General features: G+C 34.7%; 6 protein-coding genes and 1 pseudogene across 8 annotated transcripts in view; 4 read left to right on the plus strand and 3 right to left on the minus strand.

Annotated features, from left to right (window-relative positions):
• Positions 1 to 11432, minus strand: part of LOC107008624 (probable choline kinase 2) — a 15482-nt gene extending 4050 nt beyond the window's left edge. Inside the window, exons 1-2 of one of the 2 annotated variants that reach the window (XM_015207734.2) lie at positions 11097 to 11432; positions 7133 to 7508 (exon numbers count right to left, since the gene is read on the minus strand). In XM_015207734.2, the coding sequence (XP_015063220.1) occupies positions 7133 to 7508; positions 11097 to 11296 (576 nt within the window). In that variant the 5' untranslated portion in view covers positions 11297 to 11432. Of the gene's footprint in view, positions 1 to 7132; positions 7509 to 9995; positions 10150 to 11096 lie in introns of those variants that run through there. The other variant, XM_015207736.2, reaches the window with a different exon arrangement.
• Positions 8343 to 10122, minus strand: LOC107008623 (annotated as a pseudogene).
• A 12714-nt stretch (positions 11433 to 24146) lies between the features above and the next one.
• Positions 24147 to 25475, plus strand: LOC107010914 (RING finger protein 215-like). The gene is made up of 4 exons (XM_015210174.2): positions 24147 to 24326; positions 24971 to 24994; positions 25088 to 25222; positions 25318 to 25475. Exons 1-4 carry the CDS (start codon positions 24147 to 24149, stop codon positions 25453 to 25455), a joined length of 477 nt encoding a protein of 158 aa, XP_015065660.1. The 3' UTR covers positions 25456 to 25475.
• Positions 25476 to 27684: 2209 nt separating this feature from the next.
• LOC107008853 (U3 snoRNP-associated protein-like YAOH) lies at positions 27685 to 36326 on the plus strand. Its single transcript, XM_015208053.2, has 7 exons — positions 27685 to 28300; positions 29168 to 29504; positions 29779 to 30003; positions 31849 to 32071; positions 32217 to 32392; positions 35009 to 35074; positions 35997 to 36326. Exons 1-7 carry the CDS (start codon positions 27855 to 27857, stop codon positions 36072 to 36074), a joined length of 1551 nt encoding a protein of 516 aa, XP_015063539.1. The 5' UTR covers positions 27685 to 27854; the 3' UTR covers positions 36075 to 36326.
• Positions 36327 to 37858: 1532 nt separating this feature from the next.
• Positions 37859 to 59035, plus strand: LOC107010910 (serine/threonine-protein phosphatase 6 regulatory subunit 3). Of its 2 annotated transcripts, XR_001455763.2 has the most exons (20): positions 37859 to 38155; positions 41554 to 41657; positions 43045 to 43131; positions 43274 to 43349; positions 43458 to 43532; positions 44013 to 44066; positions 44471 to 44530; positions 44615 to 44731; positions 45101 to 45195; positions 45313 to 45515; positions 47414 to 47511; positions 49785 to 49888; positions 50002 to 50167; positions 50277 to 50399; positions 52841 to 52923; positions 54752 to 54893; positions 55807 to 55836; positions 57619 to 57689; positions 57779 to 58597; positions 58696 to 59035. XR_001455763.2 is itself a non-coding variant. In XM_015210170.2 (19 exons), exons 1-19 carry the CDS (start codon positions 38111 to 38113, stop codon positions 58398 to 58400), a joined length of 2355 nt encoding a protein of 784 aa, XP_015065656.1. In that variant the 5' UTR covers positions 37859 to 38110; the 3' UTR covers positions 58401 to 59032. The 2 variants fall into 2 exon arrangements, 1 of the variants encoding a protein (XP_015065656.1); XM_015210170.2 differs by having other exon boundaries at positions 57779 to 59032.
• Positions 59036 to 62366: 3331 nt separating this feature from the next.
• On the plus strand, positions 62367 to 66554 carry LOC107010911 (DNA-damage-repair/toleration protein DRT111, chloroplastic). Its single transcript, XM_015210172.2, has 2 exons — positions 62367 to 63350; positions 65966 to 66554. Exons 1-2 carry the CDS (start codon positions 62469 to 62471, stop codon positions 66257 to 66259), a joined length of 1176 nt encoding a protein of 391 aa, XP_015065658.1. The 5' UTR covers positions 62367 to 62468; the 3' UTR covers positions 66260 to 66554.
• Positions 66555 to 71855: 5301 nt separating this feature from the next.
• Positions 71856 to 72089, minus strand: part of LOC107010912 (probable carboxylesterase 15) — a 1304-nt gene continuing 1070 nt past the window's right edge. The window contains exon 1 of the mRNA XM_015210173.2: positions 71856 to 72089. This exon is cut by the window's right edge and continues 1070 nt beyond it. Within this exon, the coding sequence (XP_015065659.1) occupies positions 72048 to 72089 (42 nt within the window). The 3' untranslated portion in view covers positions 71856 to 72047.

A 72089-nucleotide genomic window follows, 5' to 3' on the forward strand; every position in this document is an offset into this window, starting at 1 on the left:
AAAACCTAAAAATCTTGTGCCTCAAATAACTATGATTGCACTTGAGTAACAAAGTTAACAACTAAACATCACACTGATAGGCCAAACCGCCAAAGGTTATTACGCTGCCCCTCCGCCTCATAGAGTCATCAAGCAAGAACATATGTCAAACATAATCAAATCATATTATGGTCTATTTTTGGGCATAGACCTTACATTTACATCCAAAATGGGTTCTTTGTTTTTAACTGGAAAGTGGAGTAACAGCGAGAAAACAAAAGAGCATATACAATGATACAAAGGGAAATTTAAATAGAGTATGAACAGATAGTTAATTCCATTAGAGAGTATGAACAGACAGTTAATTCCATTAGAGTTGCATTAGTTAAGATAATTCTGTTTCTATTCCTCAGTTATCTTTATATATAGTTTTAGTATTTACACATTCCCCATAATGCTTGTTATTATTAGGGGAATTAATTTCCATTATGAGTAAGTTACAGAGATCAGAGTAGTGAGTAGAAGAAGGACATGTGTCCAGGATTGGTCCCCACTGGTCCCCATCTGATTTCTATATATTGTACTGCTTCTCTCTTTCCCAAGTTATGAAAAGAATTGCTTATTTACTTGCTTTTCCTTCTCTTTAGTCATTCTTCTTCTTCTTCTTTTTCTTAACTCCTAAGTAATATTAGTATCAGTGATATCAGAGCTCTTTTCTGGCTCTGTGGAGAAACTCGATGGTGAATCAGTGAATGAGATGAGAGAAGTACTAAGTGTACTAGAAAAAATGTCACTTGACATGGCTAATTTTTCCAGCAGACAGGACCAACTGGAAGCTAATCAAGAAATGGCAGCCAGGAATCAAGAGAAAGCCCTGAAAGAGCTTAGTGAAGCTGTACATGGTGGAAGGAGATCGGAAAGAGATAAGAGTGTGATCCAGCTAGAGGAGGAGTTGTACTCACCTTCAGATCTGCCACTACGTTTGGAGAATTCTTCCTCACAATTGGGAAATTCTTCAGCCTCACATCCAATAAGACAACCTTCACTTTATATTCACCCAAGTCAGCAAATTCAGGTTCCATCCCTGCCAGTATCAACCATACCAGCTTCCTCTAGCTTACCCACTCACACATCCTACATTCAGACTACTCAAAACCCCTTAAGCCACCCTTCCCCTTTCCAGACCCAAACTGTTCCCATCCCGTGTTCTCAATTTTCACCCACACCAGCACTCCAATTTCCTAAGCCACATCTTCAAACCCCATTTTCTCATGTACCAAACACCACCACATCATACAACCAAAATCAGTCTTATGCTCCCTACTATGCTCAGAACACTCAAATTCCACAACCAATATACCATCATGCTCCTTTTGTTTGCCATACACATCCCATGACTCAACAATTTCAACCCATGCCTTTTAGCCCTAACCAGAACAATTTTCATTCCAATATTCCCCTGCCTACTTTTACCAAATATACCAAAATAGAGTTCCCAAAGTTTAATGGAGAGGACCTAAGAACTTGGTTGTATAAGGTGGAGCAGTTTTTCTCAATGGAAGAGATACCTATCCATCAAAGAATGAAACTAGTGGCAATTCACTTTGATGGAGATGCATTGCAGTGGCATCAAGGATACATGAGAAATAGAGGTCAGATACCTCCTCCTAGTTGGGAAGAATATGTATATGCTTTGGCAGACAGATTTGGGGCTGAGTACTCAGATCCCATGACTGAGATAATGAATATCAAGCATACTGGTTCAGTTAAAGATTATCAAAAGGCTTTTGATAGTGTCATGACTAGGATAAATCTTTCAGTAGAGCATGCTGTTAGCATTTTCCTAAACAATCTAAAACCTGAACTCAGAGGTGCAGTAAGGATTGGAAACCCAGGATCTTTACCCCAAGCCTATTATCTAGCTAGACTTCACGAGTCTAATTTTGCTGCTCAGAGCAAGGCAATGAAGTGTTCTAACACTGGTCACAATTATTCTAACCTTAGGAGTTCTCCAGGTTATAGTGACAGTACTAGAGCCAAGGGTCAGGGGTCAAGTTTCCAAAATTCCAATGTTGCTAAGTTTGACACTAACAGAAGGAGAAGGTTGACCCCTGCTGAAATGGATGAAAAGAGATCCAAGGGGCTGTGTTTTTTCTGTGATGAAAAATACAGTTTGGGCCACAAATGTAAAGCCAAGAGGCAATTGTATTCCCTGGAGCTAGAATCAGATGATTCAGCAGAGTTGACACAAGAGGAGGAAGGAGTAGATGAGGCAAAATTATTCTTAGACGAAGAAGAGGTCATGGAGAATTGTGAAATATCTCTCCAAGCTTTGAATGGGACTAGAGGGTACAAAACCTTGAGGATCCAGGGGTATACTGAGAAGAAGCCTATCATTGTCCTCATTGATTGTGGTTCCACCCACAATTTCATCAATGAGAAGGCTGCTAGGAGAATAGGTTGTCAGTTTCATGACATTAACCCACAGGATGTCTCTGTAGCAGATGGGAGGGTAATTCAATCTGTAAAGGGAAACAAAAAGTTCAAATGGATTATGCAGGGCACCATGTTTCAAGATGACTTCCTAGTATTGCCAATAGGAAGTTGTGATGTTGTGTTGGGTATCCAATGGCTGTGCAAACTTGGAGACATAAAAATGAACTTTGGAAAGCTTCTAATGAAGTTTGAGTACCATGGTAAGCCCATAACCTTGCAGGGTGCTCATCCAACATTTAAAACTGTGGATGCTAAGGCATTCAATAACATCACTGTGGACACTGCACAAATCTTTATGATCAAGGTGTGTATGGCTGGGATGCCAAAAGAAGAAGGTTTACAAGATAGAGAGGAGAAGCCCAAGGAGGTTCAAGCACTACTGGAGGAATACAAGAAACTATTCAAGGAGCCAAGTGAATTGCCTCCTTCAAGAGGGGTCTTTGATCACCACATTCCTCTTAGGACAGGCAATCAACCTGTGAATTCCAGACCATACAGATACTCACCAATTCAGAAAGATGTGATTGAAACTATGGTCCAAGAGATGCTGGATCAAGGTATTATTCAATATAGCTCTAGTTCTTATGCCTCACCTGTGGTGTTAGTGAGTAAGAAAGATGGTTCTTGGAGACTTTGTGTAGATTATAGAGCTCTAAATAAGGTCACTATCAAAGATAAATTTCCAATACCCATCATTGAAGAACTGTTGGAGGAATTGGGGGGGTCCCAAGTATACACTAAAATTGATTTAAGGGCAGGATATCATCAAATTAGGATGGCTCCTACCGATGTGCATAAAACTGCCTTTAAAACACATACAGGACATTATGAATATTTGGTCATGCCATTCGGATTGACCAATGCACCCTCAAGTTTCCAGGGTCTCATGAATCATATTTTTCAAAAACACTTGAGGAAGTTCATCCTTGTGTTTTTTGATGATATACTGGTGTTTAGTAGGAATTTGGAGGAGCATGTAGACCATTTGAGAACCACCTTTGAATTATTAGTCCAACACCAACTTTTTGCCAAGGAAAGCAAGTGTGTCTTTGCAGCTAAAAAGGTGGAATACTTAGGTCATTATATTTCTGCTGATGGAGTGGCTACAGATCCTAAGAAGGTGGAAGCTGTCCAATCTTGGCCTGAACCTACTAACCTCAAGCAATTGAGAGGTTTCCTTGGGTTAGCTGGTTACTATAGGAGGTTTATAAAAGGTTATGGAGTTATTAGCAAGCCTCTCACAGACTTGTTGAAAAAGGATAACTTTAGATGGTCCAGCAAAGCTACAGATGCTTTTGAGAGTCTCAAGAGGGTGTTGACAACAGCTCCAACTCTGTTGTTGCCTGATTTTTCTATCTCATTTGTGGTGGAGACTGATGCTTGTAGTGTAGGCATTGGAGCAGTCTTAACGCAGAAGGGACAACCTATTGCTTATTTGAGCAAAGGATTATCCCCTAGGCATCAAACCCTCTCAGTGTATGACAAGGAGCTATTGGCTTTAGTTTTGGCTGTGAACAAGTGGAGTCAGTATCTAATTTGCAGGCCCTTTACAGTGAAGACTGATCAAAAAGCTTTGAAGTTTTTGTTGGAACAAAAGTTGCACACAGGGTCACAACTCAAATGGATAACTAAGTTAATGCAATATGATTTCATCATTGAATATAAGAAGGGAAAAGAGAACAAGGTGGCAGATGCACTATCAAGATTGCCTATAGCTGAGTTGGCTGCACTTACCTTATCAACAATCAAGACGGATTTATTGGAGTTGATCATGAAGAGTTGGGAGTTAGATGCTGAATTGACTAAGAGGATTCAAGAGTTGAAGGGCAAACACTTTGAAATACAAGGCTTCTCTTTTGTCCATAACCAATTAAGGAAGAATGGGAAATTGGTGGTGGGGCCTGATGAGAAACTGAGACAGGACATTATTCAAATTTGGCATGATTCAACAGTGGGAGGGCATTCTGGAATTGAACCTACTTACAGGAGAATAGCTGCATTGTTTTACTGGAAGGGCATGAGGGAAGATATCCAAAGGCACATTAAAACCTGTGATGTTTGTAAAAGGCACAAGTATGATACACTTCCCTATCCGGGGTTGATACAACCTCTCAAGATCCCTACAACAGCATGGAGCAGCATTAGCATGGATTTCATTGAAGGTTTGCCTAAGTCAAAAGGAAAAACAGTCATATGGGTAGTTGTGGATAGATTAACTAAGTATGCTCACTTTATTGGCCTATCTCATCCCTATTCTGCGACTGATATTGCCAGGTTGTTTATGGACAATGTGTACAAGTTACATGGCATTCCTGAAGACATAGTGAGTGATAGGGATCCTATCTTCACAAGTAAAATGTGGCAGGAACTATTTTCAATGTTGGGAGTGACATTAAGCACATCTACTGCTTACCACCCTCAAAGTGATGGGCAAACTGAAGTGGTGAACAGGTGTCTTGAGACTTATCTTAGGTGTTTCTGTTCTGACTCACAGGCAGATTGGTTTTCTTATTTGGCAGCTGCTGAATGGTGGCACAATACTACATTTCACTCATCCATTCAAACCACGCCTTATGAAGCCTTATATGGTCAACCTCCCCCACTACACTTGCCCTATGCAGCTGGTGATTCAGGAGTAGAAGCGGTGGATCGAAGCCTAGTAACCAGGGAACTCAAATTTCAGCTGTTACAATATCATTTACACAGGGCTCAACACAGGATGGTGACTCAGGCCAACAAACATAGATCTGATGTGCAGTTCAACGAAGGAGATTGGGTGTACCTTAAAATTCAACCTTATAGGCAAGTCACTCTCTCAGGATCTCCTTTCTCTAAGTTATCAGCTAAGTACTATGGCCCCTATCAAATTCTGCAAAAGATAGGAAGGGTAGCTTACAAGCTCTCACTACCTGCTCAATTGAAGTTACATCCTACCTTCCATGTGTCGCAACTCAAGATATGTAACAAGCTACCTGAAAAGATCAATCATCCTCCAGTCATTGACATTGCAAGTCCATACTGCCCACAACCACAAAAGATCCTAGAAAGACGTATGATACAGAAGGGTAATAAGGCTGCTTCACAGGTGCTAATTCAGTGGGATCAACTACCAGTTGAGCAAGCAACCTGGGAAGATTATCATGCTCTCAAAATCAGATTTCCCTTATTCCTTCCTTGAGGTCAAGGAAATTTTCAACAGGGGAGATCTGATACAAAGGGAAATTTAAATAGAGTATGAACAGACAGTTAATTCCATTAGAGAGTATGAACAGACAGTTAATTCCATTAGAGTTGCATTAGTTAAGATAATTCTGTTTCTATTCCTCAGTTATCTTTATATATAGTTTTAGTATTTACACATTCCCCATAATGCTTGTTATTATTAGGGGGAATTAATTTCCATTATGAGTAAGTTACAGAGATCAGAGTAGTGAGTAAAAGAAGGACATGTGTCCAGGATTGGTCCCCACTGGTCCCTATCTGATTTCTATATATTGTACTGCTTCTCTCTTTCCCAAGTTATGAAAAGAATTGCTTATTTACTTGCTTTTCCTTCTCTTTAGTCATTCTTCTTCTTCTTTTTCTTAACTCCTAAGTAATATTAGTATCATACAACATTGAGGATTATACTGTATACCATATTATCAAATTGTACCCAGCAGTGCATGCCAGAAAAATCACTTCTTAATCACAAAGTATCAGCTAAAAAGCATCATGCCCCATTCTTGTAGCAATCATAACAAAAATAGAAACAATAGCAACAGCAGGTTGGAAAAAAAGAAAAACATATTCACAAGGATGATGATGATCACCATCAGATACTCCATCCATCCTAAAATAATACATGTTAGCACCCAAGAGTATGGGGCCTATTGGTCAATGCAGTGGTTTGAGGACCATGAGGTCTTATGTTCGAATGCCAACAAAGACAAAATCACTAGTGATCTCTTCCTATATGTCCTAGACTTGGTGGACAGGGTTACGTAGAACCACCTGTAGTTGGACTTGGGAGGTGGCATGTACCTCGTGGAATTAGTCAAATGTTCCAAAAACACTAGTGATTTCCCCGTATCTATCCTAGACTTAGTGGTCAGAGTTACCTAGGATCACCAGTAGTTGGGAGGTGGCTTGTACCCCGTGCAATTAGTCAGATGTGCCAAAAACACTAGTGATCTCTTCCTATATGTCCTAGACTTGGTAGACAGGGTTTAGTAAGACCACCTGTAGTTGGACTTGGGAGGTGGCATTAGCTCGTGGAATTAGTCAAATGTGCCAAAAACACTAGCGATTTCTTTGTATCTATCCTAGACTTGGTGGTCAGAGTTACCTAGAATCACCTGTCGTTGGGAGGTGGCATGTACCCCGTGCAATTAGTCAGATGTACCAAAAACACTAGTGGTTTCTTCCTAGACTTGGTGGATAGAGTTACATAGAACCATCTGTAGTAGGGAGGTGGCATGTATTCAGTGGAATTAGTCAGATGTACCAAAATGGCCTGGACATCCCGGTTCCATGTTAAACTAACGAAAATCGAATGAGAACCTCAGCTAAAATGCATTTTTACATATCCATGCAGATAACTAAAATTGTAAAAATCCATATGTAAACTTCAGGTCCAAGAAAAATGTTGTTTTCAAATAGAAAGAAAAAAACTAACCCGAGCTCGAATGAATTCCTCAATACGACCACTCTGAAATCGACCAAGCAAGCGAGGTCCCTGGCCTTGCTTAGACATAAACTCAAAAATCTTAATTTCATTCTGCCGATCAAAGAACACATCAACACCTTTCCCATAGATCCTCACCAACACCTTCCTAGATCGTTGCTGTTCCGGGTTCCTACTGGGCCATTTGATTTGATACACCTCGTTCGTCATCGCGCCCTTCAATCTGAACACATCTAATGCATTCGGATCCACTATATCGTCCCATTCTGATGCCAATTTCTTCAATTTCACCTTCGCTTCTTCAGGAATCACGTCCTCCTTGTTCACTGATTTTGAATTTTCCATGGAATCACATGCAATCAAATGCCTGCGAAATGTTTGAAGTTATGTTTGTGCAAAAGAGATGCTGGGAATGTGCTGGTCATATTTATTGCCTCACGTGGCACCTATATAGGGTGTGTTTCGTAAGAGTGTTACCCCACAATATTTTTCATTTTTTATTGGCGACTCGACTCTAGCCTTCATCTAATTCGGAATCTAATGCCCAACTCGAGACCCTGGATTCGATCCTAAATTATGACCCAACTCTCGACTCGACTTTGAATCAAACATAAACCAAATTCATTGGGGTCTTGTGTTTGGGACATGAGTTTGGAATCGTACTTACTAATCAAATATGAAAAAATAAGTTTAGAAAATCACTTATTTTTCTTATCAAGAATTTAACTATAGATTTATGCCTTCCTCGTTGATGATGAGTCTTTTCTCTTAATGAATCTTGTATTATTATTACACGCACGGGCGGACCTAGATAATGCCCATCTCGACAAAAAGTTGTGTTGTATTTATACCTATTATACATTTATATATTGATTTTGAACCTTCTAAATGTAATAAAATTAAAGGTTGGCTTAATGGTTGAGGGTTTCAAAACTTACCTTGAGATTACAAGATCAAATTTTAGGCACACCGTTGATTACACGATTCACCATACCATATGTGCAATGCACGTGCACATAAGTTGTTCTTTCTTTTTTTTCAAACCCCCTTAATAGATATTCTGAATCAATATTACACTACTCAAAATATATCAACTCCAAAATATAAGAGGAAATTGATATACATCACCAAATTACTAAGATGTAAATATTTTGTTACACAAAAAGATAAGATACTACACTATGTATTTTGCAACAACCACTTCCTACATCATCATACTATCTCTTGAATACCAAAATCAACAATGTTCAACAACAAAATTATTCAAAATATCTGAATCCTGGTTCTATGGGCAACACCTAATTGATCAAATATTTCCATGATCAAACTTTACTAACCCTTTACTAACATCACCATTAGTCCATTACTATCTCAGACTTGCAATTTTTCCTTAGCACCATCACTCTCTGGCTTTTCCTTAGTCTCCATCGACGTCCCATTTTCGTTCACATCATCAGCCCTTTTCGCGTCTTCTGCAGCAGCTGCTGCTTCTTTCTTTTTCTTTTCGTTCTCGTTCTCTTCCTTCTCCTTCTCTGCCCTTTCTTCCTCGGCCTTCGATTTTGCTTCCACCTTTGCTGTTTCAATAGCTTTAACTAACCTCTCCAAGCAAGTGTCTGCATTTTCCTTAGAAGACTTGGGCATCAAACTCTCAGCAACATCAGCTGGAGTTATATTAGTTTCCCCTAATAAACGATGAATCTCAGGAAAGTAATCATCATGAGACGTAACGTCTAGATAATTATTAGCAAGCACCTTGAAGGACTCAAAACAACAGTATGATAGCTCAATGTGTTTGTCCATTCTCCCCCTCCGAATTAAAGCAGGATCAAGCTTTTCGACAAAATTAGTTGTGAAAACAATAAGCCTTTCACCACCAATAGCTGACCACAGTCCATCAATAAAGTTCAAAAGCCCAGATAAAGTTACCTCACTTTGCTTTTTCTCCTCTCCTGCTTTTTTCAACTCCTCCTTGATGGCGTCTTTCTCAACTTACTCGTCCTTCTCCTTCTCCTTCTTCGGCTTCCTTTGGCCAGTAAGATCAAGGGAGCAATCGATGTCTTCAATCACAATGATAGACTTACTAGTAGTATCAATCGATAACTTTCTTAGCTCTGTGTTATCCTTAACAGCTGTCAATTCGAGATCATACACATCATATTGCAAAAAGTTAGCCATAGCAGCAATCATACTAGACTTACCTGTTCCTGGAGGACCATAAAGAAGATAACCACGCTTCCACGCCTTACCAATCTTAGCATAGTAGTCCTTTGACTTAGAAAACGTCTCGAGATCATCCTTAATCTCTTGTTTCTTGTTTGGCTCCATAGCTAAAGTATCAAACGTTGACGGATGTTCAAACACCACTTGACTCCACATTCTCCTGTTGTAACCACCAAATCCACCATCCGATCCCTTATTATTCGTGTACAATTTCCTCTGCCTTTCTCTAACAGAAATCGCCTTCCCTTCATCCAACACATATTTCAAGTACAAAATGGTTATAAGATTGCGATTTTTCCTATGTAACTTAAGCTTGAAATACCTGTTCTCATCATCCCTCGGGTACCAAGCAATTGTCGGTCTAATAGCTTCTTTTTGGCTAGATATCCACCAAACCTTTCCCCCTTCATAATCATCGGTTACCTCCTCATGATCATCCATCGATAGAACAAGAGATTGACCATCTTTAACTACATTAGCTTTTAGATGCTTAGCTTGTATACTAGAGTTCTTACTTAAATACCTTTCGATAGCTTCATAAGCTTTACTACGCTCAAACCAACCATCAGTTTCATATTCATGAAATGTAATATGTATATAAGGATAGATATAGCTCACAAGTTTATCGGTATACCTTCGAATATGGCCACGAAGTTCATGAGGGAAATAGTTCTGCTACATGGTCCAGGCAAACATGATTGTTGCAATGGCTGGACCTAACTGATTCCAAACATCTTGCATCATCATCATAATTCTTTCACTTTGTGTATATAAATTTAGAACTATAGTATATGAAATTGTTCACTATATAATAGACTTATATAGAACAAAAAACAGTACTATCAAGTTTAATTTTTTCTAAGAAACTACAGAGTAGGTGCCTATGTTACTTTTCCACCGGCCATATTATTAGAAAACAATTTTTTCAATATTAACTGTCTTTTTCCAAATGAAATCGTCATCTTTGGTCATTATAATTGCGTAATATGTTGGTTAATCTCTATTATTGTCATTGTTTAAGTACATAAGAGCAGGGCAGACTGAGGCAAGGCTGATTCGGCAAAAGATTACGCTGTCTATACATGGTTAAAATTATTATTATTATATATATATATCATATGTATGATAATGTATACCTGTTAGAAAAAAGTAAACGATCAATCGGCTCGGCTATTCCTGTTAAAGTATGAAACTGAACTCTGACCTAAAATATATCAAGTTGTATAAATGTAATATATTAACTTACTATTGGATTATTCGTTAACCCGTTTAAAAAAATCTTAATTGATAGCAAATAATCTAAATATAAAAAAAATAAAATTATTATCGAATCACTAAATTAATAAGCTTTATTTAGTTCGGGGTTTATTGATTTCTACCATGTGTAAAAGTCAAAAGTTTAGTTTTAAAATACACAAATTATGACCTTTTAAGAGATATTATTGTTTTCCTTACAATACTTTATGTAAAAAATAGATAGTCAAAATATCTCTCACACTAAAATGAAAAATAATTTTTGCTCCGTATTAATTTATATTTTCGTATCACAATATAATACGACTAATGCCGTAACTTGCCTAACTTAATTTCTATAGAAAATATATCACTAAAAAAAAAAATTTAATTTTTGAGCTCACAAATTATATATAAACTTTTTATGTTAAGTGAATTAATCATAAATAAAGATTCTTCAATACAAGCACCTACTGCAATGAAAGTTGTACATTTGATGTACCTGTTAAGAGCAGAAATAGCGACGACATCACCGGGCTTAAGGCCCAATTGAATTAGCCCATGGGCCAGGCCCAAATCTGCCCCGACAAATTTCATGCCGGTCTTCCTCCTCTCTCCGATTATCATCACCGTTGAGCTCCGGCGAGCCGTCGACAGCCGGCTCAAGCACTGGCAAATGTGAGCCTTGGAGTAATTAGACATTCTTCTGGAGGATAAATTCGTAATTTCCTAATTTTCCTTCTTCGATAGTTCGTCGGAGTAAAAAATATAGCCAATTATTTTAGCTCTGCATTTCAAAGCAGACTATCGTTTGGTTATTATTTGTTAACTTAAGTATTTGAATGATTATTTGAATTTTGTCCAGAAATATTGGTCATGAGATTATTTTTTATTGGTAGTTTGATTTGTCATTTTCAAATAATATGCACATAATTTTTGAGAATTAGTTATTTGTTTATAAAAGCTCTTTCTCAATTTGATTCAGCTTTTATATTTTTTATAAGCTTTATATTTATTTGTATATTCTCGTAATTATATCGTGTTTTTTTTATATATATTTATCTTATTTAGTTTTAAGAAAAAATAATTATCTTAAATTTATTAAAGTAAAAGAGATTTTATTATTTGTGTCACGTTATTTAAGCGCATATATAAAATAAAAATTTACAAGTGACTAAAAAACTTACCATTTACAATTTGTAACTGAGTGAACAGTTAAGAGAAATAAATATATAAGATAAACATAAGAATTAGTCAAATAAATTCATTAATGTATAATATATTCATAAATATAAATTATATTTATATCATGTAATTTTTTAGTGGAAAAATATGTAACCATAAAATAACGAGTAGGAGTGTTTTAAAAGGGGGGGGGGCGTGAAGCGAGGCGTTTTATGCAGTACGGAGCGAGACATAAGTTTTGAGACACAGGGCGTAAGTCCTGTGGATCTACAGTGCGTAGCCTCATGTATATTCAATTTTATAACTTTTTAAAAGAAAATAAACAAAAGTGAAACGTTCAATGATTTTACAAATAATATTTTATAAATAACCTATAATATATAGCATAATAATTATTTCATTTGAGATAGGTATTAATAATCAATAGCAAAGAAAAAAAGTTACAATTGAGAAATATCATTACACCAACATTAAAAAGTATGATTTTAGAAAAAAAACGGCTGAGACTTACGTTTTTACGCCCAGGACTTACGCTTTTTGCTCGGGGATTACACTCCAAATTCTTACACCTTATGACATCTTCAATTTGCGTCCCGAAGCGTTTTTGGTACGCCCCGCCCCGAGACTCGCTCCAAAATTTTTTGGAAACACTGATGAGTAGTAAATGTTGTGAATATTATTATGAATGATATTAAAAATTATTTCAATATACATGTATGTCAAAGTAATGTATACAAGATGGTTTAAGGGAGTATTTTTTACATTTTTATTTCGGAATTAGTTATTTCATTACTAGTATTCCATCCACAAGTAGGGATAACTTATCTATGTCAAAATTATTAATACTGAGATAAGTTAACCCACTTTATAACGAGACAAAAATTAAGTGATACTAAAAAATTATCTAATAAATATTTTTTCTTATCTAGTACACTAAACGATCCTTTAAGGTTTATTTGGAAGATCACTTGGATATTGCTACTTCGAATTGGTGTAGTTACTAAAGTAGTAATTATTAATCTAGTAATTACACCAACTTATTTGTTTGTCATAGTTAGTATAATTGCATCATAATTATAAATGTCATGTTTGATTGCACAATTGCAATCTAAGGTCATATTAAGTTTTAATAATATAAGTTAATTATCTATTAAAAAAAATTAAAAAAGGATAATCTGTGAAGCCTAACTAAAAAAATAAATGACTTGCGATTATGTAAACTATTAAGTCAATACAGGTAAAACAAATAAAACCAATTCAAAACAAAAACTTCAACAAAATACTCTTATGTCAAATCTCAATAAAATGTACATAAAATAAAATTTTAAATAAAAAGAGAATGTACGTCTAAAAACTCATTTAACAATGAATTTTACTTTAATTTAAAAATACTAACAAAAACATGATAATGAAAAAAGAAAGTAAATAGATAATACAGAAATTGCATGGAATCACATGAAATAAATATTGAGAATGAGAAGGAAATAAAATATAAAACAAAAAGTATATTTTTAGAAAATATTAGAATAATAAAAGAATTTAAAAAATAATAAATGGAAACAAAACGAATAAATCAAAAGGAACTGAATAGTAATTACACAATGCAATTACCGACATTTCATAGCCCCTAGTGATTGTAGAGTTTTATTATAACCTATCAATTTTCGATTAGTAGGCATGCTAAACCATTAAGATATAGTCTTGTCGGTTATCTTGTTTCTTAAATTAGCCGTTGATACTGGTATGAATTTCTGATACATTGTTACAATAGATTATGAAATTTCTGATAACCCTAATATTAATGAATACTCGACTAGTGAGTTTCATGTTGAATACTTATATACATGATACATAAGTAATGTCTAATGTATCATTTACAATATATCAAGATTTATAATATATCTTCAACATTTTTTAATTTTAAAAGAATATAGATAGTAATAAATCAGTTTTTTTGTTGTATATTGATGTTCACCAATAATAATCTTGGTACATAAACCATAATGTACTATAACTGATACATATTAATAACTAGTGTGTATCACTCGTATTCGGATACATATTAATAGTCATGATACATTATACAAATTACTATAAAATATATGTTTTCTGACAATGATACATTCATACAAACTAACACTATATGTGTGTACTTGATATTTAATATATATCACACGGTAATGTTTTGATATAAAATCAAACACTTTACAAGCTGTCTTTACTTATCTAATGTATATGTAGATTGCAGTGCTTGACAATTTATTAAATATTTTAGAAATAATAATGTATCACGAGCAATATTCATCTAAGAATGAATAAAGAAAAAAACCTTTGGTCATGATACATTTATACAAATTAACACTACATGTATCTGATACATAATAACTATCACACGTTAATCTATCAATCTAAAATAGAACACCTTATAGACAACCTTTACTACTCTAATGTATTAGGTACAGTACTTAACAATTTATCAAATATTTTAAAAACAACAATGTATCATGAGTAATATATCCATCTCGAGATCGCAAATCAAAAATTTGACTACACAAAATCTCTACAGTTTTTTTGTGTGTTGTATCAATGCATAGTATTGCAAATTCCTACTCATGTTTCTTCACTTCCAAATACAGACTAGGGAAGATATTCACGATGTCTCTTCTCAAAAATTTTAACAGTTTTGAACAAAATATGAAAGAATTTTTGATGAATTGGGACAAGAATTTTGAATCTCAATTTTTCTTTTTTGAAAATTTTGAATAAAAATTGAGAGGATCTTCATTGAACTTGAGAAGAATTCTAATTATTTTTCTGACAATTTCAGATAAGAATTGAGAGGATATTCAAACAATTATATAGGGATAAAGAACGCTTGTCTCTGTAAAGTATCGAATCTCCAAATTTTCCTCAACTCATCGATCTCCAAGTTGTAACGGCTGATTCAACATTCACAAAAGAAATATTTTGTCCAAAAACTCTTTTGTCACTTATGTATCGTTACAACTCACCTTAGTTTCTGAGATTCTTGAATGTCTTAACAAAATAAAGATATTCATGTTGAAAGAATCTTGACGACTGATGGAACACGTCGAAGGAACACTTCATCAAAGCAGGCTGACGAGTTAGAGTTAGTAGACTTTAACTCTAACTCTTCAGCTTGCTTCGATGAACATGTTCCTTCAATGTGTTCCATCAGTCGTCAAGCTTCTTTCAACAATAATCACCTCCCTAAAACGTCATAATCAATTTTATGTCAAACAGTGCATCACAGGCGATGAATCACCGAACATTTATTTTTTAAATTTTTTTACTGTTAATTATAAATATAATAAAAATAATAATTTAATAATTCCATGTTATGTAAAATTTCTATTTTTATCAAAATTGAAAATTGAAATTTATAAGTTTTCACAAATGAGAAGTGAAATTTTGGTAAGAATGAAACTAGAAAGTGAAATTTCAAATTCACCATTGTCGGTTCATTGTGGTTTGACTTCTTTTTTTTTTTGGCTGAAATTATGGGGGGTTTTAAGAAAAAACTTGAACTACTCCATTTTTTAGCTTTATATATGAAGTTTCTTATGAGTTAGGTGATTATTGTTGCTATAAACGATTGATGTATGATTAACTAAGCATAAATCAGTAGCTACAAACTGATTCAGAGTTCGTAGAGATGAAATTTAGAAGACCACCACTTGAAGGACTTTGAGAAAAACTTGAAGAAATATGAAATGGGTATAACAATTTTGTGATATAATGAAAGAGAAAGAATAAAAAATGAATTAATTATATAATCTCCAATGAGAGACTGCCACGTGGACTTTAGTTCAATTTTGGTCATTTTATGTCTTATTGTTGAGCCCTTACATGCCTACAAGAGGTGTATTCACCTTCTTGGACAGGTAAGCATTTGAGGGTCATAAAATATCAAGAATAAAAAGTTATTGGGGGTACACCGTAAATGATAAGTTTGTAGTTGAGAATTGGCTAATAGATTAAGGAGGCATTTAGCTATTTTCTCTAAAATTTTAAGTTGTGACTTTTTTTGGGTGGGGGTGGGGGAGGGGCTAGTTTAGGGATAGGGACAAAAAAAAAATCAACAAAAAAATTATAATTTGAAGTTGGTAGAAAGTTTTGAAAAATGTGTTCCTTCCTAACAAACACACCCTAAGAATTGATAGCCCGATAATAATCATAATTGTTATCAAAAGGGAAATTTTCACAAATAGCTACTATATGAAACTTAATTAGGCTTCCTAGTGATAGTTTTCCTAATTACATTACATAGTTATAGTTTCAGTAGCTATGAAAATATTCCTTTGTATATTTCACATGATTTTAATAGTATATACAATTCATTTTTCAAAAATTAATAAATTTAGACGATAATTTCGATTGACAAAAAATAAAATAATCTCATAATTTATGAAATTGTATCTTATTAGAGTTACTCCATGCTAACAAATATTTATTATCAATTGTTTTGTATTTATATTTGTATATATTGACTTATATGAGTTACATATTTCGTTTACTGAAATGTATACATTGCACTTTTGTTTTGTATAAGTATAATTTTGATGATTAATTTTTGTATAGTTGTCTAAAAATCATAATGAATATGTATATGTATTAGAATATAATTTATATACATTATATTGGTATGAAGTGATTACTATATTTATTATTATATTTGTATTATTATACGTTTAACTGTATGCTAAGATTATACAATTAGAAAATTTTCATAACTTAAACAAATCAAATGTATCAACAAATTATATATTAAAAAAATAATTGATAAATACAAATGAATCTTATTGTATATGTAGCACTATTGGACTAAAAAATATACAATAAATGTATATATTTGTATAAAATCTGAAATTAATGTTTGTAAATCTGAAAAAATATGTAACTCTATTTATTTTTCTTCCTCTTCCTCTTCTTCTAGAGAGAGAATGTAGGTTAGTTTTGAGGTCTTGGAGGAATGATTTAATTTCCTTAGTTTAGGGATCTATTAAGCTTATACAGGTGGCCTAATAACTAAATTACCGACCTCATTTACCCCCTAATTAATTATGAACTAACCCCTAAGTCCCAACTTAAAATAACTAAACTCAAAAAAAGCCCCACCTAGGAGACCACGACCCACGGACCGTAGGTGGGTTTACGGGCCATATTGAACCTCTATGAAAACAGTAGAAACTTTGGCCTTGACCCACGACCCCTTCCCACGGGTATGGGTTCATCTACTGGCAGTAGATGCCCTTTGTGGGAGGCTGATTTTTGATAGATTTTGGGGCTGTTTTAGGGTCCTTCTCAATGACCCCTTAAGTGGTCCTTGGAGAGTCGTACTTTGACATTTAACCCCCAAAACCTTCATTCTAAGTTCGGGAAGTCATTTTATAACTCTAACCCTCACATCAAACTCTACAACTCAATCATAAGGATCTAGAACTAGTTTAATTTACTAATTTCCAGGGTATTACAAAAATTGTTTAATAGCACTCTAAACAGTTACAAGTGATAGAAAAGAGGAAGAAATTCGACCCTTGGCGCTTTAGGGACTATACAAAATATTTACAAATATTTAAAAATATGGTTGGGTCGGTTTAGAACTAGCCTTGCCGACTTAAGTCATGACGGACTATGATGGTGCTCGTGAGGAGCATCATGTCCGTGTGAGTGCTCATGTACATTTCTTAGGTTAGAGAACTAACTTGAGGTTCATGAGAGGCTAAACAGTCTGTATAGGGTCTGACATACTATAAACCCTTTCGTGAACCTATTGTTGCAATTTCCAGTAGCTCCTCTAAGGCTGTTGGTGATTAAGACGGGCCTTGAGGTTGCTCGTGAAGAGCATTACGCCCTGTGAGGGTACCCATGAAGACCTTCTTAATCCCATAACCTTAGTTCTTTGACCAACTCTTTCCTACACGCACCAACATACAGTGACACTATATTAACAATGAAAAATATGCTAAAATATAACTACCTATTATATTTACAATCATGGGTTTCTTCCCAAGAAGTGCACAATTTAACGTTTCTTGATTACTCAGATTTTATCAAGCTTGCATTCCTCCACTATTTTTACTTCCCCTGGGAATCCTAAGTAGGTCTTGTTTCACTAACATTGGATTTGAACCTCTTACCTTTGTAATTCTCAAGCTCAATCACACCCGACTGAAATACCTAAGTTATCTTAAATGGCCCAGACCATTTGGATCTCAATTTCCAGGAAATAGACGAAGTTTGGAGTTGAAAAGTAGCACTAAGTCACCACAACTGAAAATACTTTTCTCATCGTATGACTTCATTCTTTCCTTATACAGTGCAGACTGTTCATAAGCCCTCAAAGGAATTTTTTCCATTTCAATAATCTGATCTAGTTGCAGGTTTGGTGCTTCACTCTAACCGAGGCTCAACTTTTTAGTGCTCAAAGAACCTTATGCTCTAGATCGACAGGCATATAACATGCCTTTCCAATCAGCAACTTATATGGAGACATACCAAGGGGTGTCTTGAAAGCTATCCAATATGCCCACAAAACATCATGCAACTTCCTTTCTCAATCTGTCTTGTTGGAATTCACTATCTTTGCCAATATCTCTTTGATCTCCCGGTTCGATACCTCGACTTGACCACTTGTTTGCGAATGATACAGTGTTGTCATCTTATGTTGTTTAACCCCATATTTTGCCAAAGGTGCACTAAACACTTTATTCTATGGGGGCAATAGGACCTTAGTTTAGTTAAGATGTGTCTCTGAGATTTCGATCATAGTTTAGGGGGTACTTATAGATTTTCCCTTCTTGTTATCTTATTCTTAGAATTCTTTTAGCAATTGGTTTGAGGGCAATGTAACACTCCCAAAGTCCATGGCGTAGTCTAGAGCCTCACATGTTTAACTAAGACTTGAGACACTATTTATAGGACTTAAATAATGTATATAAATCAATTAGGAAGTTTTAGAGTCAAAACGTCAAGAAACGTCGTGACATTCAGAAATTAGTGCAAATTGAGCTAGTAAATGTCCTTAGGTCTTGTGAAGGTTTGGAAGTATTGAATGAAGTATAAAACTTGTACAATCACTTTAAATAAGTAAGATGATGTATATAGGGTCAAAACGTCCAGTTCCGACCCCCCAAGGATCGCCCTAGGGGTCCACGAAGGGACCCCACCCTTGGCCAAAGCAAGTCGCCTAAGGCAGCGATAAATTGCACTAAGATGAAATGATTCCACGTCGCATACATAGTCCACCAAGGACCAAAAGTCTTGGTCCGCGTCGCGGACACGTAGAGGACTACATTATCTGGAAAATTAATTTAGAAAATCTTGAAGAAACAGCTCCGCGATGCGAACTTATTTCCCGATGAAAATCTTACATTTAGAATTTAAGTTTGACTTCATTAAATGGTCAACTTAAGTGAGGGGTCTTTGGGTATTTTATGGGAGGATTATTTATTGATTTTCAATTTACCTCACATTCACTCACTCATATCAAAACCCAAAAGCTCTCACCTCTCTCTACTTTCTCTCTCTATTCATCCTCCATTGAAGGAAAAAAGAAGTTTGAAGAAGGAGACAAAGTCTCCATGGTTCTTAATCAAAATTTGTGGATAAAGCTTCATTAAGGTATGAGTTCTTCACTCTTGGGATTCCTTTCCCCAATAGGTCCTTTTAAAGTTGAAATCTAAATCACCCAATTCCAACGATTTTTCTCTACAAATGAGTTTTCTTCTAAACTTGAAATTGATGATTGATTATGACGAATTGTGATTACCTATGATTTATTAGTTGTATATTATTGAGTAATTGATGTTGAATTGTTGTAATTTTTCTCTTGGATCTTGCTTATGATATGACCGAAAGTGATGAATATATTGATTGTTAGACTTATGTTAACTACTCTATTTCATTCATGGACTGCCTATTGTCATGTATTTTTGGGATTAGATATAATTCTTGAAGAATTCATAGATTAACCATTTTCCCTAACCCTAGTTATGAATTGGATTTGTAGATGATTATGGTCAATGGATTTGATTATGTTATTGTTTAATTCACTATATTATGATGATGATATTGTGAATTATTGGGCAACTGTGATGGGTTGATGGTAAGATCTTGAAGATGGCTTATAAGGTTATGTGGTAAGACTTTGTAATCTTAATCCTTTACTTCAATGATGATTGATTGTACTTGGTGATGATGTGCAATTGAAGTATTATATGAGATTAGATTAAGACTAAGATGATATGATTATTATTATGCCTTGGCATGAATATGATGGTTGTGAGGTCTTGATAGGGATATGATCATGCAAGTTTGAGTGTAAATTGATTATGATGATCTCACTTATGATGGTGTAGATGAAAGGTAGTTCTTATTCTATACCTGAAAAGCTAATGACTTGATTATACAAGGGATTAGTCCATATGACCTATATTATGGTTGCTTTTTAAGGCATAACGAAAAAGGGACTCTAGCTTAGCACCGACTGAACTAGTAATGAGAAGTGTCCCTTCCCAAGTAGGTAAGATAGGTTAACTGTGTTCTCATGATATAGAGATTACAATGCGAATGGCACAAAGATGGTCTCTACAATGTCTCATTGTTAGTGAACTATGTTGCCCCAATAGGAATACTAGGTAATGGATCCACCTAGAGGCTATGTACATGTTTGATTCTATCTTGGCAAGTAAATCACCTTCTTTCGATGTAGGGTTTCATGACACTGGATTCCATATTTAGCTCATGTGTGGTCTATGTCGGTTAAGGAAATTGTTCTCGAGAGTAAAAGGAATGACTAAATGTAAATGAAGATTAGACATTGATTAGGATGGCTTGAGGGGTTTACTTAGAATAGGTAGCGGTATGAGAATCTACCTAGACATTGCACAAATTAACTCTAAAGAGAGTCCTAGGAGATGGTCTTATGCATTACGATGTTATGTATTATGAAATGTTGACTTTATGTGATGATACTCTTATATGATGTTGTTTATATTGATAAACATGTTGTTGGTCTAAATTGCTATATGTGGTAATGACTATCTATGATATATGTTATATGAAGCAAAACATTAATTATGATCTCCTATCTTGTTTACTTGATTGTGTGCGGTTATGAGGCTTCACATGAGCATTGCACTTGTAGGCTTGAGATGGAATTGTTGGTAAGGATTTTGTATGATATGTTAATATGAGATATTGAATATGTAATGTTGATATGGATTTGTATTGATGTTATCTTTGGTTATGGACATGTTTTATGTTATTGTGATCCTATATTGTATATTCTCTCTTCTATGTGCACTAAAGACTTTCTAAATGACTTAGCATGTTTCAAAGAAATGGTCCCTTTCATGCATGCTTTCAAATGTTTTGTGTGCATATATCCATGCTTAGTACAAGTGGTTGTACTAACCCATATTTCTATGTTTTTTACAATTATGTAGGTTTCGGCCGTTGAGTTCCTAGAAGGCTGATTGAAGAAGACTTGAATTTCTTTCACCAGGGGTTGGTAGGTCCTCATGTTTGGGGATGTTACCTTTTCCATATTATAGCTTTGTAATCGTCTTGTCTAAAGAAATTGTTCCTTTCTTTATCATTTGATACATTGTTGTAAGCCTATATGGCATATTAAAGTTGTAATGACTAAGTCCAATATTGTACTCGTTTTAGGTGGTTTTATGTGAGACGAAGATCTTATTAGACTATCTTATGTATATTGGTTATGTTGTTTAAAAGAGAACCCTATGTAAGCTTCCTGTGCGAGGAGTCTATGTAAACTGCCTATACGATATGTGAAAAGTTTAAGTACACTTCACTGTGCATATGTAAAAAGTTCTATTTTTTTCGTGTTTTGACCTATGACATGTAATGACGAATGCTACGGGATTGTCTAAGTCCTCTTCGAGGACGAAGACGAGGACGTCAGTTACGTCTAGGGGTGCTCCCCGTATGTCACAGGCAAACTCCAAACTTCCAGCCACGAGTGTACGTGTTTGAGAGTAACAGTGGAATCTCGGGGAGTGATCGGCTACAACGATTTGCACCGAAGTCGAATCGAAATCACTTTCAAGGCAGTGACTTGTCACGATACTGTATTTGTGATAAGCTTTTCAGTTCTTTGTAAATCCTATCCAATATCAATATTATAGTATTTTTCCTAACATCGATTGATGGTGGACGTGCTCAACAACTTGAGATAGTCTCACTTGACTTGAGAATACATTAATGAATTTAAACATTAGAAATTTATATTAAAATACCAGGTATCTTTATGTGCACTATTAAAGCTAAAATGCTTACTTGCCAACTGGGATCAAGTTGAGTGGATTTTTTTTAAATTATTTATAATGCCTTTTATTTTAGTCTAATTGGAGTGGAAAAATATGCAATTGCACATTTACTATCTCGTCTAGAAGATACATTATTTATATTTTACTCCCAAAAAAGAAAAGAGATGTTGTAATTTGTTGTTTTAAGATTTTTACTCATGAGTCTAGATTATTGTAATTTATGTGGTATTAAATATTTATTACTCTCTCCCTCATTTTTCTCTATCATTTTGTTTGATTGAAGATACATATTTTCTCTGCGCCGCTTTGTGAAACTCTTCTTCGTAAGTTGCCCTAAATTTTTCCTCTTAGTAATTGTATTTTTTTTTGAATTTAGAATTATTTGGATGAAAGGAGGAATTGAAAGTGCAAAAGTTACGATTTTTTTTGTTGAATTAGAATTTGGGATAAAAGGTTGAATAAAAAGTGGAAAGGATAGCTAAGTAGAGTTCTATACTTTTTTGCTTTGTTATTTTTACTTGGTTTCATTTTATTGTGCTCAAATTAAACAATTTTTTTCATTCAAAGTGTGTATGAATGTGGTTGAGGTTCTGTATCATTTGATTTGGTTTTAGTTTGTTCTTATTCTTTTATCCATTAAACTTTTAACAAAATCACTTAAAATTAGCCCAATGATGATGAACCTTCTAAATAGTTTAAGAACAAGAGGTTTATTTGGATTTCTTGTGTTTGGGGAAGATCTTATATACAATGAAATAATTCGAAAAAAGTCATATAGCCAACCTACGAAATTTGAAATTGAGGGAAAATTGATTGAGTAATTGATAAGTTTTTTTGGGTGATTATCATTGATCTTTTAGTTCGGATTAATTAGATACCAATGATACTCCTTTCCTTCTTGAAGAAAACTAGCTTATAATTAAAATAAAAATTCAATGCTAGATACTTCTCTATGGCAAGAGAGAATTATTTCTTTTTCTTATTTTAACAATTATTATGCATACGAACCTTTTTTTTTTTGCAGATTTTCTATCTCCGGTAGCTATAATTTCTTCTGAACCTTTTAGTGGGATTGTTTCCTTTTGCAATTTTATTTATGTGGAAGTTGGCTTGATGTTGAATTAATTTGATGAATGATCATTGCTGAGAAAAGAGGGATTTTTTGTTGTGGGGAGGGGCGTTGACAACTCGGGCTAATTAGTGGCCTAAAGACAAATAAATCTGAGTTCTAACTTTTAATTTTTTATTTTTAAATGTAAATTTATCTTTTTTTAATGATTTTTTTTAATTTTTCTATGATTTTAAATTGTATGTATATGTGTATGAAAATATTTTTTAATGGGGGCTTTAAATTTGGGTGACTATGACGGATTCCTCATTTTTGAAAGTTGAGTTGTCCCTGGGCGGGGGTAGGTATGGCTTAGAACGAGGTATCATTTGTCCCGCGTGCATGTGTTGTTGCAGTTTGGGGAAGCCTAAGGGTGGTTGAGCACTTTATGGATAGATTTTCCCTTTAGGTAATCTCAAATGTGATATAAGAAAATTTGGTTCAAAGTTATAAGTACTTTAATATGTCCAATTAAATTCCTCTTTTTCCCGTTGGGTGTATTCGATTCTCAGAGAAGTACTTTAGTCATTTATTCAAAATATATGTGAAAAAGAGAGAGAACAGAAAGTCATGTTCTTTCTAGTAGCTCCAACAATTTACTATTAAATTTATTAAATAACACTACTTAATTATCAGTACCAGCTACTTTACATGTATTTAAAATCTTGTAAAATATGAAAATACTTTCCATATGGTGGTGAAAAATAAGTTAGTATGTAACAATATTATCTTTATAGATGATAATATACACTAGACATTCAACATGTTGCTTTAAAGATGTTCTTATGTGACACAAGTGTTCTTTATATGTGCTAACCATTGTCTATTAGCGTCACTTTCATGTGCTTTGTGTACAATTTAGTTTTTTCATTTCACAAAAAACATTTCAAAATCTCAACCAATCAGTCTAACACACAATAAAATATTTTTCGTTGCAGCTCAAATGGAGAGCAACAATTCTCACATTGACAACTCGACCTTCAGTGGAAATTCAACCCCTGTCAATGTGCCAACAGATGTAGGCACAACTGAAAGTATTGTTGGAATCGAGGAACTACGGGCAGCCTACCAAGAACTTTATCATAGATATCTTGCTCTATTCCCTACACAAAACGTGATTCCAGTTAAGTTTCTTCACTTAACCAAGGTTGTTTTGTTTATCTTTTTCATGCCTTACCAATTAAATTGTGTTTGTCACTTGGTTTTAAACATAATTGTATGCTTTTATTTAATTTAGGTATTTGTTGCTAATATAAAAAATACCCACTCAGAAAACATTTATTGTTATTTTTCAGTAATTCTTGGTTGGGTTATTTTCAATTGTAAATATTTCAGAAATTGTCAGATGTTTAAACAATATTCAACTTCTAATTATAACCTGAAATCTAATAAATGTTTGATGAGTATATTCAGTTGGGAAACATTTCCCCTATAAATGATACTCCCTTGGCTTAAAAAAAATGACCTAATTTGACTTAACATTTATTTTAAAAAAATAAAGTAAACCTTTTAATCTTCTAGTCCTAAATTAATATTGTGTCAAATTTATCAAAATTCCCTTTAATCTAGTGGATTTATACATTTCATATAGAAAGTGGAAATTAAAGTATTATTCTTTTCATTTTCTTGATGCCTTTGATATCCATTTCATTTCCTTGTGAGTTGATTGTTCTAAAAGTCTTGCGAACTTGTATGTTTTTCTATATTAGATGTTTTTTCTATTTTGTTGGGCAATGAGTCTTCTCCTAAATGATTTCAATATTTCAGGAAAGATTTGGAGGCGATGAACAGGTAATGCTTTGAAAACGCAATAATTTAAAGTTTGATATTTGAATTTCTTTTTATGGATATGTTATCATGTTACATGGGTGTCTTATATTTTAGGAAATTTTGGAACGCCACGCGCAAATTACTGCTAGATTAAGATTAATGGCTTTTCATTTAAGCATTAAAGTCCATACATACCAATTGCCCAAGTCAACATGTCTTGATGGCAAGGAGCGTTGCTCCATATGCTTGGTAAGTGACACCTAATTTTAGAACCCCACCCCAAGTATGTAAGCTTATTTAAGTTTGGTTCTGACCTTCTCCTTTTGTGGGTCATGTTGTCTTAGGATGACTATTACGACAAGGAAAAACTCACTCAAATCATCTGTGGTCATTTATACCATTTTGATTGTATTAGAGAGTGGATCAAACTCAAGAACTTTTGCCCTATTTGCAAGAGGGATGCATGTGCAAGAATCAATTAAAATTTTCGTTGGGTGGACTAACTAGTGGAGTGGCATTGTTAAACTCAAGAGAGTTGAATTAAACCTTAAATTGAGGAACCATTTTAAGTTTGAGAAAAATAATGGTCTTTAAGTTTGAAGTATTTTCTTTCGTTTTCGATTATACTAAGTTTTATCTAGACTTTGAAGCTGAGCATAAATTGATACTCATGTTGGTTTGAATTTTCGATATTGAGCGAATTTGGTTTATAATTGATGCTTACTGGAGGTTTTGAAAGCCTCTTGATTCTTCGCTTCGAATGTCTCCCAATTTTTTCATATATAGGAAGTAGGCACTATATTCAACTAAACACCAAAAAGAAAAGTATATATTGTCATTCCAAACCTTCAATTACAAAAATCGCTAGGCTTATTCAAATCTCTAAGCTTCTCGCTTCCATTATCACAATGATAACACAAGAAATCACAAGCGCATATATTTAGAGAGAGATCATCATCATAGAACATCTAGGTTAATTAGTGATTTATAATATATATTAGTGGCCGTTAGTTATTTTCAACTATTCTGCTTTAGTGATTGTCTTCTTTAGTTATAAAACTGTTGAGTGGAGGAGCAAGGCTCGAATAACTTGAATCGACAATGTCAATTTATATAGATATCCCATCAGTTGACATAAATATTAGAATATTAACATGATCTAAGATCTTCTTATGTAGTATACATAATAATTAATTCAAGTATTTGCTTCCTTTTAATTATGTTGTCTCCGTGACCATCATCTAAAATGAACAAGTTCTGTGTTTGCTATTTAAAATAGAGGTCCATCTCTTTCTCATGGGGCGGGCATATTATTTCTGGTCAGGTAACTTTTAATCAAAAAATAATTTTATTTCACTAATAAGAAAAAATGACTCGTAAAAATTAATTTTTGAAGAAATAAATATATAGGAAAATTTTAGTTTCAAGGCCCAAGGGTATATGTAGTCTGAAAAGATGGATGAAGAGTATCTTCTGATATCAAAATTATGATTGAAAAAATATTAAACTAAGAGAGAAATTAAAAAGAATAAAAAAAATAAAAATTGATGGGAGTTTTTTTTTCAAAATCCGAAATTGATTCGGTTGAGAGATTTATGGGGATCGAGAGACTAATAGAGAAAATTAAGTGAGAGCGGAAGAGAGTGAGGTAGTGGAAAGATTTGTATAAAATGGGAATTGGGTTACTACACGTTCTATTAAAAAAACGTAGGCCCAATTTAACAATTTTCTTAAACAATAACCATTTTCTATAATTAATAATTAAAACTATAGTCACGTAGCATAATTAAGTATTAAATGTTAGCTTAATTATATAATCTTCCCTTATCAAACTATCTAAATCAATAACCTATATTAATAAATCAATCATTTTTTTTCGATTCAATTATTTATTTCGATTTAGTTTCAAACAACTCCATTATAGAGCATCCAAAAAACATAGGAAAATTACGCAACAAAGTAAACTTGTACTATTTGATTACTCATCATAACTATAATTTGCTGAAATTACCACTCGCGATTAACATCATACATTAATTACGTGGACTGACTTCGAGTTTGTATAATTAGTCACGTTTGTATATGTATAATTCGGCAGAATTTACTAATACATATGTATGATATACAATTATTTAACCTATATACATATACAATTCGCCTCTCTCCCGCTCTATGCTCTCTCTTGATCGCCTCTCTCCTTCCTCTCCCAATATCGCTCGCCTCTCTCCTCCCTCTTCCAATCTCGCTTGCCATATATAAAAATGCATATGTATAATATACAATTATATACACATATAATTCACCTCTCTCCCACTCGCTCGTCTCTCTCCTCCCTCTCCCAGTATCGCTCACCTGTATCTTTCCTCTCCCACTCTCGCTTGCCATATATACAAATACATATGTATAATATACAATTATCTAGCCGATATACATATGCAATTCACCTTTCTCCACTCTTTCCCCCCTCTCTCTTGCCTCTCTCCTCTCTCTCCCAATCTCGCTCGCCTCTCTCCTCCCTATAACATGTAGCTACAAATTGTAATTATCAAATTATATTTATGAAAAGTAATTAAGCTATTTTTAATTGGTTATATATGAAAGTTCTCCAATACATAAGACCCGTCGCAAAACTTCCGCCATCATACCTTAGTGTGAGGCCCAAACCCGCACGGCCCATTTACCCGTTTCTAACATCTCTCTCTTTCCGTTTCTTCTACTACCCTTAAACCCTAAACTCTGTGTGCTGCCATTGTTCACTGGTCCTAAAACCCTAGTTACTACATTGCTGTTCCTTTGCTTTTATTTCATTATCAGTCCAAATTTGCAACTGATTGTAACACATTTCTGCATAAGTTGTGAACTTTAAGCTCACAATTGAATCATGAAGAACCTGAAAAAGAAGAAAGCTTCAGCTCAAAACACCCAGAAGGGTAGTAAGAAGAGATTTTCAATTGAAAGCGACCCATTTTTCCATGAAGACAACGACTTGAAAAGGCGAAAGAGATTTGGAGATGATGAAGATATAGAGAGCAGTGATGATTCAGAGGACATTTATGGGTCTGATGATGAAGGAGTGGATAGGAATGAGCGGAAGGATGAAGAAGAGGAAGAGGAGGAGGAGACGGCAGCTGAGAAGAGAAAAAGGCTGGCGGAGACTTTTTTGCATAGTATGAGGGAGTCGAAGAGGAAGGAAGAGGAAGAAAGAGAGAGTGAAGAGGAATATGATAGAGAGGAGAGGGAAGCAATGAGAGACTCATGGATGGTAGACATGTTGCAGAAGGAGCAGATGGAGGGCAGTGGTCGTTCCAGAAAAGCTATTGCTTCCAGGTGTGTGATAAATATGGATTGTTATTCCATTTTACCTGAATTTACTCTTTTCTGGCATGGATAGCTGTAATTGCTATTGCTTCCAGATGGATTTTAGTAATTCATGTAATTGCTGGATTCTGGGTTTCCAAGGGGATGGTGGTATGGTTAGGTATGTATGCAAGTAACAACTTAGAGGTCATTTGGTTTAGGGACGAGCTATGCAGGGTATATGTGGAGTAATTAGTAATGCAATGATTGGAATGTTTGGATTGTAATGTAGGGCATGTATAATGTAAAGATTATGCCTTTTTGAATGTTTAGTTTCATATATTACATATTACTAGTGTACAATGTATAACTAAAATATTTGTTGTACTTTTTTAACAAAATAAACATTTTCTTGTTATGATGTTGATTTTTAGGTGGAGATTCATCTCCTCAAATCCCAACCGAACATTGTATAATTTATACTAATTTTAGTGAGATTGTATGTCCTACAATCTAAACTAAATGGCCCATGTTTGAATCCCATGCACAAGCTGATCTAGACTCCATTATCACTGAGCGAATGAATTGAATCAGTTGATTATTTTCAGAGGTCAACCAAATTGAGTAGAAGCACCATGAATAGCCCATCTTTGTTTCTGTTTTAATGTTAGAAGTGTTGTGCTTGCACATAGGCTATAGCTGAGGTTCTTTTGAGTTGAAAGTTGCTACTTCATTCTCTCCTATCTAGATAATCAAATAATTGGTACGTATGCTGTTGTGTTCCAGTAAAACCATGATAGGAGATATTGTTCCATTCTTGCAAGTGGTTAAATTAAAAAGGACATTGGTTTTACTGTTTTAGATAGTTATTGAGTTGTACCATTATTCATTCTCCAGGATTCAAAAACCCACCGAGGGATTTCACCTTTTAGTGAAACATCGACAGTCCGTAACTGCTGTGACTTTATCTGAGGATGACTTAAAGGGATTTTCATCCTCTAAAGATGGCACTATTGTTAGCTGGGACGTGGACAGTGGAAAGACAGAAAAGTATGCATGGCCTACTGATGAAGCTCTGAAGTCACATGGTGCAAAGGACCCACAAGGTCGAGCAACAAAACATAGTAAGAATGTTTTAGCTTTGGCTGTCAGCTCCGATGGACGCTATTTGGCAAGTGGAGGCTTAGATCGTCACGTTCATTTGTGGGACATCCGAACACGGCAGCATATTAAGGTACCGTGATCAACATTAGATTCTGACTCTCTCTCTCTCTCTCTCTCGTATTTCAAATTAAATCTGTTGAGCTAGATGATAGCTTGGAACTTGTGTTGGTCAGAGTTCTCTTTGCAAGTGCAACAAGCACTCAAGTGACTTAGTTGGCATTTCCATTGCAAGTTCAATTTTTTTTGGAGCTATTTGCACTCTTCAAATATGAAAGAGGCTAATTCATTGATTCTTTATTTAAACTCTTCATTGCTACTCTAATATGAAGATGATTCTTTTACAGGCATTCCCTGGTCATAAGGGACCTGTTTCATGTTTGACATTCAGACAAGGATCTTCTGAACTGTTTTCGGGGTCGTTTGATCGATCCATCAAGATATGGAATGTGGAAGATAGAGCTTATGTAAATACTTTATTTGGTCATCAAAGTGAAGTTCTAACCATTGATTCTTTGAGGAAAGAAAGGGTCTTGACAGTTGGACGAGACCGAACCATGCACTTATGGAAGGTAGTTCATGGCCTTTCATCTGCTTTCAGGAATTCTTTTTCCTAGCTATGTATCTGTGTAGCGAAAGTAACTCTGGTTGTTTCATAAGTATTCAATGATTTGTTTCCATATGAGGAATTTAAACGAAGATCTGCGCCTTGTTGACGAAGAAGTCCTTCTCATGACAGGTGTATTTTTCCAGTAAAAGGCATAATTAGTTGAGTTGTCATCCACCATGTCCTTCCTTAGTGCCTGAGGTCTGAGCATTATCCTGATCCAAGAGTTTTTGTTTTCAAAACTCCTTTCAAGATTCCTTGGAGGTTGCTCTAGCAGTATTACCGGGTCTCTGATGTCAGATAACTTCAATTTGAAAAGCGAATAGTAAAAATATTAGATTGATGTATTTTAAAAAAAGAACATTATATTCTTGAATATTGAGTTTGAGGATGTCCAACTAAAAAGGAACTAAGGCATGTAAATTCGGTTAACCCTACTTTTAGGATTTGCAATTTGTCATATTTAAGTTGGTGAATCCTTTTTTTTTTATGAAGTTGTAAGAATAGCCAGACAAAACATTCTTGCTTCCTTACTCCTAGATTCAATGGGATGTTAGAAAATCTTTATGAAGATTATATGTTGGTTATAGGGTGTGGAATGTGGAGGAATATCATGAAGGGATGGTTAGATTTTTATGAAATATGAGATTCCGAGTATGTCATAATACAGTATCTTGTCAAAGGAGGCAGTAGTCCGGCAAATTAGGTGGACACAAGTGGCAGAGATGGTTTGGGATTTGAGACTCAGGAGGGGTTTCCAGAACAGGGAAGTGAATGAATTTTAGGGGTTGCTAGCTTTACTACATCAACACTGTGAGCGAGTTGAAAGACTCGATACAGTGAGATGGAAATTGGGGAACAAATGTGTGTTTTAAGTCAAGTCCTTGAGAAGCTTTTGGTGAGGGTGAAGGAGGCTTTTTCTGTCAAGTCAATTCGGATTCCTAAGGTGCTGAGGTAGGTGTGCTTTTTCTCATGGTTAGCTTCTGGGGTGGTTTTGAGGGTGGAAGTCTTTAAGAGAAGGAAGGTTGTGTGTATCAGCTGTGGTACTTATGCAAGGAGGCGGCAAAGTTGTAGATCATCTTCTACTATACTGCAGCGTAGCAATGAGGGTGGGATATGTTTAGTTGGTTTGGTATACCTTGGGTGATGCCAAGGTCTGTGAAGACTGAAGAAACTGTTGTTTTGCTGGAAAGCTTGAAAAAGCCGGATACAGAGCAGGGCATGGAATGTTGTCCTCTGGCTTTGATGTGGGTCATTTGGAGATGGCCTTTTGTTTATGAAATGAAACTGTTTTACCTGATAAAAAATGGTGTTGCTGCTCCATTTCTTCTGAGACTCTTGTGTAGTTGTGCTACTAAGGTTGTAGAATAGCGAAAGAAGTACTCTTGCTTGCTTGCTCCCAGATTCTATGGGATGTTAGAAAATCTTTAGAAAGATTATATGTTCAGGTTATGGGTGTGGCTGATCTATTCTTCTGAGAGTTGTCTTTTGCTACTATGAAGTTGCCTTGGGGATCTATTTTTCTGTTTTAAACACGATTACTTAATTTCTTTTTAGTGTATTATGGTTCACCACTGTGGTCATCATAGATATATCCTTGAAGTTCCATAAGCGAAAGTTAACTTGAGAGGGTTCTATGACTAGGTTCCCCTCGCAAGGTTCTTTCTTGAATTAATAAGAACAAATCTTGAAGTGTCTTTGTTTACAAGTTAAATTCTTTTTACAATTTAACTTTTCTAATGCATCCACAGATAGTTCTGACTCTTGATGATTTTCGTTACCACTTTGCCTCCCTCTATCCTGCCAATAGGTTCCAGAGGAATCTCAATTGATATTTCGTGCTCCAGCAACTTCCCTTGAATGCTGTTGTTTCATCAATAATGATGAGTTTCTATCTGGTTCTGATGATGGAAGTATTGAGCACTGGAACGTAACAAGGAAGAAGCCTGTCCACATTGTAAAAAACGCACATGCTTCATTGCAATCAGTGGGAATTGAACAGAGCAATGGGGCCCTATCAAATGGCCACATGGGTAAGCTTTCATTTTTGGGTTTTTCTGTTATCTCTCTCCTATGATAGAATTCTTTTAGTTGTATGTTTCAATATCGATATTTTGCTTCAATATGAATTCTTTCACCAAAAGTTAATTGAAAATCTAAATGTGTTCAATCTTGCAGAAAATGGCACACTTAATCCTCAGTGTCATTCCTCATCAGCACTCTCTTGGGTTAGTGCGCTGACAGTCTGCAGAAATAGTGATCTTGCAGCATCAGGATCTGGCAACGGGTCCGTTCAATTGTGGACTATTGAAAATGAATCAAAAGGCATCTCTCCATTGTTTGAGCTCCCAGTGGTAAGGAATCTATCAGTGTGTCCCCATATGTTTTGTTAGAACTTCTTTGGATTTAGTTTGGTAATACTAGGAGTCTGTGACTTAATTATACCCAGGAGTAGAGGGGATATTGTGGGTGAGTTGTACTGGATTTTGTGGCTCACATAACATCTGCTAGTATTACAAAGGCGGAAAATATTGTGTTATAAAGGCATGATGGGCTACCAACCCTATACAGGTCTAGTGACATGTAAACCCCACAACATTATGTTTCGACTCAATAGAAAAATGATAACTCTGCAGGGGTTTTAAGTTGGCCGTAAAAATGCAGAACTGGTATGAGTTTAGACTGTTCAGTATTCTATTCAAATCTATGGCTGTTCGTCCAGGCATGCCAAAAATGGGCAAGTCGAAATGTGCTGCCAATTCTCGTTCTTCTTCTCCTTTTTCCAAGCAAGTGCCAACTAAAACAAAATTCTGCCATTCCCAACATAGTTCATCTGAATATCAGATTAGTTTTGTCAGTCCAATCACACTGAAGCTTATTCTGAAAAAAAATGAAGAGCTATTAACAAGATCATTTTTTAAAAGGTATTGTTAATGTTCAATTAGCACTAAGAAAGTGCAGATCTGTACTGTTATACAAGGCAAAGAGCATAGTTAGTCAATTACCATTTCTTTTCTTTTTTTCACCAAAAGAGAAAAACATGTATGCAATTTAACTTGATCTTCTGGATAGGATTGACTCAGCCTTTAGTATCCTTGCATCCCTTTCTTTCTGCTATACATGCAGGGATTCCATTCCACCACCATTTGTTCTGCCTCTTTGAATTCCTTTGCTGCACCAGCATCTTAGAATGTCCATTGGTATTCCCAGGTATCATCCATTTTAGACCCACCATATTTAAGAAAAGCTGCCAGGATATTTTCTAAAAAATTATGCCATGGTTGGTCTGTTATTGGACAATGAAGGAATAAATGGCTAACTGTTTCTGGGTTCCTCCGACAGAAAAATTCACCCAGAACACAGCTGAAAACCCCTTTTCTGCCGATTTTCTTGTGTCAAGCACGATTCTTTCTCCACCAATCAGGAGAAGCATGCAAATTTCATTTGTATATCCACTTCCCAGATCTGTTTCCATGGCCAACATAGTGACTGTTGCACACACCTGTAGTGAGAGAAGTGTATTATGATTTTACTGGGATATTGAATTGACATAGTCTCCTTACCCTGCCAAAAAATGTGACAGTATATCAATTCTATCCACAATCTCACTAATTCTCCCTAACTATCACAAAGGGGTTGACCTAGATATTAAAGATCTGGAGTGAAAAAAGAAGAAGAGATGACTGTTTCAAAACAAGAGAAAAAGAGCTGGAGTAACAGCCTTAGGATCAAGGGTAAAATCTCAGCAGAGGTCAGATTTGGTAAATCATCCCATTCTACAAGTCTTGGTTGGATTAGTTGAGGTGCAAGCACAAGGTTGTTTGGAGAAACATTTTCTGAAAAAGGGGTCTCTTACTATCATCTCCTTTGTAATACAGTCCGACCTTTTTTTATCAGCAAACAAGACAAATCCGTGAGTTTCAAGTAAATTATTCAACACTTATATTCTTAACTCATTGGCATTAGCACTGGTTTTAAACTAAAATTCCCTCTGGATATGTAGAACAAATAGAGCTTTTAAAAGTTAACTGACTTCAGCAGCTGTCCACAATGTTTTTTTTCTTTTTTTATGACAAGGAAAACCCTCAGCCGCTACCCTTTGGGTGCGCACAGGGTAAACCGCTCCTATGCAATAGCTCGCAAACCACATAGGAGAGGTAACCCGTACTAGGCAAGCCTGGTGCGACGAGCTCAACCCAGAAGGCAAATCCCTTGCTTTTGCTGACAAGGGGTTTCGAACTTGAGACCTCCAACATGGAAGTCCCAAGCTCGAAACACTGGGCCACCTCCAAGGGTCACAATGTTGTTTGTAGATTGCCTAGTTAGTTTGCATTATCTATGTTCAAGTTGAGTTCTTTGACATCTTAAATCAAAGTCAATCTTCCAGTTAGTTGTTTGGTGTGAATATAAAGTAACCCTTTATCTTACAATGAATTTCTTAAGCAGTTAACCATATATGAACTCTGCTACAAGTCCCCCCACCCCCACTTGGTATGTCGGAAAAGGATATATCCTCACCATAGGAATAAAGAATTGCGGTACTCTACCTTTTGGGTTACCCTTGTATAGTGCCAGCCTTTGGTCATGCTTGTGAATGAAAATACTTTTACTTGATTAAAAAAAGAATGAAGGTCTGCGTTCTTGAAGATTTCTAAATAGTAAGATATTTTTTTACCTATCAATAAAAACAAAAAAACGTTCTTGCTTATCACGGTTGTTCATGCACTTAATAGTAAACATTCATTGTTCTGTTTACTTGAAGAGGCCTAATACTTATATGGCGTTTCTTTATCCTTGCTCACTGTTCTTGATGCTCAATGAAATTGGCAAATGAGATTAAGCGTGCTCAAGTCATTGGGCTTTATTATAAGCAATATTTCCGGGGCTATTTGAATGCTGCTTGTGCCTTGTAGACTAATGTTGCTTCTTTAGAACAATGCAATGCTGATATGTTCATTGTTTTAATGCAGGCTGGATTTATAAATTCCTTAGTTTTTTCAAAATCAGGACAGTTCTTGGTTGCTGCAGTAGGGCAGGTGAATGGTTCTATCTCTATTTTTATGTTTCAATGTTTTCCAACTTTGCAGAACAGATCCAAAAGATTTAATTTCTTCCATATTTGTTTGAATTGATGATCCATCTTCTGGATATAATTGTATAATACATCACTCAACAATTTTTTGCTTGGCCAATTCTTTTTGACTGTGATCAGTGTCCTCTTAGAACTATCGGTATTTGAGATGACAAGTTAATTCTTTCATTGACGGATTAGAATTTTTTTTTTTGGGATGATTAAGTTATAGTTTCTTAGTATGATTTCCTGTCTTTGCCGTTCCTTGTTTGGACATTTTCAGTAAAAGTCTTAATTCTTCTTCGTCGTTCAAAGAACCAAATCTTTTTCCTTTTCTAGTTTTTCATGAAGTTATCATTTCTTCTGCTGTGTTCTATCCTTGAGTATGTTCAAAAGTTTTGCTAACATGTGCCTACGTGAAACTTGAAATTTGATTATTATGATGGTAGCAAGATTCCCTCCCTTGTTTGCACAAAGATTATTTAGAACTTCTTAGGGTATGGGGAGCAGAGTGTGAAAATGATAAGAACATTTTGAGTTGGTTGCAGAAAGCTAGCATAGATATATGGCACATTCTTGGAGTTGAAAGTGACTACTTTTTCTCCCTTGTAGATGAAAGAACATTTAGTTCGATATCCAAAAAGCTTCTTAGATATAGGCGTAACTGTATCTGTGGACCAAGACTCGTCTGGTAGAAAAATACTATGTTTTGAGTCAGACTTGGGTTATTGATCTGAGTACCTTATTTTGTAATGAACATGGTTTCTTGATGATGTGCAAAATATCATCCAATACTCTCTAGCACAGGGATATCACACCTGAAGCATCGTTGATATTCCATATATTGCTATTTTATCTCATATACCATCATCTGCTCTGATATGCAGGAACCTCGCCTAGGAAGGTGGGGACGTATTGCTGATGTTCGAAATGGAGTTTTTGTGCATCCTTTGAAGCATTCGTGATATTGAGCTTGTTGATCATTGTCCATTTCGGCTCATGCTAAAAGGAGGAATAGCCTTCTCTGTACTTTCTTGTGAGGTCAATATTTATTTTTATGTTGGCAAAAATTTTGATCTATCAATTTTGATATATTTTATTCTCTCTTTTCACCTTTGTTCATATTAATTCAGCTACGTAATAGAGAAATACAGAACAATTTTAGTGTATTAATTGATATTCAAATGATTTCAGTGAGTTTGAAGGTTTTACTTAAATACTTCTCAAGAAACAACAATACACCCATTGTAGTCTCGTTTGTGGAGTGTAGAATGTACGCATATTTTACTCTAGCTCAGGTCTTGCAAATGTAAAGGACAGAATCTTTAAGACCTCTTTCCTCAATAGAGAAGTTTTCTTTGTTGTCACATATTCATTTGGAAAAAGTGCAAAGTGAAAAAAGTTGTCTTCACTTGCAATGTACAGGTGAATATCATCAATTGTATCAAGGGAATCATGGAAATGTTGCCAAGATGGCTTTTGGTATTCACTGGTCCCCCTGCTAGAATGACCAAAAAAATAATGCATGTATGAATTGATGCCCTTACAAGAGGCCAAAGCATAATAATGACCTGGTTGGTCATAAGAAATAATATCCACTTTGCAATGAAGTTGTATTCAAAATAACATTTTCATGTGTCGTAGCTTTTTGTGGGTCACGTTATCTTGTAGTTGTTGATGGTGAGATGTGATAGGTATTTTGTGAAACTAATTGAGGTGCTTGAAAGTTGATTCAGCTTCACGATTGTAAAAATAAAATATTAACCTTTTCTCAAACAAATTTTCTTTTATTTAAGAATCAATATTCTGATTACAAAATGTTTGAAATCTCAAATGCAATTAACCACTAAATTTATTTCCTATTTGCAAGACTGGAAGATTTTCAGACCTATTTGTAGGAACCTTTAGTTTGAAATATTTTCAAAAATTTGGTCTCATTAGATTTTTGTGGCTATATAGAAAAACACTAGCTCAAATTATCGTCATTTGTATCATTGTAAGTGTAATTGTTATTCAAAGATTATAAATTGTATTAATTTTTTTTTGATAGTTATAATATTCAGTCATGTATCTCGATTAATTTTACGAGATATCACTAATATCTATCAATACAGATATGCACCAAGGCTTAGCATATATAAGGAAAAAAAGCACCTAATATTTTTCTCATACAATTTTTCTTTTCTACCAATTATCATACATTTTTATCCAAATACACCAACCATGCATAATCATAATTCTAATTAACAATCACAAATTCCTTCTAACAAGTTATGAACATATATTGGACGAAAAAGCATACAATTATGAACACATACACTTTTCATCAATTAAATCAAATCTTTATAATAATAAATACAACTTACCTTCTTTATGATACAAATAAACATCTCAAATTACCAAAAAGAATTATATCTTTATCTTAAAAAATATTCAAACTAGTTATCCTTTCTCAAATAAAAATATTTGTTTTGACATATTCTACCTCTTGATCATACTATTATTATTTTAAAATTCATCTATCCAACAAATTTAAATTTCACCTTTTTCAAGTAAAAAATAAGAAGTATTAACTTAATATTTTTTTTGTAATTGTAGATTTGATAAAATTTATTTCGTGGCTTCTTTTTGACATTTTCTCCCTCTTGATTATACTATAATTAATTTTATTTAAAAAAAATTCACCGATCCAACTAATTTAAATTCCGCCCGAAAAAATTTGATAATAGGTCTAATAAAAGTTATTTTGTGGCTTCTTTTTCTTCTCAAAGGTCCCCAAAAATACAGCAAGGAAAAAAAATGCTTCTTTCCACCGTCTCACAATTGGTGCTAAGTATAATTCTTGATAACAATTGAACCGAATCCAATCTTATCAAAGACTGCTCCCCACCTTTTTCTAGGGCTTCCTGGGTTCAAGATCATTGTTGGGGTTGTTTTCTTTTTGTTCCTAGATCCAAATTGTTGAAAATTATCTTCTGGGTCGGTTCTTGATTCTGAAAAAATGGCTATGTTTTGGCGTATGGCTGGCCTCTCCACTGCTTCTCCAGTAACCCCTTTTATTCCCTGACTCATATTTTTATACTTTTTTGTGAAAGTTTATGTACGATTTGAATGTTTGGGGTGCTATATCATCTAGTGTTTATTTATTGGAATTGTATTGGGTGGTTTATTTTTTAAGAATTTTGATTAATGCAAATGGGTTTTTGTTGAATTACTTGTTATGCATGTTGTTTTGTGTTTTAGCAGTCCCAATTTTGAATTCAGAATTGTGTAAGGGAAGATTGGTAATGTGATTGTTCTGGACTTTTAGAGTGGGGAGTACTTTTTTGGACTGAATTTCTAGTGGAAGTTAATGTTTTAGGGGTCTGGTGTTTACTTGTTATATTCAGATTGTCTTAATTATGCAACTCAAAGAGACTGAGTGTCAAATTCCTTATTGAAAGAGGGTAAAAGGAAGAGAGTGAGTGTTAGATGGACTTGGATGATGGTGGCATTTTTAAAGATATTTTTTGGGTTAATTTTTAGAGCAATGGAACAGTGGCAGAGGAGAAGTTTATGATGGACTGGTGGGCCTTATGATTGGATCTAATTTCTTGAACAAATAGCTGTGGTTTGATGAATTATACATCTTTATAACTGCTAATTGAAGAAAATACTACCAATGAAGTTCCTGTCTATTAGGTCCTCAATGTTGAACTGCAATTCTACCTTTGTGCAGCATTGTGGAATTTTTCAAGGAATGTACTTTTCGTAACTTGCTTTTTATCTGAACTAAGTGCTAGATTTATGTTGCAAATTTTAAGCTATTCTGCTTTCTAGATTGACATCAACGAAGTAAATGATATCTCTTGGTAAAATTATGTTCTTCCCAATGCACTATTTCACTTCAATTCTTATGCCACATACTTGGGCAATGTACCTTTTGCCCATACTAGACACCTTTTCTAAGCATGCCCCGGTAGCCTTTCATTTGGAATTTGTTGTTTTTATGGAATTTAGAGGAGCTGATCCGGGGAACGGAAGTCCATTTCTTTGTACCACATACATAGGCCATAGGCCATTTCAAGTCTTATGCCATATACTTGGGCAATTTACCCTTTTCCCATCCTAGACACCTTTTCTAAGCATCTCCAGATAGCATTTCATTAAGAAGTTGGTTGTTTTTATGGAAGTTAGAGGAGCAGATTCCAGGAATGGAAGTCCATTTGATCGTGCTCTGAAACTTTAACCCATATAATTGTACTAAATAGGTACAATATATATTTTTCCCCTTCACCCAAGAGACTCCCTGAGGGTCAGTGGCGCACAGTTAGAAACTTGGTGGATAACCCCCTTCTTTTCTACACTTAATACCAGACTTTTGTCTCTAGAGGGTTCAAAACTTGTTATGTGTGCCTAAACCACACATAAAATATAACACCGATAGTATAAGATATCTAACACCTATTTTTTGACTCAATTGTTTGCTAGCTTATGTAATGGGCTAACTTGATAAAGGCTTAACTAATTGAATAATGATGTGACACAATGGCTATGAGGTTTTTTTTTTTTTTGGGGGGGGGGGGGATAAAGGATAAATATGGAATTTTGGAACGATGTGGAGAACTAGAGACATCACTTTGCCTTTCAGGTGTTGTTTAATTTTGGGGAAAATAGATGGTGCGGGGATGACACTTTGAAAGATGATTTCGAGTGTCTCTATAGAATTTCTTGCCAGAGAGAGATGATAGTTCAACAAATTAGGGGGACATAGGCGGAGAGACTTTCTGGGACTTGAGCTTTAGAAGGATGTTAAATGATTGGGAAGTATCAATTGTAATTTTAATTGTCTAAAATAATAAAATGATTGAGAAATAGGTGAGCTCCAAAGATTGTTAGTCTTAGTACATAGGCAAGGCAACCCTATTGATAAGCTTGATGCATGGTGGTAGAGATTTAAGGGAAAATGGCGTGTTTATTGTGAAGACTTTCTATGAGAATCTATTTCTTAGGGAGGAGCAAGTGTTTCCATGTAATGCAATATGGATCCCAAAGGCACCAAGGAAGGTGTGCTTTTCACTTGGTTAGCCATAAGAGGCATGATTTTACAATAAAGAACTTAAAAAAGCAGAAGATTGTATTCACCTGCTGGTGTTACATGTGCAAGGAGGCGGGTGAGGATGTGGATCATCTTCTCCTACATTGGAGTTTGACAATGAGTGTATGGTGGGATATGTTTAGGTGGTTTGGCGCTCCATGGTAATGGCAAAAATGGTGAAAAAATTGATGTTCAGTTGGAAGAGTGGGAGGAGAAGAAGACGAAGGGATGAAATATGGTGCAACTTGCATAATGTGGGTTGTCTGGAGAGAGAAGAATAAAAGAGCTTTTGAAGGTGTAGAGTCGAGTTCCCCTCAAAGGATCATTCATTCCCTTATTTTATTTTGGTGCACTCAGAAAGTCCCCTATTGTGTAGACGATTGGGTGGAGTTTTTAGAGATTCAGTAGATTGTGTAGATTCTTTACCTTTTGTTATCCACTTGTATATGGTCATTTTGTGGCCTTGTTTATTATATGAAATATGTTTACTTGATCAAAAAGATGATGTTGACACAAAGGGATGGTTTCATGATGATAATGTAGAGTGAACATGTCAGTTAACTGGACTAATGTAGATTGTTGACATGACAGTTAAATTGACATGTACTGTTCCCTAACAAGCAGTTGTAGAGTGCTGATTTTACATGTTAGCTACGGGGACAAATGGATCTGCTTCTGGACAATGTGGATGTGTAGTCGCTTTACATTACACTGGAAGGATACAGGGTTTCACCACAGCAATCAGTGTCATCTAGATGGTTAAAATAGACGAAAATAATTGAATTATTAGGAAAGAAGAAAAAACTTTTTCTGTGCTCATGACCTATGGCAAGTCTACTAAATTGACATGTACTGTTCCCTAACAAGCAGTTAGAGTTTCTGATATGAAGGATAAAAAAGATACAAAAAAGAGAACTTTTCAAAGATTTTAGTAACAATGTAGGGACTCCATGTATAGTAGTTTGTCCTTTGGAAAACACAAGGTTCTTTATTAAACTGGACCTTGCTAGTGTTATTTAAACAGTAGGTAGGCAGTGAATGTATGACAACTATCTCTCAAGCACATCTTTAGTTCCAATCTCAATAATTAAATTGAATATTCTTCATCATATGTTATGGAATCTGAAAATATTCTGCAACTTTTGCTTTGGAGTATTTCAGAAATATTCTTCTACATAAATTTTATGGATGCAAGCGCAAATTAATATTTGAGTTCATTACTTCTCGGTTTTCAATATTGCTTACTCCAAAGCTTTGTATCAGTGTTCAATTGAATATTGATGATGTTTCTCAATAAATAATGTGTGTGGATATTTTATAATAAAAATAATGTGCATAGATTTATAGGATACACTTACTATTTTCAGGTGGAGACAATTTTGGATAAGGAAAATTTTGCACTGGATGAGCTCTTGGACGAGGATGAAATAATTCAAGAATGTAAAGCTCTTAATGGACGCCTTATTAACTTGTAAGCACCTTATTCGCTTGGTATGCTAGATATAAGTTGTAATAAAATCAAGTTCTATTAATTTTGGATGTGATGTACAAACTACAAAGTATCTCCCAACCATTGATGTTTCATTGAAAATCCATTTAAAGTAAATATCTTTTATTGTGAAAAGAAAAGTCTGGATTTGCTGCTGTATGATGAGGTTTATCTGAGGGAGTCTAGTGATGCATGCGTGCATTTGAAGATTTATTTACGGTTTAAAATGGGCTAGTCTGGATTTAGTAAGAACAAGTGGTTAGCTTTGTAATTCTGGTATGTTAATTAGGACTACAACAATTTTAGTGTGCACCAAATAACCATGCCAAGTTATCCTTCTTGAACACAATTTTTTGTTTTTTGTTTTTGTGGGTAGGGTGGGGGTGTTGGTGGGCTGAGGCAGTGCTTGTATTTTAACAAAACTTAGTTTTGTTTCACTATAGACTGTAAAGATCAGTGTTATTACGAGTTATCAATTAAATGGTGAAGCAATCCCTTCATAAAAGTGTGCACTTGAAACAATGACAAGCAATGTGATCCCAATGCGAGGTAGTCTCGGTTATTTGAATCTCAACTTTGAATAGTTCGATTAATATCAGCGTTATTGTTTATGGATTGTGTAATCAGTTATTTTAATTGCATTCTGATCATTATTTTACTAAATTCATGTAATTTTGGTGATCTTTTTAATGCTGTGAATTCTGAGTTTGACTTCAAAGAAGCACTTCACTTCCAGTATTTTGCTTCAAGCATCATGGACCTTGTCCCTATTTTTTTTCGCTTTTGCTTTTTAAATCGCTTTTGCTTTTTAAAATACGAGTAAATCCTTCGGGGTGGCCCAGTGGTTTGAGCTTGGGACTTCCATGTTGGAGGTCTCAAGTTCGAAACCCCTTGCCAACGAAAGCAAGGGGTTTGCCTTCTGGGTCGAGCTCGTCGCACCAGGCTTGCCTAGTGCGGGTTACCTCTCCTATGTGGTTTGCGAACTATTGCATAGGAGCGGGGTTTTACCCTGTGCGCACCCAAAAGGGTAGCGGCTGCAGGTTTTCCTTGTCGTTAAAAAAAAAAATAAAAAAAATACGAGTAAGATATTTTTGATGGTTTAGACAATATGGAAGAAGTATCATGTGATGACAGGCTTCTATTTTGTAACTGTCTAACTTTGGGGGACTACCCAGTTTGGTATAGTATACCTGTTAATATATAGAATGTCACCATTATAAAAATCATAATATTATGGAACTTCTGGTGCCATCTCTGCACAAAATTTTTCTTCTTGTAGGATTTAAAGGTCATTTCTTGGAAGAACCTGTCAAAAAAGGAAGTCATTCCTTGGAAGAAACTGATCATCTTATGCGTTTCTTTCTGACAGTCTGCGAGAAAGAGCTCAAGTTGAACAACTTGTCAGGTACATAGTGGAAGAGGCTCCAGAAGATGCTGAGAAGAAACGAACTTTTAAGTGAGTGTCTGACTGGCGCTGGAAAGTTATTTACATTTCATATGTTATAGGCTCTGAATATTCTTTGGATGAGAATATGAGTTCTCTTTTTCCTTGACCCCAGTGCATGTATTAAAAGATATCTTGTTTGATTGTGCCACAGGTTTCCTTTTATTGCTTGTGAAATCTTTACATGCGAGGTGGACATAATTCTTAAAGCTTTGGTTGAGAATGAGGAGGTATTCACTCTTCTTTTTTTGTCATATATTTTTATTCTGCCTTTGTTCTATATGCTCAGTTCCTTGAATATTATTTATATAAATTGGCTTTGTCATTTTGGATGTCAGCTAATGAACCTGCTATTCTCATTTTTGGAACCTGAGCACACACATAGTACTCTGTTGGCCGGTTACTTCAGCAAGGTATCATCATTGACTACTAGACACATAAGTGTGAATTATGCTTCACTTAGCTATGTATTCCTTTGTTTATATCTCTAAATATATTTAACTGGAAGGGGAGTGGTTAATAAGTTTGCAATGTTGATTCCCTTACTTATTGGGGAAAAAGTTTGCAAGGTTGACAACATCTCTGTTGGCGGTACCATGTTTTAGTTTCGAAAAAAACTTCTCTTTGAAAAACTATGTTTATTTTTCAATTTTATCCTGTCTAGTTTCTATCGTTTTGCTCCTTTTTCGACAAAAAGCAAGGTGATAGTTGCATGCTAGATACTTCTGTAGGACTGAATGAAGGACTTTACTTGCTGGATTTTAGGTGAAAACAATACTGCATTTAATATTTTCTGGAAGTACTTCCATTTTTTAAGGTTTATTTCTTCTGTGAACTGTTATTATGATTTTCAGTTTCTACACTGTACTTGATGCCCAAGTTTCTTATTTTAGGTTGTCATATGCTTGTTGCTGCGGAAGACATCAGCATTTATGAACTATGTACAAGTAAGTCTGCTGCTTCTTATTAGCTAGCACGATTGATTTGCATTACAAAAACACACATATAGGAAATGATTGGATGTTTATGTCAGTCGAGGTGTCCGAATGAAACCTTGCTCCCTTTTAGTCTCCAATCCATTTCTTTTATGTTCTTTAAGATGGTGGAGAGTGTTCGCCTGTTGTGTCTTGTTTATATCTTTTTTAGTTTGAGATGCCAGTTCTTGTGTGAGTAACTGGTATGGTCTACCTATAAATTCTTTATGTATTTATGTATCAAATCACCTGGCTACTTTTTTAAAAATTTATTGTCCCTTGTAAAATGGTGAAACATTGATTTCTACCGCCTCTTAATGCTTTCAATAAAAAGTCAAGCACAGTCAAGCTAATAATTATGGTTTATTCTCTTGTAGGCTCATCAAGATATTATCAAGAAGTTGGTTGATCTCATTGGAATTACATCCATCATGGAGGTTTGTAGTTTTTTAAATAGTTTAAGGCATGTTTTGTTTGTTTAGCATGACTAAATCCAGAAGTTCTAATGCTTTTGATTTAAGGTGTTAATCCGCCTAATTGGCACCGATGAACATTTGTATAGCAACTTCTCGGAGAACATGCAGTGGTTGGAAGATACAAATGTGCTGGAGATGATCGTTGATAAGTTTAGCTCATCAGTATGTCATTTTCCTGAATTTATTTAATAACACTCTAATTTGCCCAGTCATTAGACATTACATGATTTATGTGTTTCGATATCTAACCTGGCTTGGGAACTAAGATAGTACTGCATTCCTGCTTTATGCTACCATTCTGAAAAAAGGAATTACTGCATGCCTGATGATATTTGCTAGGCGACCAAGGTGCTGGGGCTGATGAGAAGGTTATATTTTATCGATTTAAATGTTTAACATAATGTGCTCAGTAGGGATGGATCAACTATTGATGGTCTGGTATTCATCTATTTAGTTAGTGACTGGGTACCCTACAAATCTTGTAATTGCTGGTGTAGGTTACTATGGTAATGGAATTCTCTGTAATTGCAGGATTGCCCTGAAGTGCATGCTAATGCAGCAGAAACTTTGTGTGCCATTACTCGATATGCTCCTCCTGGGATAGCTGCCAAAATCTCTAGCCCTAGGTGTTCTATTATTCTGAGCCTTCATTAATTTTGGATTTTGATTGAAGCCTTAGTCCGGTGATACTATTGTATTTTCTCGGGTCTCACTAACATATTTGGTTATATGATGTTCCACAGTTTTATTGAGAGGTTATTTCGCCATGCTCTGGAGGACTCACGACCTAAATCCGTGTTGGTTAACTCGTTATCTGTGTGCATATCGTTATTAGACCCTAAGAGGCTAGCTTCAGGAACATATTACATGTACGGTCGCCAGTCAATGCAGTGCTCCGGAGCAAGTGCAAATCCTGAGACTGTGGAAGGGATGTTGGGAAGCTTAGGTATGGATTTACTGGTCGTCTTTGAACAGTGTCTATTGGTGGACAAATATTTTTGTGCATCTTCTTGAACTTCCACCTTCCCCCTTAAATAGAAAGGATTTTGACATTCTTATATTGCACCATAGTGATTTTAGGCTCTGTTGTAGTGCTTAATACATTTGACTTTTGATGTACATGATACAAGTTATTCCAAGTTATACCATTAGTACATTTAACCCTGCAGACATCACTCTCTCCTCTTCTGTCCGTTACTAGTACACTTTAAAACAAAAAATATGTGGTGCCTTCTTTCCTCTTGAGGTTTCTGGAAGTCTCCATTTGGTAGAAAATTTTAGTCTGGATGTTGTAGGGAAGGGGAAGTCTTCTAGGGATCTTATGCTCGGGAGGGGTTACCTGCATGTTTAAGAGATACTAGGGATGCTGGGCGGAGTGACCATCAACGCCAATGCCACAGAAAGGATGTTATGGAAGCACAGCAAAGATGGCTTTTTCTCAGGCAACAGTGCTTACAGAAGAGGTCTCCAGGTGATGGCAGGGAGACCAAAACACCTCTGGAACTATCTTTGGAAGGGGGATATTCCTACAAAAGTGAAATGCTTCACTTGGCTAGTGATAAAGAGAGCTTGTTTAACACAAGAAGTACTTCAGAAGAAGGGTAGACAGCTGGTCCCTAGGTGTTTTTTATGCAATTTGAGAAGTACTTCAGAAGAAGGGTAGACAGCTGGTCCCTAGGTGTTTCTTATGCAATTTGACAAGTGAAACCAACAGCCACCTCTTCTTGCACTGAAATTACACTGCTCAAATCTGGAATTTGTTCCTTAGCATCTCAAATCTGAATTGGACAATGCCAGAACGTACATCAAATGTGTTGAAGAGCTGGGTAAGGAGAGGAGGTACGAATAGACAGAAGAGATGGTGGAGGTTAATACCATCATGTATATGGTGGTCAGTTTGGAAGGAAGGAACAGTAGATGCTTCGACAATAGATCTAATTCCATACACAAGGTCAAATGGAATTGTATAGTATATCTACTTTTTTTTGGTGTAAACGGTTGTGTATAGTAGATACAGATCAGATTGTAGATTTGATAGGAAGTTTGTAATTGACACTTTTTGGTGGTGGACAGCATGCCCTTAATGCTGTAGAATACAACCTCACCAGTTTCAAAAAAAAAAAAAAAAAAAAAAAAAGAAGAGAGCCTGCAACAGTTCAAATTGAAGGGTGTTGATTGGCATCAAATTTCAGTAGGTGTTGTGACTTCACTTGTAAAACAAATATGTTTTGTTTATTTTAGTGATGATTGAAGGATAGATCTCGGAGTGTGCTTTCCATGGTGAAGTGTTAATTCAGCAAAGTTGGATTCTTGGAGGAAAAACACACAAAGGAAGTCAAAGATATGCATGGTTCAATGAAAAGGCTAATTATGACCTCTTTTTTATGCGAAGTTTGGATTCTAGGTTCCCTTTATGAGTCGTGTATTATGACACACATATATACAAATATGATGCAATGAACCCAACTATATACAAATGATACACCTGTACACATATATATACATGCTATTGTGAGTTTTGTGACACTCATTATTGAAAAAAATAAGTGGTACACTGGTTCATTGCATCATACCACAACTGTAACATTTTACATCCTAATTAATTGGAGATCCTTTCGATGTTATAGTTGTTTCTCTCTGCTGCCCGTTGTATTTTGTTTTGCTTTCCGCTGGATAAGTCTGACTCTTTTTTTTGGAAGTACTGAATTTGAGATAATTCATTGTGCTGTACCAGTTATCTAGGTTTCGGTATGTTTTCCATATAAATTAGATCTATAGGCTCTGATTTTAACTTGTGTGTTGTGATTCAAGTGGAATAACTGTTGTCATTGCTTGTTTATACAGGTAATTTACTGAAGCTTCTGGATATTTCATCAGAGGATAATGTCTTGCCAACAACATATGGGAGCTTACATCCACCTCTTGGGAAGCATCGTCTGAAGGTAGTTATCGAACATTCTTCTTGTATGCAGAGATCGTAAATGCAAAGGTTGTTTGTGCAGAGATTAATAATGAGGAGATCTTTATACATGAATTACTTGAACAGAATATTTTGTCTTTGAATAGTTTATTCCCCGCATTGCTAATACACGTATTTTCGATTCACATTCTGTCTTTAGATTCCACATGACTTTAATGTATGTGTTATTTAGTACTTCCAACCAAACGTTGCAGTTATGTTGTGATTATTTCTTTCTTATGGGGCTAACCAAATACTATACCATCTTAGGCGGAGTTTTATGGTTTGAGTAATTATTTCAAATCATCAAGTAAATGCTTTCCAAGCTTCTGTCTTGGAATTAGAAATAGATATAAATTAGTATCACTTTTGATCTAACTTAGAGAGGTCAGCATTGTCAAAGACGAAAAGTGCTTAACAACGTCAGGGTCTGACGAGGCTTTAAGCGCAACACAATTCTTGAATACATTGTGCTGAATTTTATTTTTGCAGGAAATGAAGTGTGTTCAAATTTTTTCTTATTTCATTATTTGAGAGTTTTAATTGGGTTTTTTTGAGAATAAAACATAAGTACACCCCACCCCCTTACTAAAATTGTTTTTCCAAAAACACACTTGCACTTCGACGGACTATTTTGAAGTGGAATCATGTTCCCTCTTTTGCTGACATAGCATGGATTGATTTACTCTCTTAAAACGCATGAGAGGCATTGGGAAAACACTATCTTGGCTTGGGAACTCAACTTTTGGTCGGCCAAGCTGTACCATTCAACTTCTACTTCACTCTATCTATCATTAAACGAGCTACATGACTCAGGTAGCTTGTCTCCAGAACCTCCACTTCCCACATCGAGCTTATCTCACTGACCTCCAACCCAACTCTTTTATCACACTAAGAGCCCTTATTTAGCCGTAGCAAACAAACAATTATTATGTGCAGGAAATTACCCCATAACAAAATCCACTTACTTCACCTTGCAGACTTCAGTCCAAAACCACATCCTAGATCCATCTAAAGGGACCTTCTATATAAGGTGCTTTCTGAAGAGATGCTTATAGCTCCAACTTAAAGCTTGTTAGATTTAGTCCTAGGATTTTCATTTGCTTTTCCAGTGAATGATCAGTTTTTTGTGCGTGTGATTTGTTGATTCGAGTGGTGAAAGTTGAGGTTTTTGTGTATAGAAAGGGAAGATGAAAGTGAAGCTAAAATAGGGAAAAAAAGGAGAAATGGGTATTGACATGGTGGCAGCACGTGTATATAAACACATTTTCTCATTTGGGTGAATAAATACTTCTTAGACCTGGAAGCATTGTAGATGTCCTAAGATGCTGGAATATGGATGGTAATGTGAGCAAGAAGGAAGAAAAATGGAAGATCGTCACGGCATGTATTTGGTGGTCAATCTGAATTGAGAGGAACAAAAGGTGCTTTGAGGGGACTCAAAACAACATTCGGAATCTTAAAATGAATTGTTTAGGCCTTTATTATTTTTGGTGTGAGCAAAAACTACTAGCTCAAGCAGAAGATATTTGTGATGTTTTTAACTTTTGTAAGGCACAGAACTGAATCACAATTTGTAAGTTGAAATACTTTTGAAGGGGTACTACATTATGGTTGTAGTATACCTGTGGATATATAGAAGTAAAGTTACCATTATCAAAAAAAAAGGGTGTGTGCTGTGAGATACAAGGAAGTGGGTAATTGAAACTCCTCAAAATTCAACTGTGTAGTTCAGTAGTTGACAAATGAGGGGGCTAGTTTGGAGATCAATATTTAACTTAAGCGTTAAAGTAGCGGCAAGTCCTCGTGTTTGTTGTACTTCGTTGAGTCCGTCAGTATTATATTTTTTGTAAATAAATTAATAAAGGCTTTTCGAGTTCTCTTTAGACTTGTAAAAAAAGATTTTCGAGTATGTGAATAAGAGGACTATACTCTATCAGCCTTCCTTTATCAGAGATTTTTCATACTTCTTTGGGTTTTCCCTAGGCCCCTTTGCACTATCCCTCCAAAAAAATAAATAATCATGTGATGCCCTCTGCTGTTCCAAAGCCGAGTACTATAAATATTTTTGCTCTCTCCTGGCATCTCTTTGCTTCTACTTTTGTAACTAATTTGCATATGCCTTCAATGAAACATTTACTTCATCAAAAAAAAAAAAATCCTCCCGTCCACCTGCACTGTGTTTTAATGTTATGCTGGGTGGTAAATAAGACTTTGATTCCTCAAATTTTGATTTCGATCAACTGGGAATTTCAGATTATAGAGTTTGTTTCAGTCTTGGTGAGTGTTAGCAGTGAAGCTGCTGAAAAGGAGTTGATTCGGCTTGGTGCTGTTAAACGCATCTTAGAATTGTTTTTTGAGTAAGTGCTCTTTATAATTACTATGTTACTATATTATCAAATAACCTTCTGATTTCTGTTACTTGATAGAGTGTCTAGGTATCTGATGTCGGTTTCTTTGTTATTGAATCCAGGTATCCATACAACAACTTTTTGCATCATCATGTTGAGACTATAATAATTTCGTGCCTGGAGAGTAAGCATATTCAATTTGTTGACCATCTTCTTAGTGACTGTAATCTTCTCTTGAAAATTCTCGAGGCAGAGAAAAACTCAACGCTTGCTGCTGATCAATCCAAGGTATTAATCAAAATTTAGGTGTTTTGACTCAATATTCTTAATAGTACTTGTATATTGGGCTGTAGATGTTGAAACCTTTGGTCACTTAAGTTTTTAAATGTGGATGCAGCCAACGGCCTCTGTTGAGGGAAGAACCCCACCCAGGATTGGAAACATTGGGCATGTGACGCGAATAGCTAACAAACTTGTTCAACTAGGGAACAATAATAATGGCATACAGTCGCGTCTGCAGGTGTTTGAAATATCTTGTTTCATGTGTTATCAATTTTTTCTGTTTGTTCATGTAGTTCTTCCAATTTGAATCCGTCCTGTTTTACTGTGCTATTCAGCTACACAAGGCACAAGGATGTTTGTACTTCGAGTAGCTGATTTTGCATTTGATAAATAGAGATTTCTCAAGGTCCATTTGGCAGTTGCTAATACTAATGTGTTCTGCATTTTCATCAAGTGGGGCAATCAGGGGAAGTAATGAGAAGCATGACACTATTGAATAGGGATAGAGGGAGTGAGAGTTTTCACAGGACACAAGTGACTTCTTTATGCATATTTCATTGGTCGTCGCAGAAGTTGCTCTACTCATACTACCTGGTAGTGTAATAGATGTTCAATCAACTACTCCTCAATCCCTAACTAGTTGGGATTAATTATATGAATCCTCAATATTCATTCTGCTCTATTAGAGCCCATTTCATTCCAATATTAAGTTATGTCTTTTAAAAAAGTCACTAAATCCCACGTGCACATTGTTATCTAAGTCTATATGCAGACTAATGAGTCTTATGACAAATACCAAACTTAATTAAAGTGTATCAACAATTAAGCTTTATTTCAGTTAGTTGGTATTGCATATATGAATCCTTTATATGAGAGATCCCTACTCTGTGTGTATGATTTTAGGTCTACCTCCTCTTTTAGCACCTTTACTCATTATAGTGTTGCACCTAGATTGCTGTACCTATGGAGGTTCACATATGACATAGTGTAAACCATCTTAGACAACTTTCTCTGTTTTTATCCTCTGCATGGTATATGCACCTTGTGGTAATTTTTTTGTCTTTTCAATCTTGTATTGCCGCACATCCATCTTAGGATTAATATTTTTATGACATCCATCTTGTGAGACCCAATATTTGATTACATATATACAACCACTCAGTGTAACTTTCTATTGCATAACACTGTCATTGTGTTCTCATATTTCAACCATCCTGTTTTAGTGGGTGTGTCCCATCTTGATTGTCATACCTTTTCCTAGAGACTGAATGTAGATTTACAAATCATTTTTTTTGATAACCGAGAAATCCGTTTGTGACCTGCCATTTGGACCAATCACAGCCTTCTAAACTCGGTGAATAATGGGCCTGCCCCTCTACCCTTTTCCACTTAAATACCAGGCTTCGCTTTGCGTGGTGTGGTGCAGGGCGACCTAAGCCGCAAATCCTCCACCTTTTGCCACTCGAGCTAGGCCTTGGGGGCAGATTTACAAATCTGTTGCATTAGGCGCTACATTCTCCTGGTAGTTTACTTGTGTTGCTAGAAGAAGCTTGACTTACTAAAAGCTCTGTGTTTGGGAATTTGATGTTGAGGTGATTCTTTTTCTTGTTTCTCTTAGATTACCTACAAAGTTGCTCTAATACCTAATCATATTTCTTAACATAGCTTCATTTTGGCTAAATTTCATCGCTGGTAGTGGACGAATGATTTGGCTAAATTTCATTGACCTAAAGTAAGTAGGCAGTAGTGTGTTGTCTGCTGCTAGTAATTGTAGTATTGCTCGTGTAGTTTTTTGTCCCTTGATTTGTGTTACTATTTGCTGTTTCTAGTACTTCGATTATCCTGTTAGTTTGCTGTAGTTACTGTTCAGATTGCTTTGTTATGCTTTCACTTCCGTTTATTCTTTTTCTGTACTGTGTTGGAGTACTGTTTTCCTTGAGCGGAGGGTCTATCGGAAACAACCTCTCTACCTCTACGGTATGGTATCCTCCCCAGACCCTACTTTGTGAGAGTACACTTAGTATGTTGTTATTTAGTACCTAATGTAAGTTTTATAACTAAAATATACCTTCAGTTTCAAAAAAAAAAAAAAAAAACTAAAATATACCTAAATTCTACATTTAAATAACAGAAAGTCCAGCCCACATTTTTTTCATGTGGAAGAACAATTTCCAGTACAAAATATGTACACAAATTATCAAGAAGATCCAACTCACCTATCAACTACAAACCTATTTACCCATTACCTAAAATATGCCCACATTATTATAAGTTGTATAGTGTATTACCTGTACTTATTTAGTCTATACGTACTGAGAAATTACATTGACCTCTGATGGAGTGATTTTCAATCGACCATTTGGAAAAAAATCTATATAATCATTTGGGGATAATCATCTTGGGTACCCTGAGGTTAATTTCAGAGGATGCCTTTTATTATATAGAGAATTCACCTACTCACGTCAAGTCTCTTCTATTTGATTGTTTTTCTTTAGTGCAGTCTCACGTTAGTGATTTGATATGGTCAAATTTCCTATCTGCATTAGTTTGCGAGGTTGTTAGTGATTGCCTCCGTTATGTATCAAGTAGGAGCCCTTCACAGTTCCTTTTTATGCTTGACCTCTGCAATTTTTTTTTAAATGTAAATTCCTTATCCTAAATGCAAGTACTTTTTGGCAGGAGAATAGTGAATGGATTGATTGGCAGACAAATATTCTTCAAAAACGGAATGCTGTGGAAAATGTTTTCCAGTGGGCTTGTGGGTGAGTGCCTTATTGCCTGCTATCACTTTGTGCTGGTTAGTATTTCCTAGTGTAGGGGGATGGGGGATTACTTCCAAGTAAATAAACCACCTGCAGAGAAGAAGGCATGCACAAAGGATAGTGATGCAAATATGAAGATATTAGGTAGATTCATGTAGTGTCATACCGTGACTGCATTACCAGGATTATGAAATACTTGAGAACTGGAATTGAGCAGCCTTTGTTGTGGGATGTGTTGTGCATTGTTCGTTAATACAAGAGATGTATCAATCACACACTACTGCCCCCCTCCCCTTGCTACCTTCTTGTTGGAAAGGCATAACTTGATCTCTGTGAATAACACAAATAATTTGGCTCAGCTATATTTCTCATTATTCGTTTTGCTCCAAATAATATTGTGAGGAGTCTTTGTTAATTGACTAGTTCTAGATTGGCTGTCAACCTATACACATCCACCTTTATCAGAAAAGGTTTGAGTTCTGCAACTTGTTTTTCCCGATTTAGGAATGGCAGACTGAAATTCACACAGACACTGAGCTGCCCAAGTTCAAAAACAGAGTTGGTTACATATTTGTTGAATTATTCAAAAACAGAAATTGAGCTGCCTAAGTTCTGGCTTCTCCTTTTGTTGGTTAACATGGATGATACTCATGATAGATCTCACTCTCACTCTCACTCTCACTCTCTCTCTCTCACACACACACACAAAAAAGAAAAAATTAACACTTGCTAGGCATCTTGTTGAAAAGGCATTACCTGGACTCTGTGAATAAGGCAAATAGTAGCTGCATTGTTAGTACCTCTATTTTTCTTTTGCTTGTTTTTTATTTGATACGGCAGGGGTGTGAGGCAGTGAAAACAAGGATTGTGTGTGTACTATATTGTTGGTGTTGTTTGATTAAGAAGTGCAATGCAAAAGAACACCTTCTTTCAGGAGGCCTCAGGCAGTGGACATTTTTCTTGTTAATTACTCTCTCCGTCTCAATTTATGTGGCGGTGTTTGATTGGGGACAAAGTTTAAGAAAGAATGAATTTTGAAACTTGTGGTCTTGAACAAGCCGTAGATATTTGTATCATTAAAAATCGTCTCATTAAGGGTAGAATGGGAAGTATAAAATTCATTTGTTACTCCCTCTGTCCCGATTTATGTGGCAAACTTTCCTTTTTAGCCTGTCCCAAAAAGAATGATACATATCTATATTTAGTACAATTTAACTTTTTAAAATGTCTATGTTACCCTTAGTGAGATGATTTATAGCCACACCAACATCTATGGCTTGTTTGACACCACAAGTTTCAAAAGCCTTACTTTCTTTCTTTCTTTCTTTCTTACATCACATAAATTGGGATGCAGAAAGTACGAAATATAGAAAGATGTCATTCTTTTTGGAACTGACTAAAAAGGAATGAGTGTCACATAGTTTAGGAAAAAGGGAGTACTATGTTTCATGATATATAACAAATTGTGGGCCTTGAATGTGTCTCATTAATGCTACATTTATTCTGTACAAAAGCATTTTGAGTTTCCCTAGCCGAGTTCCTCTAATGATATTTACCTTACCTTTAAAAAAATTCTTGCCGCGATGGAAGGAGAGAATCATGCCCAGATATGACTGTTTCCTCACTTTTGATCGTTTGTGTGAATTTTATAAACGTACGCCATTTTTCATTTTTGAGTTGGCCACAACATTTTGAAGAAAATATAATCATTACATCCTTTCTATACCAATGGTATATTTTCATCTTTTCATTGGATTGATCATGATTGTAGTTTGTTAGTCTTTATACCAGCATAATATTGACTTTTATTTCATGTAACCTCTCTCAGGAGACCCACATCACTGCATGACCGAATGAGGGACAGTGATGATGATGATTATCAAGATAGAGACTATGATGTTGCAGCTCTGGCAAATAACTTAAGCCAGGCCTTCCGCTATGGAATCTATAACAACGATGAACTTGATGAGGTGTTCTTCATATCCCTTAACAAAAGACAACATGATTGTGCATTTCTTGATCTCTCTCTATCTTTTAGCATGTAATAGTGCTGGCTAGGTTCCTGTGTTTATATCTGGAGAAGGTAACGACAGAAGGTTTGGAACATTGATAGGTAGTTGGAGAATTTATCTTTCTTATATTTAGAGTAGTTTTTTCTTAGAGCTGCATGCTATGTAGAATCTTTAGAGATGAAGCAAAATGAGCACAGTAAATGTGCTTTTTGATTCATATTAAGTGCCCACACCTTTTTGCATATCTAATTATTTATAATTGAATTTGAAGTGTGGTTTTGGTTTTTATCTGGAAGTCCCAATCACAGGAATGTTGTTCAGAATCGGTGGTTGAATTTTTGACTGTAAAAAGCCTCTGCTGAAAATGGTATAAGATCCATTGTTCAATATAGATGTAGCAGGGTTAGACAGAGTGTCCAGGAATCTGTGGCAGCCTCTTGTAACTGTTATATGGTCATGGTATAACAGCCTAGATGTAGTAGGTTAAGACAGAAACCAGTGAGAGCTAGAATGAATTTTATTCTGTTAATAGCATCTTCCTAATTCTGTCATAATTAGGAATGTTGGTATTTAGTAATCTTCCTTATTAAATGACTTTCATTTTAAGTTTAAAGAAACCTTATCTCAAGTAGCCTAAACTATGGAGCACTCTGTAGATTGTCTGCAAGCAATTCAATACAAGTTATATCTTAAAGTGCCAAAACAATGGATGCTTGATTTTGCTTTTTTTTCCTTTCCTGGTTTTTCTTGTTTTAAACCTTTTTTTATTCAACTTCATCTTTAATCTTCACATATCAATTTTTTAAGCACATGGTCATTAAGTGTATAATCATTAAATAATGTACTAAAGGAAGACTTTATCTGCGTGCAGGCTCGTGGTTCACTTGAGCGGGATGATGAGGTAACTGTCGAGGTTTTATTTAGTCCTTCAGTGATTACTTAGTTAATGAGATATACAAACTGTCTGCTACCGTAATTCTATATGCTGTTTCTGCATATGCTCTAGTGAGAGGGTACAGGGCGTACTTTCTCTCCCTCACCTCCACTCCAGCATAGCTCTCAATATTGTTATATACTCTCATCTCTACATAGCAAAAGTCTGACTTTTAGAAGCATATTTTCATTCACAGCCATGAAGTGGGTCTTCATATAGCGGGAAGATATTTAGAGGAGGTGCAACTAATTTGTTATTGAGGCATAGTCAATTGATTGATTGATTGATATCATTCTTCATAATGATGATAATTACAGAAAGTTGAGTCGATTTGTATGGCAGACCACCTCTGCTCCACCTTCAATACTGATCATCCCATTAATTCAATGTGGCTGACAGGAACTTCTTTTTGGTCATTAGCAATACTTTTAACTACTCCATCCGTCCGGATCTTGTCACATTTCCTTTTTCGAGGGTCAAACTTCATAAACCTTATCCAACATTCTAAGATGTATTTTCCACCGTATTGATATTAGAAAAAGTGCAACTTATAGTACTTTTCATATAGTTTATGAATCGATAAGTTTTAGTCTTAAAATATTAAATTAATCTAATTCAATTTAGCTCCGAAGATTAGTCACTCTAGAAAACGATACTTGACAAGTACTTTGGGATAGAGGGAGTAGTTCTGAAGTCACCTATTAGCTTATCAAAATACCCATATTGCCATTAGCTTTTGATTGCTTTAAAGCCAGTTAGTTATCTGTGCATATTTAGTTTATTATTTTATTAGTTAAATGAACATGTCATTTGTGATGGAAGAATGAAGCGATATAATATTGCATGTAGGATATCTAACGGAATTTTCTTGCTACCTGTATGTCCACCTTGTCACATCTTATAATATATATATCTCAAAGAAGTAGGCTCTATAAAATGACTTTAAAGTTTAAAGGGTAATCTCATACAAACTGTTATACCCTTTAACCTTGAGTTTGGAGCATTTATAGATATCTTGTTAAAATTCTCATAGAGGGTATGTATAACAGTTCTGAGATAATGGTCGATTTTATAACTCACTTATGTGCTTTCTCCTTGAGAAATTTCAAAAGCATTTTTCCCACTTAATTCTTTCTTTTGGAAATCCTCCTATTTAGTATTAATTATGTTGTCATGATCAATGTCGCTAAGGCTAACACGGAAAAACCCTCTTAAGCCTAAAGCTTGGTGAAGCGCAGGTTGGGTGTTTTGGCTAGCTTAGATGACCTTTTAGTGCAGTCACCAAGGTTCTAGGACCTATGCTTCATCGCCATGGCTCTGGCTTTAGGAGGACCATACTAGACAGTAAATATAGTTCGTGAAGTAGTAGATTGATTGCTAATAGAACATTATGAATGGAGTTCGAGTGATTACAACTAGAAAATTAGTAAAATTTGGTACAAATACCTAGTCATTAAAACTTGGCACTGCATCCCTACATCTAAATCAGAACTTCAAATTTATGTTTGAACTCTGTGACATGATTTTTGCTTCATATATTTAATTTTAATCTTTCAATTCCTTAATCCAGATAATTGGTGTGTTCACATTTATTTTTTCTTCATTAGTGCTCTCTTGTCTGGACCTATTTGTGCTTTGCGCTCAAGTCTTAGTAGTCTTGACGTTGCTTTATGCTTTTTGCCTGTGGCGATGCACAACTTGTGCCTCTTCAGGCAACTCATTTACACTAACTCTTCTGATTTTCTGTAGGATGTCTATTTTGATGATGAGTCTGCTGAAGTTGTGATATCTTCACTACGTTTGGGGGACGATCAGGAAAGGTGGGTAAAAAACAGTGTTCAAAATGCTTTTTGTGCGTCTGTCCCAGTATTATTAGTAACAATGATGTTACTTGTAATTGTTTTTTCAGTGGATCACTTTTTACAAATTCCAACTGGTTTGCTTTTGAGGATGACAAAGAGATTCGTGAACAGTACACTGCCTTGGTTGCTTCTCCTTCACCTGACACAGAAGAAACTAATGTTATTAGGCCCAGCACAAATGATGATGCAGCTGCTGATGAAGATGATGATTTGGCAGACACTGCCTCATCTGATCGACCTGAGCCAAAACAAAGTTCTGATCATCCTGCACCCTCTAGTTTGTCTGAGGACTTGCATCGTGCTACAAGTAATGAAACCATTAAGCCTCCTGAATGGGTTGAATGGCGAGAAAACTCTAATACAATTGCAACATCCAATCAAACCTCGGATTCAGCTGGTGTTGCTGATGTGGTCGGGCCTCCTTTACCTAATGGCGACGTCAAAAAGGAATCAGAAGCTCCAAAGGATACTACTCGTTCAAAAGAAGAAAATGTTCATATTCCACCCACTAATGGGTGCACCAGTAATGTGAAAGAAGGATCATCAGGTGATACCTCACAGCCTCCAGAATCAGGTGGGAGCCAAAGCGCTAGCAATGCTAGTTCAAGTAGTGTGGAGAAGCCCCCTGCTGGAACGGTGGGATTATCTAGTGGAGAAACCAAAAAGTGAAGTGTGGAACCACTGTGAATTCTCGAGGTGCAGTTGCGGGAGAAGAAATCCTAGCACTTTTGCCATTGATCTGGTGCACTGATGGGAGTCTCAGCGCTTGCTATCGGCTGGGACTAATCTGTGGTTTTGGAGCCTGATGTATATTACTGGGCTTAAAAGTCGATTTAGCCACAGATGATTCTTTCCTCAACTCGTAGGTAAAGAATGCTCTCTCTTTCCTCTCACTTATTAAAGGCCTTTAGTGCAGGTGATTCAGTAGATCATACTTTTATTATTAACACACAACTGCCTCTAGATGTGTCCAAACTGCCAAAGGGAGTTGTGTTGCTGTACACATTGAAAGGATCTTCGTTTTATATCTCATTTTTCTACGTCTTGATCCACGCTCATCGCCAAATTTACTGGACCATGTTTGGTGAAGTATAGACCTAATCGACAACCAGGTTATGTTCGACACTTGCACACAGCATTCCGGTGCAGGTTCCCAGTTAATAAGATGTTGAGATCGATTCAGTAGTTCCCACCGTACTTTTCCCATAAAAGCTTTTGATGTCAATATAATTTAAAGCCTTTTTTGGCTTCTCTTCATGACTTGTGTTAATTTGTTCTCAATTTTCAAGTCGATTTGTGTGGTTCATGATCTCATGCATATGCAAAAGATAGACATGTATATTTTATTTATATAAGCAAAAGAAAAAAGTGATACATAAATAGTAACGGAGAGAATATTTTTAGATTATAATAAGCATTCATGTTTTTCCAACCTTATAGTTAATTCTCTCTCGGGAGTAAGGGTCAAACTCTTCATGAAAAAAATCTAAATTTGTTGCTTTTTTTTGTATAAAATTATTTTCTCAATTTTCTTTAAAAACATTATTATATTTAAGAATAGTTTTAACTTTAAAGATTTAATTTATCAAAATTTTATACGTTAGAACTTATAGTTATGGACCCCAAATATGTTGATATAGAGCTTCTTTTATTCCAAAGTAAAATTTCCTAATATTATAAAGAGTAAAAAATATATATCAATATTTAGTAAAATTACTTGACAAAAATCAAATAAAAGAAGTATATTAGTTAGATTATACCATATAATCTGAAAGAAAGAATTTTTTTTTTTTGCCTTTTCTTTCCATAACATCATTTTAATAATAAAAAACAATTCAATACAAAATCTAATGATTTTTTATTCTTGTATGCTGATAAATTTAGAATATAAACTCAAATAATTAAATATTGGTAAATTGTATTTACACGTCACAAAGGTAAACTCTTATTTATATGTTCGCCTAGTTAATAAATATATACTTGATTTAAATTAATTTAGCATTTTTCTTAATAAACTATTTATTAGGAGTTTATTTTTTAAAAATTTAATTTTATTAGTTATACTTTAAAAATATAAATATGACTATTAATAATCTTATATAGTTATTTAATGATATATATAATATTAAAAGATAAATTGTAAATAAATTGTTTTGAATATAAAAGCTAAATAATAAAATTTTATTAAATTATTTAACTATATTAAATTTAAACAAATGTAAATAAATTATTTTGAATATAAAAGTTAAATAATAAGATCTTATTAATTTTTTAACTATATTAAATTTAAACAATTTAATATGTATATGTAGAGATATAAAAATGGAAATATACAGAAATCAATAAAATTAAATGGACCCCGCTATATACTTCATCAATGATAGAAGGCATAATGGGTACAATTAAGTAGAAAAGTATAGCCTTTTACCTGAAGATATTAAGAGCCTGTTTGGCTCAGCTTAAAAGCTGGTCAAACTGATTTAAAAGCTGGTTTTTGATTTATTTAGCCGTTTGGTAATACTGAAAGTAACTTATTTTAAGTTAAAAAAACTTATTTTAAGCCAAAAGTTAAAAGCTGGGGTAGGGGTGCTTTTTTTATTTTAGCTTATAAGCTGTTTTAAGTTGACCACATTTTTATCTTTTTGCCCTTCATATTTTTATACAATCTCCAAATTACCCATATAACCCTAACATTTCTTTCTTCCATTTTTCCCTTTTCACGTTTGACATAACAACTTCAGCACTTTTATCCAAACGCATAACTGCTTATTTTAAAAATAATTTTAAAAGTACTTTTTTAAAGCTGTTTTTATTAAGCCCATCCAAACGGGCCCTAAGAAGGTTCAAATGATAATGATAAGGAGGATAGTACAATTTTTCTATACCATACTTATCTCTTTGAGAAGTTGCAAAGACAAAAATATCCTTACTTGCCAATTGAATGACTATTAAGCAGCCATGTTGAAAGTTGTTCCAACTGTCTCTTCTATGTAAGAGAAATTCACACAAATTATAACTCTCTTTCTGGTAAAACATATTTCGATGTTGAATTGGCCTGCACATGCATGTTGTTGAGTGAGTGAGTGATTTTTTTCCGAAAAAGATTCATGTGTTTATCTTGATGGATAGAGTTATGTGATACTTATTGTTGGTGAGAGGTATTAGATGTTATTGAAATTAGTCGAGGTGTGTGAAAATTGACATAGGCACTGCGATTATAAAAACGGAAAACAGAAAATGATATGTGACTAACTTAGCGTTTATATGCCTTTTAATACAAAAGAATAGGTTACATTAGGTAAAGAAAGCAATCATTAGTTACATATGGAAACTTGCAAAAAAGACATAATTTAAAGAGCAAAAAATATATATTTCACTAGTTTAGGGTATAAATTATGATTTATGTGTGTATCCCTTTAAGTTTTTGAAATTATTTCCCGTACCATATTCACTTAGATTCGAGGATCAAATTAGATGTAATTTTATTTTCGATATATCGTATTTAAGCGTGATTATCACACGTATATGAAATACATTGACTCTCTCTTGTCTCTTTCCCTATGTATCTGATTTCAAAATGCATTCTAATATCAAAAGATACACGTAACATTCTCCCGTCGCCGTTCTCTATATATATTTGTATTTTAGCACGTATCTACTATCAAAATATATCTGTTTCATATATGTATTTGACTTGACAGTGGAATGAGTGATATATTTGACTTGAAAATTAGTACAAAATTATTAATGGGAAAAGGGTCTGATATACCCCTCAACTTTGTCATTTAGAACTGATATACCCCTTGTTATGAAAGTGGCTCATATATACCCCTACTTGTAAACAAATGACTCACATATACCCTTTTTCTCTAACGGAAATGGAAAAAAAACCAATTTTAATCTAAATTTTTATTATTTTTTTCTAAAAAATATAATCTCATATGAGTAAATTTAATACTCGTCAAACATATTTTTTTGATTTTTTTTTGTTGAATGACTAATTTATAATTATTATTTTGATAATCAAATTTATTTATGTTTCACTAATATTCTTGTAAAACTTATTATAGATGACCAAATTTTTTCTTTGAATACGAAATTAAATTACAATACACACACAAAAAAATAATTTAATTTTTTTTCTTTAAACTAAGAAATGAAAGAAAAAAATAAAATAAGAATAAGAAACTCAATTAATTATAATAAAAGAAGTCAAAAAATAATTTATGTATGAAAAAAATTAAAATATACCTTGAACTTTGATAGAAGAATCATATATACCACTAAATAATTTTTAGAAGTAATAAATATAAATTTAAAAATAATTTTTTAACTTCTGTTAAATGAAGGGTATATGTGAGCCATTTTGTAACGGCAGGGATATATGTGAGCCGTTTGTATAACGATAAGGACATATATGAGCCACTTTTATAACGAGGGTATATCAGCTCCAAATGACAAAGTTGAGGGGTATATCAGACTATTTTCCCATTATTAATTAATGCGATATTATGTAATTTTTTAAACTATGGAGTGGATTAATATTATAATAGGAATATTTCTATTATTTCTAATATTATTATGTTTTTGATTGCAAACTAACTAAAGAAGAAACACATTTAGGACCAAAGCAGTAAAATATATATTAAAATCTCAACTTCCGTCCAATTAAACCCCCAATTTCCACCGAACTCTTCATTTGGTCAATTTAGAATCTCCGATCAATTTCCGTTTACAATGCTCGGCGGCTTATACGGCGATCTCCCACCGCCGTCGTCCTCCGGCGACGATGACAAGCCAACCAATGCCACCACAGCTAATGTGTGGTCCAGCAGTGCTAAGATGGCTCCTTCAGCCCTTCGCAAACCCTTCGCCCCACCCCAAACACTTCTTCGACCTCAGCCGAAGCCCAAACCGCAGCCTTCAGCAGCTCCAAAACCTCATCCATCGATCCCTCTTGACGAGAACGTTAATCCAAATCCCACCTTCGCAACGACGTCGTTTCAACCAGCCCTGGTGGCTGTTACCAGCAGTGTATTAGAAGAATACGACCCGGCTCGGCCGAATGATTACGAAGATTATCGGAGGGAGAAGAAGAGGAAGCAAATGGAGGCTGAGGTGCGGAGAGAGTTGGAAGAAAGAGAGAGAAAGGAGAGGGAGCGAGAGAGGGAGGAAAAGGAGAAGAGAGAAAAAGAGAGAGAATTGAATATTTCAGGTGAGGAGGCGTGGAGGCGGAGGGCGGCAATGAGTGGAGGTGGTGGAGGAGGAGGCAGTGCTCCCCCACGCTCGCCTTCGCCACCATCAGGGAACGAGTTTAGTATTGGGAGGTCAGAGAGTGGGGGTTTGGGATTGGGAGCGGAAGGAAAGATGACAGCTGCACAAAGGATGATGGCTAAGATGGGTTGGAAGGAGGGTCAGGGACTTGGAAAGCTGGAGCAGGGAATTACGACTCCATTGATGGCTAAGAAGACTGATAAGAGAGGTGGGGTTATAGTGGCTAGTGAAGCAAAGCAGCAGCAGCAGCAGCAACAACAACAACAACAACAGGCACCTGAAAAGAAGGTTAAGAGTGTCAATTTCAATATGCCTCCAACAAGGGTCGTGCTGCTTAGGAATATGGTATGGATTGTTTAGATTTTCTGTCAACTTACTTATTTGTTCTGCTTGCTTGGGGAGTTCTACTCTATGAGCTTGTTTAGCTGCATAAATTATGATGATTTCTTGCTAGAATAGTATCTTTCATATAGTTAAGTCGCTCAGGAATATGATATGGATTGTTATGATGTTCTATTGACTTACTTATTTGCTCTGTTTGATTTGGGATTTTTATTGTATGAGCTTTTTTAGCTGTACAAATTATGATGGTTTCTTGCTAGAATAGTTTCTTTCATATGAGTTAATTTGGTTTCAGTCGTTTGGACTTTGGCTTAGTCTTACACTTAGTGCAAGTAGTTTCCAGGGCTCAGGTGTGTTTTGAATCAGAGTTGTTTACGCTGAGGAAATTGAAGTAGAAAAACTTTCGTCTTTTAGTGATTTTTTCTGACCAACACACCCGTCAATTTGCTTTTATTTTTGGCCCGTAAAAGTGAAGTTCTCAGCCATGCCATTGAGAATAGTCTTTTAAATTTGGCTTCCACCTAATAAAATTTCACCTCATTGAGAAAAAGAAGAATTTGGCTTCCACCTTAATCTATCTTAGTAGCTTAGTTGTTTGACTACTTGAACTTTCACCTTGTTGATGAGGGTTGGATTCCCCACCTTGTAATCCCCTTCCTCATTTCCCCTTTCCCTACCCCATTTTTTATTTTCCATTTTTAAAAAAAATCTATCTTTCTAATATAGCAGAGAAGAGAATTACCATTCTGCCTTTGTTATCAGAAACAAGTTTCTGATTGGTTATCTAGATGAGCTCATTTAAGGTCAAATATTTGGTAGTGAGTGTTTCTGATTGTTTATTTATTAGATGATGGGTGTTAAGACTGTTAACGTTTCATTGTTGAATTTGTGTTTCTAGAGGCAGTCATGTAGTTTAATCATGTGAAAAGGTATTATGCATAATTGGGTATTGAATAATGTTCATTCTTCTGACATTTTTTAGGTCTTGAGAGACAGTGTGCTACTCGTATACTTTGACAAGTTATTTAATTGTGGTAGCTAATGTACTAAGATTCACTCACAAATCCTTTTTCTTTATAAGGTTCATTGACTGGTCTTTATATAGTATACTGAACCTGTTCAACAGATTTATCTATGTGAACGTTTTAACCTTTTATCATGCGATCTATAGGTTCTTTTTTAAAAAAGGATAAAGGACCAATTAGTCTTAACTCTTATGTTTTATTTCGTTAATTTGTGCCTACCAAACTATTTTGGGGTCTAACAATAAGTACTACTGGTTTCTAAGGAAAAAGAGAACTATGGAGTACTAGTATAATTTTTTATCAATCTTTAATGATTGCCTGATAAGTTAAATACTAAAGTAGCTAATTAGAACATTATCCACTTCTGTCTATCATTTTCTGTTGGCATTGGCTACTTAAAACATCTCCTCAGAAATTTATCTGTGCATCTGCTGACTGCTTTCACATTACACTAAGGGGAATCAACTTTCTCTAGATATAGGGGAAAAAAAAAGAACCTCTTTTCCTCTTTAAGGTCTCGTGTGCTGGTGATTACCAATATCTTCATAAACGAGGGTACAACCCTTGATTAGCTTCTCTTCTTGTGATTCTAAGTATTTCTCCACTCACTCTAGGGTTTGTAATATGGTTAATTTCTCTGCTCAGTGGGGAAGTCACTTTTAGTGAATGGACCAAGGGGTTAGCTTATACTCAAACTTCTCTAGCTTGTATGGGTCTGTGGACAAGGATATACACGTATAGATACCTTTGGATTATAGATGGTATTACAATGCGGAGGAAGTAGAGATTCATTTAGGAAGGATTGTAATACTGGTTCATGGTGAATTTGGTTGCAGTTAAAGTGAACTGTATCTGAAGAATTGTAAATAGATTGGATATATGTATCCTTTGTTTGATTAATGAGGTTTAAGTTGTATAAAACTATGAAATAGAACTTTAAAGTAATTCGACCATATTTAGTTAAAAGAATTATTTGTTATGATGGGAAGATGGACTAGGGTGGTGGAGCGCATGCTTTATGGTGAACTGGCAATAAGCTGGAGGTTTGGAACTAAGAGCGCATTAGGTTACACATCATTTGGAAATAAATGTTTCGCTTGTAAGAGAGATAATGGCAGACTGCTGCATTGCTTTGTGTGTGTATTATATTCTTTTCTGGATCTCTTGGTTTCTACTGAAACATTTTGGATCAAATATAGTTTTGCCATTAATGAAAAATGGGGCTTGCATGAGGTTACACTTTTCCAAGAGCTTCACATCTGCAATATTGAACTCTTTCCTGTAGGGGTGGGTGCACAAAAAAGGGTAAGATATATATGTAGTGAATGGCTTGGGGTTGGGGGGGGGGGTGTGATGTCCCAAGTTATAGAATAGACCCAAAAACAACATATGGGGTGAGATGTACGCAGACCTTACCCTACCTTTGTGGAGTAGAGATGTTTCCGATAGACCCTCTGCCAAAAAAGATAAGTTATTCAGTGAAGGAAACTGATGCACCATCTGTAGGGATATAATACACGAACAAATCTTTTACGCGTTTTTTTTTTTTTATGATCTGACCTATCTTTTGTTCCTATTTTCCTTCTTTTGAAGGTTGGTCCTGGCGAGGTCGATGATGACCTAGAAGGTGAGGTGGCTGAAGAGTGCTCTAAATTTGGTACTGTAACTCGTGTCTTAATATTTGAGATTACAGAAACAAATTTCCCTCATGAAGAAGCTGTTCGGATATTTGTTCAATTTGAGAGAGCAGAACACGCAACTAAAGCCCTTATAGAACTTGAAGGTCGATTTTTTGGCGGTAGGATTGTTCATGCCTGTTTCTATGACGAGGAGAGGTTTGGCAATAACGAATTAGCTCCCATGCCTGGAGAAATTCCTGGCTTTTGACCAAACAGTTATTGTCCAAATGTAAGTTCTCTTTATTTTTTCACCGGGACTGTAATTTTGCAAGCTTGTTTAGCGTGCCTTACGTTATACATCTCCTTGTACCTATCGTCTCAAGTTTACACCAAGCTATGTATCGAAAAACTTGACATTATTACTCTTAGGGAACTTGGTTTGGGTCCTTAGTTTTCGTTGTAATGCAAGATATCAGAGAATTATTGTTTTACCGTTGGTTCATTACTGTCTTAGTTTTCATTGTAATGCAATATATTAGAGAATTATTGTTTTACCGTTGGTTCATTACTGTCTTAACTTTCACATATATTAGTAATATATATAAGGTTTATTCGATGCACACCACCTGAACTTTATACATTATTAAGAGTACATAAATTTTGAAGTTCTGTATGTTGCAACTTACAAGTAATCGATTTTTATTTTACTTTTTGGGTGGCAGGAAAATCTGAGATTGTTTTTTGAAGTGATAAACTTGTGTGGCTTGTAATGACCATTCTTTTTTTAAAAAAGATAATCAATGTGTTGCTAAAAAGGGGAACACACTACATATCTCCACCATACTAAAAAACATCTGTAGTTCTCTGTAATGTGGAAGTTGGTATATAGTCTTATCAATGATGTAATCTAGAAGATAATAAAGGAAATAGTAATTTATACCTTCAATATGAAAATATATATTCCACCAATGTTAAAAAAGAGTCTTAAAATGAATTAAAATTGGAGATTACATTGTGGTCAATTAAAAAAAAAATCAAATGGATTGAGACTGACTCAATTTAAAGGGAAAAGAGGACAAATATATTCCTATACTATCGTAAATAGAAAGCAAATATCTTTCGTCATATTTTTTGAACATTGATGTTCATGCCGTCCGAAATCTAAAGCCTATACATCCTTTATACTAATGGATATATATTGTCATAATTTTATCCACTGATTAAATATCTGATGACAGATAAGATTGTGTCACGTATCCCTATTTAGTCTTCCGTTAGAGTAGAAGGTGTATATGCTCTAGCTTTTAGATCGCAGGGGTATCATTGCCCCAATAGTATGGCAGAAGGAATTTGCATATCATTAACGATACTTCAGAGATGTATTTATCCTTTTTTTCTCAATTTAAATTATGTTGAGGCGAACCCTTCAAATTCTGAACTAATTATACGAACTACCAACATTTAAGCTTATTTATGACAGTCCTAAATATGGCTGGCAACAGCCGGAACTGGGTCTACCGGTTCGGACGGATCGGAACCAGACCGGAATCGATAACAACGGGGCGGGATCGAATCGAAAATCAGGTCAAACAGCTATTTATTTTAAAAAAGAATTATTAAAATTAAAAAATTATGAACATTACTCAAATAATATTAAAACTTTTGTAATTTTAAAGTTGAAAATTTATTCTTTTAAAATTTTGAACTTTCAAACTTTAAAAGTATGAAAGTTTAAATTCACACATAAAAAATTTGAAAATTTAAATTTCAAATTTTCAAACTTTAAAAGTAAAAAATTTAAATTTTAAAATTTAAAACTGTAAAAGTTTAATTTCCACACTTTAAACGTTAAAATTTTAAATTTCAAACTTTCAAACTATAAAAATTTAATTTTCACACTTTAAGAATTCAAAATTTTAAATTTCATACTTTAAAACTATAAAAGTGTAATTTTCACACTTTAAAAGTTTGAAAAATTAAATTTCAAACTAATTTAGAATTATAAAAGTTCAACTTTCACACAAATTTAAGTTTGAAAAATTAAATTTAAGACAATAATAAAAAAAAATAAGGCGAATAGCCTATAGATTTTTATTAATATTAATTAAATACTAGTACAATTTGTGTTACAAAAAATTAGTAAAGTATTAAAAGATCTAATCTACACAGGCATCTTCTAGGAAGAGTTCTGTTTGAATTAGGTCTCGAATTATTATACTCATACTAATAGATATTTAAATTTTATAGTTCATGCTACCAAATAAATCTTTTCTTAAATCATTTAGCATTTCTCTAGTAACATGCTCGGGAATTGGTTCATTAGATACTCTCTCCATGGCATCAACGTCGTCATCACGAAAATCTTGCATTATTTCATCAACGTCGTTTTCAAATTTGGTCGGTAAAGGTGGGCGACCATAACTCCTTCTCTCGCCATTAATCCAATCTCCAAATAGTACCAATATCTCTAAGCTATCTTTTGCTAATGAATATCTATGCTCTCCAATTTGAAATCTTCCTGCACTAAAAGCGTCTTCCGAAGCCACTGAGGAAGCTTGAATAGCTAACACATCTCGAGCAACCGGTTGAAGGTTTGGAAATTCCTTGCCGCGATTGCTCCACCATTCTAGAAGATCAGTCGTAGGTTCTGTGTTTTGATTAATATGCATCAAAATTATTTCTATCATTATGAGAAAGATCAAGATAAGAATCTAGCATATCATCAATATCATCTTCATTATATTTAAACCTAGAACTTTGAGGTTCTTCATTACGTACTACATTATTTATATTAGAATTATACAAGTCATACAATTTTCTAGCTTCAATTTTAATACTATCTTTAACTTCTTGACAACTAGGTATTTCATCATCTTCAATATCAAGACCCAAATTAAAATATATTTTATCTACCATTCAATATGCACCTACATCTTTGTAATGTGGGTTTAACAAACAAGCGGTTAAATAAATTTGAGGAATAGGTATAAAATATTTTTTAAATTTTTCTATCATTTTATTAACAGATTTTTCAAATCTTGATTTATTTTTGAATTTATAAAATTTACTAGAAATAATACAAATATTAGGTAAAACAGAGCAAATAGTTGGATGATAAAGTGAAGATATTTTTTTTGTAGTAAAATAAAAAACTTTTAAGAATTCTATAAGTTCTTTTACATCATTCCAATCATTTTCATCAAGTCTATATGTCATATTTGAATTATGAGCATTCCAAACCATTTGTAAAGGTTTCCTATATTTCGTAAGCAACTTCTAGCATTTCATATAAAGAATTCCATCTAGTACACATCGATTTTGAAATTTTTCTAGGTGGAAGGTCGAATTCACAACAACGATTTTTAAATTCTCTACGTCTAGACTTAACTTGACATTTAAAAATAAAATGACATGCTCTTTCAACTTTTATGCAACCATCATTATACATTGATATACCATCTCTAACAATTAAATTATATGTGTGCGGCACATCTAATATGAAAATCATCAATATAACAAAGAGACGATTTTAGTATTTCAACCACAGTTGTATTATTAGAAGCATTATCTAAGGTGACACTAATTATCTTTTCACAAATTCCATAGTTTTGTAAAACATCTATAATTGTTTGAGCTATATAACTACCGGTTTTATGCATTTCACAACATTTATAACCTAAATTATTATTATTTTGCAAACTCCAATTTTCATTAATCTAATGTGCAGTAATAGTGAAATAGTCATTACCATTTACACTACGGCTCATATCAGAAGTAATAGCTATTTTACAATTATTATAATAAAATAAGCAACGAAAATATTGAAAATCTTGAGCCTGATAATCAAAGATAACCTTTTTAATTGTATTTATAACAAAACCTTTAAAATGTGGATTATACACAATTTGAATATAATGAATAAAATCGAGATTTTCAGCAAAACAAAATGGCAAACCCATAACCACAATCATTTTAGTTAAATCTTCAAAATATTTTTCTCTACTATATAATCTTTGTATACTAGAGCTAGAAACATTAGACGGATTTAATTGTGTTTGGACCATATTAGAGTCACCTACTCCCACAATTTCAGGAAGGAGGTACCATTTTTTTTAGATTCAGCTACAGCTTTAGCATGCAAAAATTTATTTTTACAACATGACATTAAATGATTACTCAAATGTTCCGTCTCACCCTGTTTTCTTACAGTATTATAATTCATTCTATGTTTACATTTGCTACAAATAGCTTGTGTTTTATCTTCATTCTTAGTCATAAATTGCCACACAACTGATTTTTTAGCGCCTAGGATGCACAGGGGAACAGGAGCAGGACAACGAAAGGGAGCGGGAACCGGGGGACTGGGAGTGGGAGTAGTAGCGGTTTGCGGCTCAGTTTCATCATCATCATATTCATCAACATTATTATCAAAACTATCAATATAAAAAAGTAGACGTGTATGACCGAAAGCGAAAAATTGAAAGTTGAATTTTGAAGCTCCAAATTCATTTTCCAAAGATCAAATTCGTAATTTTAACGAGAATAAGAGATTAAAGAGTAGAAACTTGAGTGAGCCTTGAGAGTTGAAAGAGTAGAAGGTAATATTTTTGTGAGTGAAAAGAATGAAAGGTTTGGGATATTTATAGGTAAAAGATGGATGAAAATATAGTTTTTAGAAGGTTGGGGTATTAAAAAAAGTTAAAAGGGGTAGGGGGGGTGTCTTGGAGAGTAATGGGGGTGAAAGAGCAGTTGGTGGGGCCCGAAACCCGTTGTCCAACGGCTAATTGCAACGGCTATTAAGCAATTCTTTTTTAAAAAATGAACCGGAACGGAACGAAACCAGAACTGAATGAATCGAAACAAAACCAGAACTAATCAGATCGAAACGGACCGATAAATCCCAGTTTCCGTAATCGAACCTAACCAGGACAAGCCGAAACCGGAACCGGCACCTCCCGGTTTCGTTGCCAAGCCCCAGACTTACCTAATCAAATTGCAAGTTTGTTTGACTTGTTTGAAAGACTTTTTGAACTTTTCTATAAAAAAAAAAAAGCACACATAAAACACAACATTGAAATTGTAGTGAAATTTACTTCAAAGTCCTTGAGGGAACTTTTCTGACATTATTATACTCATGAAAAGAAAATGTAAATTAATATTTACTTTGATATTATTAGCATTTTCACATCTTGATATTAATGCGTTTCTCACACAAAATTGACATTTACATGTAACATTTTGAGTAAGTTAATATATGTGTGACGTAAATTTCTCCTTTTTTTTTTTTTAATTTTCTGTTAACAAAAAAGCAAAATCTTTTAAAATATAGCAATATTTTTCTTTCAAAAAAAGCATTACATATCGAGAGTGGACTTACTCCAATTATTGTCTATACATGATTGGATTATTGACATATACCCTTTTAAATTTTAGTGGTTGAAATTTGATTTATATTTCACTATTACTTTATGGTAAAATTTCTTAATTATTAAAAAGAAAAACACTTCTCAAAAAGTTGTATATGAAGTACATATTGTTTTAATAAATATAACTATTTATTTACTATTACATTATGGTAAAAAAAATTTAATGATTTAAAATAACACTTCCTCAAAAAGTTGCATATTGTTTTAATGAATGTAACTATTTGAATAGATAGTACCATTTTTCGTTATTATATCAGATCACATATTAATAATTTAAATAATACACTTCAAAAAATAATATACTATACAAGATAAACATAACCTACTACACTAAATAAAGATATGCTAAACACCAAAAATTGAATTATCAAATGATAAAGTATATACATAATAAGAAAGAAAGATATTATGAAAAGGAATGTAATTGGATCAAATCGATTATTATAAAAAATTTCAACATTTCATAATTGGACACGATACAGTTAAAGTAACAATTATTAAAATAAACACGAATATTTAAACTAACAATACGATACAATCATTTCAGATCTTCAGCATGCAAAAAATTCCCATAAAATATCATGCTTATTTGCACTCATAAATCTTATGCTACATTAATTTCTCATTTGATCAGTGCTTGTTGATGAACTCTGCAATGGCTTCAAAAAGCTT

This window comes from Solanum pennellii, chromosome 2 (genome assembly GCF_001406875.1).
Source record: "Solanum pennellii chromosome 2, SPENNV200".
Lineage (NCBI taxonomy): Eukaryota > Viridiplantae > Streptophyta > Magnoliopsida > Solanales > Solanaceae > Solanum > Solanum pennellii.

Bases quoted from the DNA above. Each gene is read 5' to 3' on its own strand.
- LOC107008853 (XM_015208053.2), top strand. From the start codon at position 27,855: ATGAAGAACCTGAAAAAGAAGAAAGCTTCAGCTCAAAACACCCAGAAG. The intron at 29,505-29,778 runs GTACCGTGATCA...ATTCTTTTACAG, and splicing joins GAACACGGCAGCATATTAAG to GCATTCCCTGGTCATAAGGG. The intron at 32,393-35,008 runs GTAAGGAATCTA...GTTTTAATGCAG, and splicing joins CATTGTTTGAGCTCCCAGTG to GCTGGATTTATAAATTCCTT.
- LOC107010911 (XM_015210172.2), top strand. From the start codon at position 62,469: ATGCTCGGCGGCTTATACGGCGATCTCCCACCGCCGTCGTCCTCCGGC. The intron at 63,351-65,965 runs GTATGGATTGTT...CTTCTTTTGAAG, and splicing joins TCGTGCTGCTTAGGAATATG to GTTGGTCCTGGCGAGGTCGA.
- LOC107010910 (XM_015210170.2), top strand. From the start codon at position 38,111: ATGGCTATGTTTTGGCGTATGGCTGGCCTCTCCACTGCTTCTCCA. The intron at 44,067-44,470 runs GTAAGTCTGCTG...ATTCTCTTGTAG, and splicing joins CATTTATGAACTATGTACAA to GCTCATCAAGATATTATCAA. The intron at 44,732-45,100 runs GTATGTCATTTT...CTGTAATTGCAG, and splicing joins TTGATAAGTTTAGCTCATCA to GATTGCCCTGAAGTGCATGC.
- LOC107010914 (XM_015210174.2), top strand. From the start codon at position 24,147: ATGGAGAGCAACAATTCTCACATTGACAACTCGACCTTCAGTGGAAAT. The intron at 24,327-24,970 runs GTTAAGTTTCTT...TCAATATTTCAG, and splicing joins CTACACAAAACGTGATTCCA to GAAAGATTTGGAGGCGATGA. The intron at 24,995-25,087 runs GTAATGCTTTGA...CTTATATTTTAG, and splicing joins GATTTGGAGGCGATGAACAG to GAAATTTTGGAACGCCACGC.